Raw genomic sequence first — 72,089 nt, forward strand, 5'->3', positions numbered from 1 at the left:
GAGATCAACAAATGTCGCGTAGCTGTGATCATTTTGGCTGGATACACTAGGTGGAAGCAGCGATTTCTAATCCAAGGTACCTCAACCAAAGAAGAAGCACAGAGGCGAGCGATCCTTTCTAACTAACGGTGAGCGAAGTCCTTACACATGGAACGTGTCCTGCAGGCAGTCGGTGTCTTGGAGGCGGTCATCCTTCGCAGTTTTGGCCCTGAAGGAGGACAGGTGCTGTTCACACGGGACAGGCGATGTTGAGCCGCAGTGGGACACGCATTCTTCTCACGGCACTACATCTGGAGCATCCGTTGGCCGGGTTAACAGCAGGCGCGAAACTTCTGACAGAGTGAACAGGATGTATGCAGGTAAACTCCAGATTGACACGAGCTGATCGGTGGAGTCATGGGGAAAATATTGGCTTGTGATCTACGTTACAGAAAGACAGAGAGAGGTACAACACCAGATGGAAGGTATTTTATTTACACACTAAACTAATCTGATATCCCATTTTCAGCAAATGAAATGAAACACAAAATGTATTTTTATTTCATTTTATTTATTTTATTTTTTTATTTATTTTGGTGTGGCACTGTTTCTTAACTTAAAATGTCCTGCTGTAATTGGACATTTTAAGTTAAGAAACGGTGCCAAACCAACCCACCCCCCCACCCCCCTCCACTTCCCTCAAGGTGTATTATTGCAAGGTCAAGACCATGCAATAATACACAGAAACTCCAACCCCCAAGAGCAAGCACTTTGGCGACAGTGGGAAGGAAAAACCCCCTTTTACAAGGGGGAAACCTCCAGCAGAACCAGGCTCAGGAATGGGGTGGCCATCTGCCTTGGCCAGTTGGGGATGAGGGAAGGAAGGCATTTTTCTCATTTGCACTCATTTAGTGTGCACATGAGAAAATCCTAGAGATGACACTTCGTCTCTTCAGCTTGGCATGTTTTTTGAAAGTGTTGACAATTATTTCGTCAACCGTTGGGTTGCTTAACTTCAGGAACTGTCCTGGAGAATCCCACTTTTCACGGAGCTCATTGTATGCTGTCAAGCTGAGTTCTTCAATGTTCTCTAGGGAGATTTTATATTTTTTGGACAAAATTTTGTTCCAGATCTTTTGGCTAAGCCTCTGTACAATGAAGTCAGTTGTTCCTGAATGCCATGTCGTCGTCTCATTTAGTTCGGCCATGCTGTGTATTACCAGATCTCTAGTGAATTTTTCCACAAGTTCCCAGTACTCGTCCCAGTTTTTAGATACACTGAGTACTCTTTTTGGTAATCCCAGCAGGTGTTTGGTGAAGATTGGAACAGTAATGTTATCAAGCTGCTCCCTCAGACTAAAAATCAAATATTTTTCCTTGCATTTGTGTGTTTTGCAAAGATCCTTTAAAATGGCCTTGTGGATATTTTTTAGGCTTTTTGGAGATAGATCCAAATGTTTGTTATTAATTTCTGGCCACATTTTCTCAAGCAGGCGATCACCAATGCAGTCAGGAGTGAGGCGCTCTGTGAAGAGCTTGTGTTTAGAGGCCACGTTGTCTATGGCCTCTGAAACCACCATCTGAATGACTTTGTTGACACACAACTTTTCCTCGCTCAGAGAATCAGATAGTGGACTGATCTGACAAGAAGTTAAAGACTCACTGTCACTGAGGACTCCCTGAAATCTGGGGGTTGCCTCATCTTTCAGTCCTCGACTTTCTGTTTCATCTCTGTAGCTTGAGTTGTCTACAGATATGCAGCCTACAACTGGTTGAGCCTCCAATCCCTGGTCTTGTACAGAGCTTTCACTTAGAGAATCAGACAGCGGACTGATACTAGAAAAAGTTAAAGACTCAGTGTCAGACTCAGGTACTTCTAGCTTCACATTGTTTTCCAGGAGACAAGATTCTGTTTTGTCAAAGTCTTTTGTATCAGCTGTGAAGTTTGCTGTGTCTATTGTTTCCAGTTGTGTGTTTGAATTGCCCACAGATATGCAGTCTAGGGCTGCTTCAGCCTCCAGTCCTGGAGTTTCTAAGTTTTCATGATCACTGTGGTCATCCACAGAGCTTTCATTCAGGATGCTGTCCTTTGCTCCTGTATCCTCTGTTTTCTCGGGGCAGTCTGTGCCCATGGACTGAAGACAGACCTCAGAGGTCTGCATGGAGGTTGGATCTCCATTCTCTGTGGGTTCCCTGGTTGATCTCACTAACATTTTACAAAACTTCAGCATGTCTGTTAACAAAGTGGAAAGCAGACGAAAGTCACAGTACTCTGGTTTGAACGGTACCAGAGATTGCCACTGTGGTACAATTGTACCAAAAAAGTGGTTGATGAGTAACTCCCAAGTTTCCACTGAGGTGTAAGTGAGTGGAGTATTCATGTTAAAGTCTGTACTATTTAAACTCTGAACTGGAGAAGTGGGATTCATTTGATGTGTAGTTGGAGTTGGGCTAGACATGTGTGCTCTTTGTAAACTAAATGCGCTTAAATTACACTCGCTGCTCTGATGCGTAAATGCGTTGAACTGAGCTTTACTGGAATTGTGCAGGGGTATTTAATGCCTCGCATGTCCGAAGCCACGCCCACTCCGAAGAACGTTTTGATAGATCAAAGCAGGCAGCCAGCGTGACGTCGCACGCAGTTCTTGGCCCGAAGAAAACCGTTTAAAGTTAAAAAATAATAATAATAATAAATCCTGTTTCAAGTACGTATTAGCTCTCATGTGGCTCATTTATCAATAACAAAGAACCTTAAACGTTTTTTTAGGTTAACAGCGATAATATATCCATAAGCACCCCAAGGTGAAGAAATACAGACAGGCTTTGAATGCTACCTTGTTTTCATTGTCGCTAATAAAGTCTCGTACAAACGTCAGCTAACGACAGGAGCGAGAACAGCCTGGAAAGCCTTAAGATAGATAAAAGAAATCTAACTTTGATATGAACTAAAGTCTTTTTGTTGTTATTTCGTTATTGTATTTTGTGGCGGGGAAAGAACTCAACTAAGTATATCTGGTATACACTGAAAAAAATGCAATAGGGTGGTTATTGAATTTGCATAGAATTACTTCATATATCCAGCATGACTAATTTAAATTTAACATCTAAACATATTTTTGTCTTTTAATTTTCACGTATTCTTTAAGAACATTCATTCTTTTAGAACAAATCATGTTGAAAAGAAACAAGTTAGTCGTGTTTTATCCTCAAGCTCCGCCCCCTGGAAAGGAAAAATCGGCTGCACTTTCCGCCATTTTTGTCTCTCGCTTTGGAAAATCTACTACCATCTGGAGTTTTACACTTGAAGGTAAATAAGATTTTAAAGCTAACACACCAGTGAGAAAGAGTGTAGACCCTTTATATATGTGGACTTTTACTGGGGTGTTGTTATTTTACAGGTATGTGGGCTGTTTATCGAAAACCATGAAAGGCTAATGTTAGGCTCCAGTTAGCTAATGGTAACCGAAATTATGCGATAAGCAAATTAGTAATTAACATATATAATGTGAGTTAATATTGTTTGTATATTCTTTCAGTCTAAATTAACAGACTATTACAAACTTGCATCGGTGTCTGTAGTAAGTGGTGGTACCTGCAGTGTCTTAACCATTAAACAAGCTAATGTAGGGCCGGGATATGACTAGTTTGTTGAAACATGTCTGCTGCCAATGTGACTGCTCACACACGGTAACATTACCAGCACATAGCCACAGCCGCTATAAACATGCTGAAAGGTCAATCTAGCTTCTGTAGTCAGCAGCTGGAAGACTCAACACAGACCCAAGATTCAGTGTAACGGTTATCTAAATGTTGTGTGTCCTGTTTGTAAGCCCAGAAAAAGAAATTAAATAAAATGACGACCTTGAGCTTCAAGCTAATGTAAGCCTAATGCTATAGCATAAAGCGACTAATGCAATGATGAGGTTGTTAAATTAGTAAAAATACAGTAAATATATCCAACATGAATCATTTATATTTTTGGTCTAAACATAATTAAGTCTCACGCCTTTCACTTGTTTTAGAAGGATGTTCAGTCTTTTAAAACCAGTCATGTCAAAATAACAGAAAATAGTTATGTTTTCTGTTGAAACTCCACCCCCCCAGGGTGTGTTCTGCGAGGGAAAATTCACTGTGGCGGTCCGCCATTTTTTGTCTTCGCTTAGTTTACGTTTGGTGCTGAGCTTTACTTTGTCGAGGTAAACTGAAAACTACATGTTTGAGAGGAAACGAAGAGAACATCCATTAGATGGGGAAGTTTTTCTCATGAATTGCTGTTGAGCAACATAATGGAAAAAACAAGTCATTCCTTAAGTTAACTAACGATAATGCTAGCTTAAGCTGCGGGACAATATTATGTGCATTAGCTTTTTTTCAGTGTGTGCCCAGTCACATTCGCTTGTTTTTTCTCAGTGAATACAGACTAACAAACTTGTGTCTATTTAGTTAACTGGTTGTACCTAAAATGTTTTAGTTAAACAGTTAAATAAGCTAGTTTGCCATGGGGTGGGCTCTGTGTGTGTGTGTTGGGGGGGGGGGGGTGTCTTCACTAAAGTCGGTTTATTTAGGGCATGACACCTATGCAGTACTCATTAGGAGAGGAAGTGCATGACGTGGGGCTTTATTTCATGTTCTGGGGCAGTGAATGTAATGTACTGATAACATGTTAAAGACACACAAAAACCCAACAAATTATTTTAACTGATTTATAGAGAGACTGAGAGGAGGGCTTAAAGAGATAAAAATAATGACGATATAAATATGTTAAATTTATTTTTTCTGTATCGATATATGGTGCTTATCCCTGCTGAAGGGCAGATTGGTGTTGCTTCAGAACAATTCTCTAGCGCTGTTACGTAGAGGTGTTACAGTTAAGGTTTTAATAACATTATTTTATTTACTAGTGAAGATTTGCATATGTTATCTCACATTCTGTAAGGTAAATTTTCTGGAAAGGTCAAATTAACTAATTTAACTAAGTATTAATGAAAGACCTTGATGTGTATATGACAATAATAGATGTAGTTTCTGGGTCATTTGGCAGAACTGCAAAATGGCCAGAAGGAGGCAACTGCTGTGGTTGCAAACAGGCTTTGGGTGGTATGGAAGTAAGGGCAACTATGGAACTGCTCAGCAGCATGGGACCCATAGCTAATAAATAGTAATATGACAAAAAAATAACAACTTTGTGTGGATGTAACCTTGTGAGATTTGAGATTTTGACAGCATTTTTATGTGACAACTTCTCTTTTTAGATAAATGCAGAGTTTAAGCGCATTACCACCATGCCACTGCAGTCCAGATTACTCTTGCAGATAGATGTGCTATCTGACAAACTAATGAAGGTCTTCAAAAGGCGAGGAGGACAAATAGGAAGAAGACTTCAGAACATTCTGGAGCCCACAGCCCAGGTAAGAAAAAAATTTATTTGTGTATACACTTTAGGGAAAATAATAATTTTAACAAAATGCTGCTTGTCACTCTATGCCAGGAGTATGTTGAACATCACCTGGGATTTTCACAATTTACCATGGCTGCGTTTTTGTTTGTTTTTTCTTTTACCTGCATTTTTCTATGTGTGGAGTTCATAGTTGAACACCTCTCTATACTCTGACAGTATTCTGCTTCTTTGCATGGAGATTTCACTTCATGCATTACCTTTTTAAGCATTCTGAGGACTCAAATCACATGCTGTAATGAATCCATTTTTGTTCACCTAATGTGTTAATGTTAACATTTTTTGGAATAGTGACACAGATTAAAATAAGATTTGGTATAATGTTCTTTGACCAGTGTTCTGTTTAATTAAATTTTGGAATTCTGCATTTTCTAGGCCACAGATGAAGCCATTATCCAACGATCTAATAAGGAAACAACCATGGGAATTTACATCATAAAGTCAAGAGATGCCAATGGCAGCCCTGAGGACATCGGGATAGTCCTCGAAGGCCAGAGAGTCTGGCAGGATTTGGATAACTATACCCTAGCAGCTGCAATGCTGTTTGGACTAATGTACACTTTGAACCTCACCTACCCACTGGAAAAGTATACCTTCGAGGTATTATAGAAACTGGTTATGGAGCTCAAAAGGAACAGCCTTTCAAAGAAGGCCCAGGTTTTCAGGACCAGACTGTACGATTGAACAGTTTTCCAGTTATGATGTGGGAACAACATGTTTACCTCTTCGAATATGTACCATCCTTTCTTTTAAGCCAACACTGGTAAAGTTGCAGTACATAGTGAAACTTACTTTTCTGGCACTTTTCAACTTGGGGCCTTTATTACTGCAGTTTTCACTTTTCAAGCCATGGCTCTTATAAAAAAAATTCAAACTTTGATTGTCCATTTTTCTCAATGGAAACGGTGCCTTGCACCAATTTCACCAGTTTGCAATTTTTTTCCCAAGGTGCACCACTACAAACAGATTGCATCGTCTAGTATTAGTGATTGTGATGTTTAGTGATAGAAGCAAGCCAATACTAATCAGTTTAGGTCTCTTGGTTTTGTGCCTGTGGGTTATAATGTTATTTTAAGTCTCTTCTTTGTGTCATTTTAATAATTACACCCCTGTTGCCATATTACCTTATGGCTCTTACATTTAAAAAACTATTTTTTACATAAGCGCGATGTCATAAGGCCCCACAATGTTGAATTCAGCTTACAGAAGATAACTTTGAGGAATGTTGTGGAATGTTTTTCAAGAGATGCATTGTACAAATATGACTCATATATATTTTTGGAAGCCTGAATTGAAAGTCCATTGTTACAACTGTGTAGTATTTTCAAAAATACAGGTCATTGTTCAAAAATGTTTTGCTTATTTCTTTGATTGAAGAGAAAGTGTACAGTACATACAGTAAGATCAGCCTTAATTTAGTTTTATTTATTGAACACTCAATTATATATTAGATTATATATATTAGAAATTTGTTATAAAATAAAATAAGCTTACCATAAAATAATCTTGTCAATATAACACATAGTAGTCCAATACAATTAACACAAAAAGTTCATGTCTGATAAACAAGTGGTTTCTATAAATATTTGACCGAATGAAAAACATAACAACAACATAAAGTCATGTTCATGTTACCAGAAAAATGTGTGCAGGTATAACATAAAAAACTAAGGTTAACCAAACAACTTAATTTCGTGCAACCGATTACAATAATTTTTTTACGTTTATACCACTGATTATTTTTTTCAGTGTACTAAGCTGGTAGTATTTCCTAAATGTATATGTCATCCAGGGAAGGACGGATGTTGTTTTGCTTTGCTGTATTTTAATGTGAAGTGTGCTTATTTATTTTTTTATATTGCATGTTTTGGTTATACTGTCAATCTGTTCTGGAGAGACTCCGCCCTTTCCCCCGTTTTACTAATTTGACACACCTGAAAGGAAGGAGTGGTAATTTACAGAGAGTGCTCAGTGACACGTAAGACTGTGTGGAGCTTGGCGTTGGGGGGAGGAAGATACAGCAACCAGCGACGCGGAGCGAGCGGTCCGACTGCTGCAGCAACAGGAGGCCAGATTAGAGGCGGCGGACGGGCCGGTGCCGATATATTGGTGGTTACAAAGAAGCGGCGGGCAGAGTTAAGAGCTCTGCCCACCCGGGGTAAGTCTTTTGACTTGTCCCCTTTTAATGAATGAAAGCTGCCTAAAAGAGTAGTGACTGCCGCTGCCTCCCTTTCTTTAGCGCACCGGGGCGCAGAACGCGGAGAGGAAGGCGAGGACGCCGCCGGGTTTCCCTTCTGCACCGCTTCTGCACCGCTTCACTGGATTTTTAATTCTTAGTGACTCTTATACCGCGGCGGACGCCACTGGACTTTAAATGTTGTGTTTTATTGATTTTTACTGTGTTGTCCCCTGGCCAGGGTTGTTTTAATTCATTTTATATTTTGAACTTTTTCAATATAATAAATTATATTTTAACTATACAGTTTTTATTCGTGTGCTTTCCCTTGGCGGCTCCACTGCTCTGTCCGTTTGGAGGAAGGTTTCCCTCCTTTAAAAAAACACTGTGGAAATAAAATCACCTTCGCTCCGTTACATATATTAAATTGCAAACCATTGGAAAGAGATCAACAAATGTCGCGTAGCTGTGATCATTTTGGCTGGATACACTAGGTGGAAGCAGCGATTTCTAATCCAAGGTACCTCAACCAAAGAAGAAGCACAGAGGCGAGCGATCCTTTCTAACTAACGGTGAGCGAAGTCCTTACACATGGAACGTGTCCTGCAGGCAGTCGGTGTCTTGGAGGCGGTCATCCTTCGCAGTTTTGGCCCTGAAGGAGGACAGGTGCTGTTCACACGGGACAGGCGATGTTGAGCCGCAGTGGGACACGCATTCTTCTCACGGCACTACATCTGGAGCATCCGTTGGCCGGGTTAACAGCAGGCGCGAAACTTCTGACAGAGTGAACAGGATGTATGCAGGTAAACTCCAGATTGACACGAGCTGATCGGTGGAGTCATGGGGAAAATATTGGCTTGTGATCTACGTTACAGAAAGACAGAGAGAGGTACAACACCAGATGGAAGGTATTTTATTTACACACTAAACTAATCTGATATCCCATTTTCAGCAAATGAAATGAAACACAAAATGTATTTTTATTTCATTTTATTTATTTTATTTTTTTATTTATTTTGGTGTGGCACTGTTTCTTAACTTAAAATGTCCTGCTGTAATTGGACATTTTAAGTTAAGAAACGGTGCCAAACCAACCCCCCCACCCCCACCCACCCCCCTCCACTTCCCTCAAGGTGTATTATTGCAAGGTCAAGACCATGCAATAATACACAGAAACTCCAACCCCCAAGAGCAAGCACTTTGGCGACAGTGGGAAGGAAAAACCCCCTTTTACAAGGGGGAAACCTCCAGCAGAACCAGGCTCAGGAATGGGGTGGCCATCTGCCTTGGCCAGTTGGGGATGAGGGAAGGAAGGCATTTTTCTCATTTGCACTCATTTAGTGTGCACATGAGAAAATCCTAGAGATGACACTTCGTCTCTTCAGCTTGGCATGTTTTTTGAAAGCGTTGACAATTATTTCGTCAACCGTTGGGTTGCTTAACTTCAGGAACTGTCCTGGAGAATCCCACTTTTCACGGAGCTCATTGTATGCTGTCAAGCTGAGTTCTTCAATGTTCTCTAGGGAGATTTTATATTTTTTGGACAAAATTTTGTTCCAGATCTTTTGGCTAAGCCTCTGTACAATGAAGTCAGTTGTTCCTGAATGCCATGTCGTCGTCTCATTTAGTTCGGCCATGCTGTGTATTACCAGATCTCTAGTGAATTTTTCCACAAGTTCCCAGTACTCGTCCCAGTTTTTAGATACACTGAGTACTCTTTTTGGTAATCCCAGCAGGTGTTTGGTGAAGATTGGAACAGTAATGTTATCAAGCTGCTCCCTCAGACTAAAAATCAAATATTTTTCCTTGCATTTGTGTGTTTTGCAAAGATCCTTTAAAATGGCCTTGTGGATATTTTTTAGGCTTTTTGGAGATAGATCCAAATGTTTGTTATTAATTTCTGGCCACATTTTCTCAAGCAGGCGATCACCAATGCAGTCAGGAGTGAGGCGCTCTGTGAAGAGCTTGTGTTTAGAGGCCACGTTGTCTATGGCCTCTGAAACCACCATCTGAATGACTTTGTTGACACACAACTTTTCCTCGCTCAGAGAATCAGATAGTGGACTGATCTGACAAGAAGTTAAAGACTCACTGTCACTGAGGACTCCCTGAAATCTGGGGGTTGCCTCATCTTTCAGTCCTCGACTTTCTGTTTCATCTCTGTAGCTTGAGTTGTCTACAGATATGCAGCCTACAACTGGTTGAGCCTCCAATCCCTGGTCTTGTACAGAGCTTTCACTTAGAGAATCAGACAGCGGACTGATACTAGAAAAAGTTAAAGACTCAGTGTCAGACTCAGGTACTTCTAGCTTCACATTGTTTTCCAGGAGACAAGATTCTGCTTTGTCAAAGTCTTTTGTATCAGCTGTGAAGTTTGCTGTGTCTATTGTTTCGAGTTGTGTGTTTGAATTGCCCACAGATATGCAGTCTAGGGCTGCTTCAGCCTCCAGTCCTGGAGTTTCTAAGTTTTCATGATCACTGTGGTCATCCACAGAGCTTTCATTCAGGATGCTGTCCTTTGCTCCTGTATCCTCTGTTTTCTCGGGGCAGTCTGTGCCCATGGACTGAAGACAGACCTCAGAGGTCTGCATGGAGGTTGGATCTCCATTCTCTGTGGGTTCCCTGGTTGATCTCACTAACATTTTACAAAACTTCAGCATGTCTGTTAACAAAGTGGAAAGCAGACGAAAGTCACAGTACTCTGGTTTGAACGGTACCAGAGATTGCCACTGTGGTACAATTGTACCAAAAAAGTGGTTGATGAGTAACTCCCAAGTTTCCACTGAGGTGTAAGTGAGTGGAGTATTCATGTTAAAGTCTGTACTATTTAAACTCTGAACTGGAGAAGTGGGATTCATTTGATGTGTAGTTGGAGTTGGGCTAGACATGTGTGCTCTTTGTAAACTAAATGCGCTTAAATTACACTCGCTGCTCTGATGCGTAAATGCGTTGAACTGAGCTTTACTGGAATTGTGCAGGGGTATTTAATGCCTCGCATGTCCGAAGCCACGCCCACTCCGAAGAACGTTTTGATAGATCAAAGCAGGCAGCCAGCGTGACGTCGCACGCAGTTCTTGGCCCGAAGAAAACCGTTTAAAGTTAAAAAATAATAATAATAATAAATCCTGTTTCAAGTACGTATTAGCTCTCATGTGGCTCATTTATCAATAACAAAGAACCTTAAACGTTTTTTTAGGTTAACAGCGATAATATATCCATAAGCACCCCAAGGTGAAGAAATACAGACAGGCTTTGAATGCTACCTTGTTTTCATTGTCGCTAATAAAGTCTCGTACAAACGTCAGCTAACGACAGGAGCGAGAACAGCCTGGAAAGCCTTAAGATAGATAAAAGAAATCTAACTTTGATATGAACTAAAGTCTTTTTGTTGTTATTTCGTTATTGTATTTTGTGGCGGGGAAAGAACTCAACTAAGTATATCTGGTACTAAGCTGGTAGTATTTCCTAAATGTATATGTCATCCAGGGAAGGACGGATGTTGTTTTGCTTTGCTGTATTTTAATGTGAAGTGTGCTTATTTATTTTTTTATATTGCATGTTTTGGTTATACCGTCAATCTGTTCTGGAGAGACTCCGCCCTTTCCCCCCGTTTTACTAAGTTAAGAGCTCTGCCCACCCGGGGTAAGTCTTTTGACTTGTCCCCTTTTAATGAATGAAAGCTGCCTAAAAGAGTAGTGACTGCCGCTGCCTCCCTTTCTTTAGCGCACCGGGGCGCAGAACGCGGAGAGGAAGGCGAGGACGCCGCCGGGTTTCCCTTCTGCACCGCTTCTGCACCGCTTCACTGGATTTTTAATTCTTAGTGACTCTTATACCGCGGCGGACGCCACTGGACTTTAAATGTTGTGTTTTATTGATTTTTACTGTGTTGTCCCCTGGCCAGGGTTGTTTTAATTCATTTTATATTTTTAACTATTTCAATATAATAAATTATATTTTAACTATACAGTTTTTATTCGTGTGCTTTCCCTTGGCGGCTCCACTGCTCTGTCCGTTTGGAGGAAGGTTTCCCTCCTTTAAAAAAACACTGTGGAAATAAAATCACCTTCGCTCCGTTACATATATTAAATTGCAAACCATTGGAAAGAGATCAACAAATGTCGCGTAGCTGTGATCATTTTGGCTGGATACACTAGGTGGAAGCAGCGATTTCTAATCCAAGGTACCTCAACCAAAGAAGAAGCACAGAGGCGAGCGATCCTTTCTAACTAACGGTGAGCGAAGTCCTTACACATGGAACGTGTCCTGCAGGCAGTCGGTGTCTTGGAGGCGGTCATCCTTCGCAGTTTTGGCCCTGAAGGAGGACAGGTGCTGTTCACACGGGACAGGCGATGTTGAGCCGCAGTGGGACACGCATTCTTCTCACGGCACTACATCTGGAGCATCCGTTGGCCGGGTTAACAGCAGGCGCGAAACTTCTGACAGAGTGAACAGGATGTATGCAGGTAAACTCCAGATTGACACGAGCTGATCGGTGGAGTCATGGGGAAAATATTGGCTTGTGATCTACGTTACAGAAAGACAGAGAGAGGTACAACACCAGATGGAAGGTATTTTATTTACACACTAAACTAATCTGATATCCCATTTTCAGCAAATGAAATGAAACACAAAATGTATTTTTATTTCATTTTATTTATTTTATTTTTTTTTATTTATTTTGGTGTGGCACTGTTTCTTAACTTAAAATGTCCTGCTGTAATTGGACATTTTAAGTTAAGAAACGGTGCCAAACCAACCCCCCCCCCCACCCCCCTCCACTTCCCTCAAGGTGTATTATTGCAAGGTCAAGACCATGCAATAATACACAGAAACTCCAACCCCCAAGAGCAAGCACTTTGGCGACAGTGGGAAGGAAAAACCCCCTTTTACAAGGGGGAAACCTCCAGCAGAACCAGGCTCAGGAATGGGGTGGCCATCTGCCTTGGCCAGTTGGGGATGAGGGAAGGAAGGCATTTTTCTCATTTGCACTCATTTAGTGTGCACATGAGAAAATCCTAGAGATGACACTTCGTCTCTTCAGCTTGGCATGTTTTTTGAAAGCGTTGACAATTATTTCGTCAACCGTTGGGTTGCTTAACTTCAGGAACTGTCCTGGAGAATCCCACTTTTCACGGAGCTCATTGTATACTGTCAAGCTGAGTTCTTCAATGTTCTCTAGGGAGATTTTATATTTTTTGGACAAAATTTTGTTCCAGATCTTTTGGCTAAGCCTCTGTACAATGAAGTCAGTTGTTCCTGAATGCCATGTCGTCGTCTCATTTAGTTCGGCCATGCTGTGTATTACCAGATCTCTAGTGAATTTTTCCACAAGTTCCCAGTACTCGTCCCAGTTTTTAGATACACTGAGTACTCTTTTTGGTAATCCCAGCAGGTGTTTGGTGAAGATTGGAACAGTAATGTTATCAAGCTGCTCCCTCAGACTAAAAATCAAATATTTTTCCTTGCATTTGTGTGTTTTGCAAAGATCCTTTAAAATGGCCTTGTGGATATTTTTTAGGCTTTTTGGAGATAGATCCAAATGCTTGTTATTAATTTCTGGCCACATTTTCTCAAGCAGGCGATCACCAATGCAGTCAGGAGTGAGGCGCTCTGTGAAGAGCTTGTGTTTAGAGGCCACGTTGTCTATGGCCTCTGAAACCACCATCTGAATGACTTTGTTGACACACAACTTTTCCTCGCTCAGAGAATCAGATAGTGGACTGATCTGACAAGAAGTTAAAGACTCACTGTCACTGAGGACTCCCTGAAATCTGGGGGTTGCCTCATCTTTCAGTCCTCGACTTTCTGTTTCATCTCTGTAGCTTGAGTTGTCTACAGATATGCAGCCTACAACTGGTTGAGCCTCCAATCCCTGGTCTTGTACAGAGCTTTCACTTAGAGAATCAGACAGCGGACTGATACTAGAAAAAGTTAAAGACTCAGTGTCAGACTCAGGTACTTCTAGCTTCACATTGTTTTCCAGGAGACAAGATTCTGCTTTGTCAAAGTCTTTTGTATCAGCTGTGAAGTTTGCTGTGTCTATTGTTTCGAGTTGTGTGTTTGAATTGCCCACAGATATGCAGTCTAGGGCTGCTTCAGCCTCCAGTCCTGGAGTTTCTAAGTTTTCATGATCACTGTGGTCATCCACAGAGCTTTCATTCAGGATGCTGTCCTTTGCTCCTGTATCCTCTGTTTTCTCGGGGCAGTCTGTGCCCATGGACTGAAGACAGACCTCAGAGGTCTGCATGGAGGTTGGATCTCCATTCTCTGTGGGTTCCCTGGTTGATCTCACTAACATTTTACAAAACTTCAGCATGTCTGTTAACAAAGTGGAAAGCAGACGAAAGTCACAGTACTCTGGTTTGAACGGTACCAGAGATTGCCACTGTGGTACAATTGTACCAAAAAAGTGGTTGATGAGTAACTCCCAAGTTTCCACTGAGGTGTAAGTGAGTGGAGTATTCATGTTAAAGTCTGTACTATTTAAACTCTGAACTGGAGAAGTGGGATTCATTTGATGTGTAGTTGGAGTTGGGCTAGACATGTGTGCTCTTTGTAAACTAAATGCGCTTAAATTACACTCGCTGCTCTGATGCGTAAATGCGTTGAACTGAGCTTTACTGGAATTGTGCAGGGGTATTTAATGCCTCGCATGTCCGAAGCCACGCCCACTCCGAAGAACGTTTTGATAGATCAAAGCAGGCAGCCAGCGTGACGTCGCACGCAGTTCTTGGCCCGAAGAAAACCGTTTAAAGTTAAAAAATAATAATAATAAAAAATCCTGTTTCAAGTACGTATTAGCTCTCATGTGGCTCATTTATCAATAACAAAGAACCTTAAACGTTTTTTTAGGTTAACAGCGATAATATATCCATAAGCACCCCAAGGTGAAGAAATACAGACAGGCTTTGAATGCTACCTTGTTTTCATTGTCGCTAATAAAGTCTCGTACAAACGTCAGCTAACGACAGGAGCGAGAACAGCCTGGAAAGCCTTAAGATAGATAAAAGAAATCTAACTTTGATATGAACTAAAGTCTTTTTGTTGTTATTTCGTTATTGTATTTTGTGGCGGGGAAAGAACTCAACTAAGTATATCTGGTACTAAGCTGGTAGTATTTCCTAAATGTATATGTCATCCAGGGAAGGACGGATGTTGTTTTGCTTTGCTGTATTTTAATGTGAAGTGTGCTTATTTATTTTTTTATATTGCATGTTTTGGTTATACCGTCAATCTGTTCTGGAGAGACTCCGCCCTTTCCCCCCGTTTTACTAAGTTAAGAGCTCTGCCCACCCGGGGTAAGTCTTTTGACTTGTCCCCTTTTAATGAATGAAAGCTGCCTAAAAGAGTAGTGACTGCCGCTGCCTCCCTTTCTTTAGCGCACCGGGGCGCAGAACGCGGAGAGGAAGGCGAGGACGCCGCCGGGTTTCCCTTCTGCACCGCTTCTGCACCGCTTCACTGGATTTTTAATTCTTAGTGACTCTTATACCGCGGCGGACGCCACTGGACTTTAAATGTTGTGTTTTATTGATTTTTACTGTGTTGTCCCCTGGCCAGGGTTGTTTTAATTCATTTTATATTTTGAACTATTTCAATATAATAAATTATATTTTAACTATACAGTTTTTATTCGTGTGCTTTCCCTTGGCGGCTCCACTGCTCTGTCCGTTTGGAGGAAGGTTTCCCTCCTTTAAAAAAACACTGTGGAAATAAAATCACCTTCGCTCCGTTACATATATTAAATTGCAAACCATTGGAAAGAGATCAACAAATGTCGCGTAGCTGTGATCATTTTGGCTGGATACACTAGGTGGAAGCAGCGATTTCTAATCCAAGGTACCTCAACCAAAGAAGAAGCACAGAGGCGAGCGATCCTTTCTAACTAACGGTGAGCGAAGTCCTTACACATGGAACGTGTCCTGCAGGCAGTCGGTGTCTTGGAGGCGGTCATCCTTCGCAGTTTTGGCCCTGAAGGAGGACAGGTGCTGTTCACACGGGACAGGCGATGTTGAGCCGCAGTGGGACACGCATTCTTCTCACGGCACTACATCTGGAGCATCCGTTGGCCGGGTTAACAGCAGGCGCGAAACTTCTGACAGAGTGAACAGGATGTATGCAGGTAAACTCCAGATTGACACGAGCTGATCGGTGGAGTCATGGGGAAAATATTGGCTCGTGATCTACGTTACAGAAAGACAGAGAGAGGTACAACACCAGATGGAAGGTATTTTATTTACACACTAAACTAATCTGATATCCCATTTTCAGCAAATGAAATGAAACACAAAATGTATTTTTATTTCATTTTATTTATTTTATTTTTTTATTTATTTTGGTGTGGCACTGTTTCTTAACTTAAAATGTCCTGCTGTAATTGGACATTTTAAGTTAAGAAACGGTGCCAAACCAACCCACCCCCCCCCCCCACCCCCCCACCCCCCTCCACTTCCCTCAAGGTGTATTATTGCAAGGTCAAGACCATGCAATAATACACAGAAACTCCAACCCCCAAGAGCAAGCACTTTGGCGACAGTGGGAAGGAAAAACCCCCTTTTACAAGGGGGAAACCTCCAGCAGAACCAGGCTCAGGAATGGGGTGGCCATCTGCCTTGGCCAGTTGGGGATGAGGGAAGGAAGGCATTTTTCTCATTTGCACTCATTTAGTGTGCACATGAGAAAATCCTAGAGATGACACTTCGTCTCTTCAGCTTGGCATGTTTTTTGAAAGCGTTGACAATTATTTCGTCAACCGTTGGGTTGCTTAACTTCAGGAACTGTCCTGGAGAATCCCACTTTTCACGGAGCTCATTGTATGCTGTCAAGCTGAGTTCTTCAATGTTCTCTAGGGAGATTTTATATTTTTTGGACAAAATTTTGTTCCAGATCTTTTGGCTAAGCCTCTGTACAATGAAGTCAGTTGTTCCTGAATGCCATGTCGTCGTCTCATTTAGTTCGGCCATGCTGTGTATTACCAGATCTCTAGTGAATTTTTCCACAAGTTCCCAGTACTCGTCCCAGTTTTTAGATACACTGAGTACTCTTTTTGGTAATCCCAGCAGGTGTTTGGTGAAGATTGGAACAGTAATGTTATCAAGCTGCTCCCTCAGACTAAAAATCAAATATTTTTCCTTGCATTTGTGTGTTTTGCAAAGATCCTTTAAAATGGCCTTGTGGATATTTTTTAGGCTTTTTGGAGATAGATCCAAATGTTTGTTATTAATTTCTGGCCACATTTTCTCAAGCAGGCGATCACCAATGCAGTCAGGAGTGAGGCGCTCTGTGAAGAGCTTGTGTTTAGAGGCCACGTTGTCTATGGCCTCTGAAACCACCATCTGAATGACTTTGTTGACACACAACTTTTCCTCGCTCAGAGAATCAGATAGTGGACTGATCTGACAAGAAGTTAAAGACTCACTGTCACTGAGGACTCCCTGAAATCTGGGGGTTGCCTCATCTTTCAGTCCTCGACTTTCTGTTTCATCTCTGTAGCTTGAGTTGTCTACAGATATGCAGCCTACAACTGGTTGAGCCTCCAATCCCTGGTCTTGTACAGAGCTTTCACTTAGAGAATCAGACAGCGGACTGATACTAGAAAAAGTTAAAGACTCAGTGTCAGACTCAGGTACTTCTAGCTTCACATTGTTTTCCAGGAGACAAGATTCTGCTTTGTCAAAGTCTTTTGTATCAGCTGTGAAGTTTGCTGTGTCTATTGTTTCGAGTTGTGTGTTTGAATTGCCCACAGATATGCAGTCTAGGGCTGCTTCAGCCTCCAGTCCTGGAGTTTCTAAGTTTTCATGATCACTGTGGTCATCCACAGAGCTTTCATTCAGGATGCTGTCCTTTGCTCCTGTATCCTCTGTTTTCTCGGGGCAGTCTGTGCCCATGGACTGAAGACAGACCTCAGAGGTCTGCATGGAGGTTGGATCTCCATTCTCTGTGGGTTCCCTGGTTGATCTCACTAACATTTTACAAAACTTCAGCATGTCTGTTAACAAAGTGGAAAGCAGACGAAAGTCACAGTACTCTGGTTTGAACGGTACCAGAGATTGCCACTGTGGTACAATTGTACCAAAAAAGTGGTTGATGAGTAACTCCCAAGTTTCCACTGAGGTGTAAGTGAGTGGAGTATTCATGTTAAAGTCTGTACTATTTAAACTCTGAACTGGAGAAGTGGGATTCATTTGATGTGTAGTTGGAGTTGGGCTAGACATGTGTGCTCTTTGTAAACTAAATGCGCTTAAATTACACTCGCTGCTCTGATGCGTAAATGCGTTGAACTGAGCTTTACTGGAATTGTGCAGGGGTATTTAATGCCTCGCATGTCCGAAGCCACGCCCACTCCGAAGAACGTTTTGATAGATCAAAGCAGGCAGCCAGCGTGACGTCGCACGCAGTTCTTGGCCCGAAGAAAACCGTTTAAAGTTAAAAAATAATAATAATAATAAATCCTGTTTCAAGTACGTATTAGCTCTCATGTGGCTCATTTATCAATAACAAAGAACCTTAAACGTTTTTTTAGGTTAACAGCGATAATATATCCATAAGCACCCCAAGGTGAAGAAATACAGACAGGCTTTGAATGCTACCTTGTTTTCATTGTCGCTAATAAAGTCTCGTACAAACGTCAGCTAACGACAGGAGCGAGAACAGCCTGGAAAGCCTTAAGATAGATAAAAGAAATCTAACTTTGATATGAACTAAAGTCTTTTTGTTGTTATTTCGTTATTGTATTTTGTGGCGGGGAAAGAACTCAACTAAGTATATCTGGTACTAAGCTGGTAGTATTTCCTAAATGTATATGTCATCCAGGGAAGGACGGATGTTGTTTTGCTTTGCTGTATTTTAATGTGAAGTGTGCTTATTTATTTTTTTATATTGCATGTTTTGGTTATACCGTCAATCTGTTCTGGAGAGACTCCGCCCTTTCCCCCCGTTTTACTAAGTTAAGAGCTCTGCCCACCCGGGGTAAGTCTTTTGACTTGTCCCCTTTTAATGAATGAAAGCTGCCTAAAAGAGTAGTGACTGCCGCTGCCTCCCTTTCTTTAGCGCACCGGGGCGCAGAACGCGGAGAGGAAGGCGAGGACGCCGCCGGGTTTCCCTTCTGCACCGCTTCTGCACCGCTTCACTGGATTTTTAATTCTTAGTGACTCTTATACCGCGGCGGACGCCACTGGACTTTAAATGTTGTGTTTTATTGATTTTTACTGTGTTGTCCCCTGGCCAGGGTTGTTTTAATTCATTTTATATTTTGAACTATTTCAATATAATAAATTATATTTTAACTATACAGTTTTTATTCGTGTGCTTTCCCTTGGCGGCTCCACTGCTCTGTCCGTTTGGAGGAAGGTTTCCCTCCTTTAAAAAAACACTGTGGAAATAAAATCACCTTCGCTCCGTTACATATATTAAATTGCAAACCATTGGAAAGAGATCAACAAATGTCGCGTAGCTGTGATCATTTTGGCTGGATACACTAGGTGGAAGCAGCGATTTCTAATCCAAGGTACCTCAACCAAAGAAGAAGCACAGAGGCGAGCGATCCTTTCTAACTAACGGTGAGCGAAGTCCTTACACATGGAACGTGTCCTGCAGGCAGTCGGTGTCTTGGAGGCGGTCATCCTTCGCGGTTTTGGCCCTGAAGGAGGACAGGTGCTGTTCACACGGGACAGGCGATGTTGAGCCGCAGTGGGACACGCATTCTTCTCACGGCACTACATCTGGAGCATCCGTTGGCCGGGTTAACAGCAGGCGCGAAACTTCTGACAGAGTGAACAGGATGTATGCAGGTAAACTCCAGATTGACACGAGCTGATCGGTGGAGTCATGGGGAAAATATTGGCTTGTGATCTACGTTACAGAAAGACAGAGAGAGGTACAACACCAGATGGAAGGTATTTTATTTACACACTAAACTAATCTGATATCCCATTTTCAGCAAATGAAATGAAACACAAAATGTATTTTTATTTCATTTTATTTATTTTATTTTTTTATTTATTTTGGTGTGGCACTGTTTCTTAACTTAAAATGTCCTGCTGTAATTGGACATTTTAAGTTAAGAAACGGTGTCAGACCAACCCCCCCCCCACCCCCCCCCCCCCACCCCCCTCCACTTCCCTCAAGGTGTATTATTGCAAGGTCAAGACCATGCAATAATACACAGAAACTCCAACCCCCAAGAGCAAGCACTTTGGCGACAGTGGGAAGGAAAAACCCCCTTTTACAAGGGGGAAACCTCCAGCAGAACCAGGCTCAGGAATGGGGTGGCCATCTGCCTTGGCCAGTTGGGGATGAGGGAAGGAAGGCATTTTTCTCATTTGCACTCATTTAGTGTGCACATGAGAAAATCCTAGAGATGACACTTCGTCTCTTCAGCTTGGCATGTTTTTTGAAAGCGTTGACAATTATTTCGTCAACCGTTGGGTTGCTTAACTTCAGGAACTGTCCTGGAGAATCCCACTTTTCACGGAGCTCATTGTATGCTGTCAAGCTGAGTTCTTCAATGTTCTCTAGGGAGATTTTATATTTTTTGGACAAAATTTTGTTCCAGATCTTTTGGCTAAGCCTCTGTACAATGAAGTCAGTTGTTCCTGAATGCCATGTCGTCGTCTCATTTAGTTCGGCCATGCTGTGTATTACCAGATCTCTAGTGAATTTTTCCACAAGTTCCCAGTACTCGTCCCAGTTTTTAGATACACTGAGTACTCTTTTTGGTAATCCCAGCAGGTGTTTGGTGAAGATTGGAACAGTAATGTTATCAAGCTGCTCCCTCAGACTAAAAATCAAATATTTTTCCTTGCATTTGTGTGTTTTGCAAAGATCCTTTAAAATGGCCTTGTGGATATTTTTTAGGCTTTTTGGAGATAGATCCAAATGCTTGTTATTAATTTCTGGCCACATTTTCTCAAGCAGGCGATCACCAATGCAGTCAGGAGTGAGGCGCTCTGTGAAGAGCTTGTGTTTAGAGGCCACGTTGTCTATGGCCTCTGAAACCACCATCTGAATGACTTTGTTGACACACAACTTTTCCTCGCTCAGAGAATCAGATAGTGGACTGATCTGACAAGAAGTTAAAGACTCACTGTCACTGAGGACTCCCTGAAATCTGGGGGTTGCCTCATCTTTCAGTCCTCGACTTTCTGTTTCATCTCTGTAGCTTGAGTTGTCTACAGATATGCAGCCTACAACTGGTTGAGCCTCCAATCCCTGGTCTTGTACAGAGCTTTCACTTAGAGAATCAGACAGCGGACTGATACTAGAAAAAGTTAAAGACTCAGTGTCAGACTCAGGTACTTCTAGCTTCACATTGTTTTCCAGGAGACAAGATTCTGCTTTGTCAAAGTCTTTTGTATCAGCTGTGAAGTTTGCTGTGTCTATTGTTTCGAGTTGTGTGTTTGAATTGCCCACAGATATGCAGTCTAGGGCTGCTTCAGCCTCCAGTCCTGGAGTTTCTAAGTTTTCATGATCACTGTGGTCATCCACAGAGCTTTCATTCAGGATGCTGTCCTTTGCTCCTGTATCCTCTGTTTTCTCGGGGCAGTCTGTGCCCATGGACTGAAGACAGACCTCAGAGGTCTGCATGGAGGTTGGATCTCCATTCTCTGTGGGTTCCCTGGTTGATCTCACTAACATTTTACAAAACTTCAGCATGTCTGTTAACAAAGTGGAAAGCAGACGAAAGTCACAGTACTCTGGTTTGAACGGTACCAGAGATTGCCACTGTGGTACAATTGTACCAAAAAAGTGGTTGATGAGTAACTCCCAAGTTTCCACTGAGGTGTAAGTGAGTGGAGTATTCATGTTAAAGTCTGTACTATTTAAACTCTGAACTGGAGAAGTGGGATTCATTTGATGTGTAGTTGGAGTTGGGCTAGACATGTGTGCTCTTTGTAAACTAAATGCGCTTAAATTACACTCGCTGCTCTGATGCGTAAATGCGTTGAACTGAGCTTTACTGGAATTGTGCAGGGGTATTTAATGCCTCGCATGTCCGAAGCCACGCCCACTCCGAAGAACGTTTTGATAGATCAAAGCAGGCAGCCAGCGTGACGTCGCACGCAGTTCTTGGCCCGAAGAAAACCGTTTAAAGTTAAAAAATAATAATAATAATAAATCCTGTTTCAAGTACGTATTAGCTCTCATGTGGCTCATTTATCAATAACAAAGAACCTTAAACGTTTTTTTAGGTTAACAGCGATAATATATCCATAAGCACCCCAAGGTGAAGAAATACAGACAGGCTTTGAATGCTACCTTGTTTTCATTGTCGCTAATAAAGTCTCGTACAAACGTCAGCTAACGACAGGAGCGAGAACAGCCTGGAAAGCCTTAAGATAGATAAAAGAAATCTAACTTTGATATGAACTAAAGTCTTTTTGTTGTTATTTCGTTATTGTATTTTGTGGCGGGGAAAGAACTCAACTAAGTATATCTGGTACTAAGCTGGTAGTATTTCCTAAATGTATATGTCATCCAGGGAAGGACGGATGTTGTTTTGCTTTGCTGTATTTTAATGTGAAGTGTGCTTATTTATTTTTTTATATTGCATGTTTTGGTTATACCGTCAATCTGTTCTGGAGAGACTCCGCCCTTTCCCCCCGTTTTACTAAGTTAAGAGCTCTGCCCACCCGGGGTAAGTCTTTTGACTTGTCCCCTTTTAATGAATGAAAGCTGCCTAAAAGAGTAGTGACTGCCGCTGCCTCCCTTTCTTTAGCGCACCGGGGCGCAGAACGCGGAGAGGAAGGCGAGGACGCCGCCGGGTTTCCCTTCTGCACCGCTTCACTGGATTTTTAATTCTTAGTGACTCTTATACCGCGGCGGACGCCACTGGACTTTAAATGTTGTGTTTTATTGATTTTTACTGTGTTGTCCCCTGGCCAGGGTTGTTTTAATTCATTTTATATTTTGAACTATTTCAATATAATAAATTATATTTTAACTATACAGTTTTTATCCGTGTGCTTTCCCTTGGCGGCTCCACTGCTCTGTCCGTTTGGAGGAAGGTTTCCCTCCTTTAAAAAAACACTGTGGAAATAAAATCACCTTCGCTCCGTTACATATATTAAATTGCAAACCATTGGAAAGAGATCAACAAATGTCGCGTAGCTGTGATCATTTTGGCTGGATACACTAGGTGGAAGCAGCGATTTCTAATCCAAGGTACCTCAACCAAAGAAGAAGCACAGAGGCGAGCGATCCTTTCTAACTAACGGTGAGCGAAGTCCTTACACATGGAACGTGTCCTGCAGGCAGTCGGTGTCTTGGAGGCGGTCATCCTTCGCAGTTTTGGCCCTGAAGGAGGACAGGTGCTGTTCACACGGGACAGGCGATGTTGAGCCGCAGTGGGACACGCATTACTTTGGCAAAACGTCCTACCGTAAGTAGTTTATGCACATTTCTGCTGTCACAGAGTAATTTCAGCACCAATTTAAGTAGGTATGACGGTTTGCCACGTAACTGTGCCCATCAGAGTATGCTTGTAGCTCATATTCATAAAGCCAGGACGGTTGGCCACTTCATTTTACCTGTGAAAGTATGTTTGTAGGTCACATTCACAAAGGTAGCATGGTTTGGCACTGAATTTCGTGTTGTGCGTATGCGCAGAAATAACGGGTAGGATGGTTTGTCAGGTAGGATGGATTCCCTGATGTGTCAGCAGACTCACGGCTGACATCAGGAGACTAACACATCGCAGGTATAGAACGATCAAGTGCTGATTCTGGTTAAAACATTGCTTTACTGAGTGTGCACTGAGGCGTCCATCCGTCATAACACAACAACAGAGAAAACAACTTTACGATCCTGCTGCTGTAAAAGTACTGCAGTGATGTAAAGCTGTGTCACCTCGGCGTATTGTACGCATGAACATAAACCCGTACACGACTTCTCCTCCCTTTTTCCTGTTATTGTGAATTAAAAAAAAAAACCCATATAAACCGCAAAAAGTAACCACAACATGTTAATCGTGCACTGTAAAATGTAATATTGTGTTTAATTAAAAATATTAAATAGGCTGAACTCAATTTTTAACAATTTGTTATTAGAACTCGATTTAAATAAGTTACCAATACTTTTTATGCAAAAATGCTGAAACTCAATTTATTTGAGTTGTCTTAACTTAGAAAAACTAAGTAAGCTGGAAGTTTTGCTTCTCAGGGCGGAAGGATGAAAGATGTGGTTTGAAAATGCCACGTGACTACCGTCCTCCTCCCTCTCGGATCAGTCCGCATGTTCATGGTGCATTTGTTATGGAATATGTTGTAGTGATGGGATTTCCGGCTCTTTTTAGAGACCCGGCTCTTTCGGTTCGGCTCACTAAAAAGAGCCGGCTCTTTCGGCTCCGAACCGGCTCTTCAGGTTGTTTTGTTGCTTTAATTAATTTATTATTAACAATAATATAAAATTATGCATAAAAGGAATTACTAACGTAAAAAAAAAGTGGTTTTATTTATATATGTTTATATATAAATATATGCAGTGGCCCCTAGAGACAAAACACGTATAAACTCCAAAACACATTTCTAGCATGAACTGAACTTCCAAAGCAGAGCTACTAGATCACTTAAATTACACAATTGAAAGCATGTGTGTATTGTTTGTGTATTTATACACAGGCACTCATATATATTCAAATAATTTAAAAAAAAGTTCATTTACCTGTTACTACCACACACCAAATCCGGTCGTTGGTACTTGCTGGCTTGTGTAGCCACAAGATAACAAAAGCTCAACACTGCGCCCAGCATCCTGGAGCACTTCTGTTGTCTTTTGTACGTGCTTCTGAGTTTTTACGTGCTTTGTCTCTAGGGGGCCAATATACTTTTATTTATTCACTCCACATGAAATGTAATAAATAAATCATATAATACAAAAATCAACTATTCACATTTCAACTTTTAACTATTTAAATTTTCAGCTTTTTCCTTTTACAAATTTAAAGTGAAAACAACACAAAACACTGCAAACCACAACACAATTAAATATAAATTATAATATGAAAACAAAAAGAAGACGCATATTCTCTGTCATATGGACCTGCATGAATAAACTTTCTGAATCCTTTATCATCTGCAACCGAAAATAGTTGTGGATGATTACTATACCTTTCTAATATGACGTTGTTGTCCCTGGCTCTCTTTCTCTCTCTCTCTCCCTCTGGCTCTGTTCGTGTGCTACTGAGTGTAACTACCGCCCTTCCCCCCTCTGCCCAGCGTAAAGCACAAGGCTGGCGTGCGGAGTGAAGCGGAAAAAAAGTGCGAGAGAGAGGCTGAGAGAAAGAAAGAAAAGAAAAAAAAAAAAAAAATACAACCCACATGACGGCTCGCGATAAGGAGCCGGCTCCCGTCGTTCACGTCAAAGAGCCGGCTCTAAGAGCCATTTCGTTCGCGAACGACCCATCACTAATATGTTGAGCAAACCTGGAGAAGCGTCAGCTCAAGAGATTACTGTCATTGCTGTGGATCTTTACCTGATACACTGACTTGGTGAGTAAATGTTTACTCTTATTCAAACTGATTTTGTGGCTTGTCTTAATTTAGCACCAGGTTTATAATCTTGCTAGCTAGTTAGTGTTAGCCTAGCGTTGCTGCTGCCGTTGGGCTCATGTTATTTAAAAATTAACACCACAGCCTTAAAAACCTTATATAAAAATATGTCGGTGAAATTTTCTGTTGATTGTTTGAAATAAAAAAGTGAGATAAGAGCCCAGACAAAATTCTTCGGGAGGTGTAGCCGTTAGGGGTAGGGTGGGGTGTGGGGGGTATTTTCAATCCATAGCCCTAACTAATTATTTAAATCATGTTTAACCTGAGTAGCAAAAGAGTGCAGGGGGGGTTGAAAACAATAAGCCAGGAGTTAGCTGTGCTCCCGGACTTTATCGAGCCTTGACCTCCCACTCAGCTATGGCGCTGGTGGATAACAGAGCTCTCTGAAAACGTGGAAGCACTTTTGCAAATATGTGATATTTTGATAAATTAAGTAGATATTTGAGCATTACACAGCTACATTCTCGCCTGAAAATATCTTAAAAGGTTATTTTGTCACTTGAGGCTAAATGTTGAGGCTAATATGCAAATTTATTGTACGGATCAACGGAAATACCAAAATAAAAGCTTCCCGAAAACCTCCGGTGCAAAATTGTCTGTTCTCCTCCTCACTTCTCCCCGCCATGTGCTGCTTCACTTCTTGCCTACGAGCATATCCAGCGATTTTGCTGGACATGTGCTGCAGCGATTGTGAAGTGGAGACTGCAGCTGCTAAGAGTGCACTACTGCTGAACCTTTGGATGGCCGACAAAACGGATCTTCCGATGTTTTCAGCTAAATCGCCGGACGTGCTTTCTCATGGTCCGTGCCGGGTTATGGCTGAATTCCAGTGGAATGACGGTCCCGCCATAATAGACGTCCCAGCCATGTGTTCCAGCCCTAAACCTAACCTTATCCCTAACTATAACCTTATTCCTAACCTTTACTAGCAGTTAAATGACGTAAAATAGTGTTTTCCAAAGCGATTTTTAGAAAATGAACGAACATGTGTAGATTGAGTCCAAACGGTTCTCATGTGCTCTCCTTTTTCCGATGCCGTAATTTAGGAACGTGTTGGGTACCCGAAAGCATAAAATGTTGACAATTTGTCACCTAGCGAAAATTATTATCCTTTGGGAGTGAGAACGTGTCTGACCACTACCGGCACACTTTTGCACCGGAGGTTTTCGGAAAGCTTTTATTTTGGTATTTCCGCTGATCCGTGCAATAAATTTGCATGTTAGCCTAAACATTTAGATTTAACATTTAACATTTAGATTTAAAATTCTGTTTTAAATATGAAAAGTTAGAAATATTTTACTAAATGTTGTAAAAAATGACTTGTTTTGAGCTAAATGTGGAAAAATGTTGCCGTTAATTTCAGCATGTTTCACTTTACAAACGGTGCCCCATAGTTGAGGTGCTGCTGGAGTGGGTGCAGTATGACTCCCTTAAAACCCTCTGAGGTCCCGGGTATAATCGGCTGTTTTTGACTACTTCTGATTCTGCATTTCACCTTTAAAAGCGGTTTCCTCGCCTTGTTTGGTGTCATTCTTTGAGCACAACCTCACAGGTCTGAATTTACTGTTATTTTTTCATTTTAACTGTATTAAGAAAATTGAAAACAAAACATTTTAACAGCACAAATTTTGCAAACAGCAAAGTTACAACTCCTTACCTAAAAATGGAGGCAATACATATTTTTTCTTTATCATAATTCTGGTTTAGGGGCGTAAGGGTTAGTTAGTCTACACATGCTGACATGGAGACTCAGTGTGGCAGCATTTTGTTGCTGTGGCATCTTTAATCGGTCATGTGAGTTTGAGTGGTAAAGCTGGACTCAACATATATGAGACCAGAAGCAAGAATTGCTAAACTCATAACATCTGTTTCAAAACCAAACGATATAAAGCTGCTAAAACAGATAAAAACGATGACTTCATGTCCAGAAACAAATCTGGCACTTGTGTGTAATACCAGTTTATTCCACAAGATGGTGCAGCGAGTCAACGAGCCTCTCATTCTTACTGTCAGCGACATGTCTGGAGGAGAATTTTAAAAAGAAGCTGGTGGAAGTTAAACTTAGTATTGTTGCACCTTCAGATGCTCAGCTGATATCTGAGTCTTTTCATGTCCTGCAGCCTGAACGAGCACACAGCGAGGCTTCTGCTGAATGCTTCTGCCCTGTTCCCCCTGCAATGGCCTGAGGAGCCACGAGATGGCTGCATTCTTAAATGTTTGATGGAGAAGACGCAGGAGGCGGGTCCACAGGGGGAGGAGAGTGAGGCTGAGGAGGAGGCGCAGATGCAGAAGTGGGCAGAGAACATGGACAGGGAGCTGGCCACGCTCTTCCATCTGATGAGGAAAGTTTCCACACAGTGTGCAGAGAGTTGGGCTCCCTCACCTCCTTCCTCCTCTCAGCCCCGGCTCTGATCCATCCCGGCCTCCTCTCCCTCCCTCCCTGCTCGCAGGCAGAGGGATGAGTGTTTCCTGCCAGCCTGCAGACAGATGTGGACGCTGCTGCTGCTCTCACCGCCGCAGGAAGCAGGACGATCAGCCCAGAGCTCCGTGCCACCTGAACCCGCTGTGAGCCACACATGTGAGTGCGCACACACACGCACACACACACGCACACACACTGATGTCTGTGAATGAGTGTGTGTGTGATTAGAGCTGCGATGGTGGGTCCAGGGATCGGTCAGGTCAGTAATGAGAAGCAGACGCTGCTGAGATCACAGAGAAACCAGCAGAAAGCTGAGTCATCATCCGTCTGTCCTTATGGCCGCTCACAGCTAAACCCACAGACTCACCGCATGTTCTGACCTCGTCGGGGCATCGCGTCCAGGAGCTTCAGCATCAAAGTAAACCCTGAGCTCACTGGCTTCATTTGAACTCTGAATTCATTTCTTCCATCTTTTAACAATCAGGAGCTCCTGCAGCAGCCAGAGGGCTGATCCTCTGACGGTAACGTGTTCTGAAGCCAGCGCAGTTTCACGCTCCGCGCTTGAGTCGGTGGACAGCCCACATTTTACTGACTTTTTACGTGTGCGCTGTTAGAGCCTGGCCAGGAGAGCGGCTCAGAGAGATTGACTGCTGTGAATGTCCCAGCCTCTATATGTGCTCATTTTAAAGCTTCAGCACACTTTGAAGAGGATCTGAGACCTTCAGGTTCCACAGACACAGAGAAACACTTCTTCACACAGATGCAGCGGATATCTTCATATTCCAAGGAAATCTCTCACAAGTGGATACAAGTACAAGAACTCTTAATGATAAAAATCTATTAGTCATTTAAAGTAACTTGAAGATGGCAAGATTGTAGCGGTTTCTTTGAGGTAAAGTCCATATATGCACTCGTCTTAAATAATCTTACTGTCAGATCGTATGTTTGACCCTGTCAGAGGTCGTCTTTAAGTCTGGATGGATAGATGGATGATGCCCAGGTATAAGAGTCTGGACTTTAGTTTTACTTCCTGCCGTCTACTTAAAAATAAAGAGACCGCAGTCTCAATGTGGGGAAAAGTATGGGGCAGGGGGCGTCTGCAGCAGCACAGATTTAAACCTCCAGTGAACGGCTGATGGAGGTCAGTGACGCGTAAACATGCTCCACACACAGGAAGCGCTTCATCAGCACTGAAACAACAGTTGTAACCACGAAGAAGGGAGACGCCATCACTGAGAGCCTCACAGCTTCTTCAGTCATTTCTCTTTACTCAGCTGGTCTTAGAGATGGAACTGCAGATTAACCCGATACGCCTCAGGCTGCTCGACAATTTCCCCCAAATCAGTGTTTTACTCAAACATCTGTTTATATTGGTATGAGAGAAAAATCATTCTGCTGCTGGATGTAAGCTCTCTGTGTCTACGTCTGGATCTCTGAGCCTTTCTAAACACATGCAGCCCCAACGCTTCCAAACTAGAGATGCACCGCCCGTGCATTCAGACTTTTCTCTAGCAATGACCTGCTGACGCCATATTCTTTCCAAGAACTTTATTTTCATAATGAAAGAAATGCTTAAACTTTATGATTTCCCCCAAACTCCAGTCAGTTCCAGGATCTGCTCTCAACAGCTGACTGCTTTCATCCTTTCATTGCTCATACCGAGGCTCTGAGCTCTGGATAGCTGTAGCCTTGTTTCCTTTGTTATCTAATCTAAAATATCCCTGTTCGGTTGGGTGACGGAGTGTCAGTGTCTCATTAGGTTTGTTGTTACAAACATTGTGGTTTAATTTGGTCCCACTGACAGGAGAGTGACGAGGCTAAAGACATGTTAGCATGTGCCTGCGCCGCTCTGCATGTTACACTTGCATGAAACGGACGACTCGCACTCGGACATATGGGAGGCTGACCAACCGAGAACACTGGAAACCAGCAGATTATTATTCATGGATGATTACCCGGGCTTTTCTTTGGCCTCTCCTCGTTCGCCTCCCCGCACATTGAGATTACAGATTCTGATTTTTGGACTTTTTTGATTTGAATATTTTAGCCCGTACTTGTTTTTAGTGTTTTTTCGTCTTATTGTCTGATGTCTTCTTTAGTGTGGGTTTTTCACACCTGAGCTGGTTACTCAGGTCGGACGAGATCTCGGCTCAGGTCCAAACAATCGCCAAAGCGCTTCATTTGTGGTGTGTGGCGTACACAGAGGGTACCTGTGTTTACCTTTGTCGCTCCTGCCTCAAACACACCTGGCCAATAAGCAGACTGGACGTTCCCACCTGGTTCATAGTGACGCGTTGTGTTTCACTCTGTGTGAGCAGACACCAAAGCTCCGACTGATTCAGACCACAGCAGACAAAAAGCCCGATCATTAGCTTCCTGCGTTCCTTTGAAGGCTGATCATCTTTTATTGTTTTCCTGATTCTCTTCATCCTCGCCTACATCGATCGACCTTGTAAACTTTACTTGGACCTTGATAATAATAATGAATGACTTTCTCTTCTTATGCTTTGGGATTTGTTACCATAACATATGTAATCATCACAGCACAGCCTCCATAACTGTGATGGTAGGAAGATAGAATAAAAGTGCTGGGCTCATATAATCGATGTTTACAGCAGGTAAACTGTGTTTTAAGGTGTTCAATCATCATCAAAGCCAAAACGTGGCTCTCGCTGTCAGACATGTCTGGGCTTGTCTTGTTGTGCTGTTGGGAACAGTTTTTTAACCAAATTTAAATGTCTGATGGATGATGGTGTGACTGTGAGCTGTTTTAAAGACGGTTACCATGAAGACGCCACAATAAAGGCCTGAGCTTGGTGGTTAAAAGAGCACATGATGCAGCGGACTGGGTCACAAGAACACGGTGAACCGCTCAGGAATAAACCAATAAATCATGTTAGATAATCGGTTTTACGTTCAGTGTTCAGAGCTGTGAGTCTTTCAGCTCTGCCTGTGAAGCTGCAGCTGCTCAGAGGGAGATGGAGGAAGAAACGAGCTGTAGCTGGAAGAAGGAGAAAGGAAGGGCGGATTAGGGTGGGTGCCTGTGGCGGAGCATGATGTCAGAGGAATGTGCTGAGCCTCTCCTTTAACGAGCGGCGGCCACCTCGCACTCATACGCTTTAACCCTGTCCAGCTCGTTTCGCTGTCGCTTTTCTGTCCTCGGGTCAGCCGCCGCTCACATATTGTGGTCCGAGCAGCCCGTTTGTATTTGTCGCACACATGTGACAGATATTTACTGAACAAAGATGCTTTAAAAGAGCACAAATATGACACGCAATCACATGAGAGGAAGAAGAGTGTCGTGTCAGAGTGTGGAATGTGTTTTCAGTGGTCGATTTCCAGCATCCGGCCCTGCAGCTGCAGCTCGTTGCAGGATTACAGATGGAGATGGAGGAAAGGGAGTGGAGAGAGCGAGGGAACACACACAGAAAGTGACTGGTATCATGAGCGGGAGGGCCAGATGCTGGGAACAGCTGGAAAGACTATGACTAATATTAGCAGTGAGGTAAGACGGTGGAGGATGGAGGGGACGGAGTGCAGCTGCTACTGTAAACCAGCCACGCTGAAGTCACGTTTATTTATAGCCACACAGTCATCTCACCAGAATCTTTCATGGTCGACGGCTCGATTTAACCGCTTTACTCTACAGACTGTATATAAAAGATGGAGGTGGCCACTGTGACCTCCTAGAATCCAAAGTTTGACAAATCAACACCTGCCACCTTGTTACCTGCTAATCAACATCCAAATTAAACACTTGAGTTTAATTAGTGCATTCAACTGGAAAAAGGAGCAGACGCCAGCCAACGCTGCAGTTCCTCTAACGTCCAGCAGAGGCTCCAGCAGGGAGGCAGTCCCCCAGACTCCCATGTTAGAAGATCCAACTTTACAGCAGAAACAAACATGAGCCTGAGGCCTTAATCAGGGGCGTGGCCTCTGCCAGGTGGATGGTGACACAGCTGGCTGTAGCTGCTAGCTGTCTGCTAGCTTTACATGAACTTGACCTCTGCACAGTGTTCGTGCTGTTGGATCATTTTTAATGGCATCATGTGACCAATAATATGGCTGCTGTGAGGTCACTGTACCAACTGCCCAGGAAGCCTGAGTGATTATGAAGCGTTGTGAACAGGTATCCGTGTGTGTGTGTGTGTGTGTGCTATGTTCCTATAACTCCTAACTAAGCTAGCTAGCTGATATCTTAGCACTGCGCCCTCTGTTCAGCTCCAAATAAAAGATGGTGCTGACCGTGAAGTGTCTAAACTAGTGTGTGATGTCATGGCGAGACTATCCAGCCTTTATAAACGAGTAAAAGGTTGACTTTACTTCACACACACACACACACACTTGTTTACACTGCACTGAAATCCATAAAAGGCTGGCAGGTTACCGGTTTGTGTTCTGAAAAAAGATCTTCCCAGAAACAAAGTCCGGGAACATTTCTATAAATAGCGTCCCCTGTGGCTGCTAAAGCGGTGTGTAGAGTGTTTGCCGAATCCGTGAGTGCAGAAGCACCTCGAGCAGAGCTGGGTCGGCCTCGTAAAGCCGCTGATCGCTTTATATCCCAACAGTCTGCAGTCGGCTTCAGACGAGGGAGCAAAACACGATAAAACCGAGCACGATCCCAGAGAGAGACGGATCCCACTGAGCATTTAAATACAGCCCGAGTGAAGCATTTAAACTGCATCAGCACTTGGAGCACAAGCTCAGCACAGGCGTGTCCTCAACTACAAACTGACCTGGGATCAGTGCAGCTTCAGACACACAACACAGAAAACACCACAACACAAATATGTGAAAACCTCTGAAAGGTCTGCCTCACTGATGCTTTCAGAGCCAACATCATGTTTGTTGTTGACATTTATGACATCTCCTTAATCTCTGGTTTTCCAAAGCTCCCAAAGAAACAGTGCTGAGTAAAACGACAATCTGAAACACAACAAAACCGACGAAAACAGAGCGAAGAACAGGAGAGATTTATTAGAAACATGAGCAGGTTAGCAGAGCAGCACAATATCACCTTAAAATTGTGCCTCAATAGTTCAAAGAGAGCTGCGATAATGATATTTATGGTGGTAGGGACATACTGAGTGATGGCAGGCCGCATGACTCAAAGTCTGATGTAAGCACAGGCATCGCCTCAGTGATGATTTCAGTGGAACAGCTATTTAACCGTTTACTTGAACAATAACTAGACTAACTAACCACACTCTGTCACAGGATGAAACTGAAACTTCCTGTGATGTTGTCTCAGGCCACTTTAAGCTTTCCTTTACCACCGTGTGACCACATCAGCACTTTCCATCTGCCACAAGCTCTTCCTGTCTCGTGGAGCGCAGTTAGCGAGCGTTTCATCGATGTGTTTGCATCGGGGTCATTGCCAGTGGCTCGTACCTCCTCCTCGTGTGCCCTCACAGTCCGATCACGTTTCCAGAGCACTGTCATTTGTTGGTGGTTGTGGCTCATTGGAAGCTGGCGGGAACATGAAAACTGTTCTTTCAAAGAAAAGTCAGTTCCAGGTAAACGGTTTTATTGCTTCACTTAAACATTCAGTAATCCTGATGTTTGAATCTGTTTGTACGTCTGTGTGGACACAAACCAAACCAAAAGCAAACACAAACTTGTGAGTCTGGATGTGCTCACTGTTTCATTTGGGGCATAAAGCGAGTAAATGAAATTATTTTAATGAATGTAAACAGGAAGCTGAACATCTCGCCACAGCTCAGCTCTCACAGACTTCAATTTAAAACCCCAGAACATGTGAAGCAAACACAGCAAGGTGTTCTTGGTCCTGTCACTGACGGACGGACGGATGGATGATTGATGGATGATTGATGGATGGATGGATGGTTTGATGGATGTATGGATGGATGATGGATGGATGGAGCTCTCAGAGACTTTACTTTAAAGCCCCAGAACATGTGAAGCAAACACAGCCAGATGTTCTTGGTCCTCTCGCTGACGAATCCCTGCATCTGCACAGGATAATGCTGGGTCAGTGTGGCCAATCGGAGGGCTGATCGATGTCAGAGGCTGTGAGGTGATGCTGGTGACTTCGGCGCGGCAGCAGAGCGAGAGTTCACATGTGAAGAATTCCTCCTTCCTGCTCGGGTTGTCCTCACAGCACTCAGTGTGGGAACAATGATCCCAGTGTCTCAGGTTCTGTTGGAACGGCAGGAAAATTACTCCGAGTGCCGACGGGAGAAGTGAGCACATCATTGCGTTCGTCTGATTGTCATTAAAGTGTTTACAACAGCAGCAGGGTCTAAAGTGACCCCTGACCTTTCCACGACAACGTAATGATTTCAGGTTTCAGACGTGTCACAGGTCGAGTGATGTCTGCAGAAACTTTGCATTTAAAGTTATTAGTGAAGAATAAGAAATGGCTGTGACCTTCCTGAAGGCATCACTTGTTTGTGTTTTTTGGAAAACTGATTCGACTTTGTCCGACATAAACTCTGGAAAGAAGAGGGGAAAGTTTCGCTCTGGAGGTCTAGACTGCTTATTCAGTCCACTTTTCCACGGCTGCTGAGCTGGAGAATAAAGACAGCAGTGTGCTCATTCCTGAGCGTTTAACACGGTGGGACGCAGCCGCGCTGACCGCAGCGCAGCGTGGCACAGGAAACTTCCATCAACCCAGCGCCAGCCCGAGGCCTGGAAGGAAATCAGCCCATAAAGCTGTGTGTGTGTGTGTGTGTGTGTGTGTGTGTGTGTAGACAAAACGCCGTCCCCACGAGTTTGAAGACGTTTCTGAGGCTCAAAATGTGTTTTTAGTGTCAGGGTTACAGTTATGGTGGGAAATGATGTCATGATGATGGCAACGTCATTTAGATCCTTACTTACGTAGGTCCTTACTAAGATATGAAAATATGTGTGTGTGTGTTTGTGCGAGCGTGTGTGTGTGTGTGTTTGTGCGAGCGGGTGTGTGTGTGTGTGGGTGTGCGTGTGTGTGCGCGTGTGTGTGTGGGTGTGCGTGGGTGTGTGTGCGGGTGTGGGTGTGTGTGTGCGTGCGGGTGTGGGTGTGTGTGAGTGCGTGTTTGTGAGTGTGTGTGTGCACGTGTGCGTTTGTGGGTGTGTGCGTTTGTGGGTGTGCGTGTGAGCGTGTGTGTGTGTGAGTCGAGCTCTCTGGTGCTGTCCATGCTAACACCCTGCCCCCCCCGTGTGTTCTCAGGTTGGTCCTCTCCCTCCACCTGGTGAAGATGTAGTCTGTTTGGTCTCCATGGAGATGTCTCCAGTCTCAGTCTTTGCCCTGTTGCCATGGTCACTGTGCTTGCTGTTCTTCCTGACTGCCGCCCGCCCCCAGACGACGAGCTCCGCCCCCACACATGCAGCTTCCCCGAGGGCCAATACGACGCTACTCTACGAGAGCGGCGCTGCGACTAGCCGCAGCCTGCGTAACTGCAGTTGCTCTGCCCCCGTCACGGACTGCGACGAAGTGCTGGCGAACTCTCTGTGCCGCTGCCACAGCGTGCCACGCTCCGCCCTGCCCCGCGCTGGGCTGCGGGAGGCGGGGCAGCTGGCGGTGTGGGTGAAGGAGCTCTGGGTCCTGGAGGAGCTGCTGAACGGCAGCTCGGTGGGCCACCTGCGCCTGTCGTTCTGCGGGATCAAACCTGTGGACAGCCGGTACCTGGCTCTGCGGGGTCTGCAGACCCTCGGGATCCACAGCGCCGTGCCGCAGGCTCCATACCCTGACCAGGAAATGACCCTCTCCCCCCCAGCGGGGGTCACAGCGGAGCTGGACGCCCTTTCCTTTGGCTCCTCCTCCTTCCTGCATATGACCTTCGTGGACGTGGCCGTGCTGAACGGGCTGTCCGCCCTGAAGGCGTACAGCGTGGCAGGACCGCCTGCCCCCACCCTCTCCCAGCACTTCCCCCTGCTGCCCGTTTCCCCGCCCCCCTCTGATGACCCGGCTGAGATGGCTGCAGACCGCCTGCAGGACCTGCTGGTGACCTTCGTGTACTGAACCTCGACACCGATGGCACTTTTTTGTGGGACGCGTTCCCTTCCTGCTGCTGCTCCTGTCCCGGAGATGAAGTGCCCTTTGATGCTCTGATCCTGTAACGAGGTTTGGGAATGTTTGCACTCTGATTGGATAAGAGGACAGCTGCGCGAAGCCACAGAGGTTTCACACGCATGTACACACTCTGACCGTCCACTGTGGTACCGTGTAACGCACCGCAGTAGAAACTCGTAGCTTTATTAAACATCATAGGTTAGGTTTGGGCTTCATGTCAGGTTAACAGGAATTCCCACTACCAGGACCTGCTGGAGTCTCATGAGTCTAAACATGTGCTGATGCTTTACGGCTAACCTCTCAGTGTCCGTCAAGATACTCTGACCTGTCACAGATAATGAAAATGAGCCTTTTTAGCATTTTACCAACAAAACCAAACAGTAAGCTGAGCCCAGCGATGTTCTCATAACTCACTGATGTGCTGTTGGTGTTAGTGGTTCATAAAGCCTTTCACTCACAGTTTATAACGAGTGTCTCATCAGGAAACTGAAGCTGGGGGACTTTAATGGTTTGGTGTGTGAGTGGCATGTAAGTGATCTGTAAATCCTTAGTAATAGTGGGCGAGGATGACTCCATGGAAAAATGTGCTGGAAGGGGACGAGGTGCTAACATGACTCAGGCTGCAGGCGCTGTGAGCGGTGATCTCTCCTGTCTCTGCGCTCACTTTTCTCCTCCAGTTCACATTCAATCTGTCTGCGTTTCATGAACTGAAGGTTCACGTCAGCGACCATCGACCGCAAGCCGCCTCACAGCCTTCAGACCTCGCTCAGACTTTATGGACTGCAGCGTAACTGTTACCAAAAGCTGTGGTTCATTCAGGTGCCATACGGCGATTAAACGACTGTAATTGTGAAGTCATTACTGGGCAGACAGTCTGCAGGCTTCCTGAATCTATGAGACAAACAACACGATTGTTCCCAGAGACAGAAGAGATCCAGGCTCTGCCTCCAGCTGCCGGCTGGGTGTTAGCGCTCCGTCCTGCCCAGGTGCTCCGTCTCTTTCTCAGTTCTTAGACTTACATGGGCGACAACTTACAGCAAAAACACAAATCAGAAAAACAGCAGGGCTCTCTGCACACTTTTACTGATGAGCCACGCCATCCTCATCATCACAGCAGGAATATCTTTAGAAAATAGATTTCATAGCAGATCTCGAGTAGGGTTGGGCGATATGTAAAAATTTTCCAACCGACAATCATCAGTCCAATAATCGACGATGGGCGATATATTCACGCATGCACAGACTTTTTGATGGGCGGAGCAATGTAATCATGCACGGATTGATTTGGGCAGAAGTACAAACATGGACGAACTAATAGGGCTGTCGGCATTAACGCGGTCGTCACGATTAATGCGATTAAACTTTTTTAATGTACTCAACCCATCTGGAGCGCAGAAAGAAGGGATTTTGACTCAATCTGTGTTCCAGATGGGTTCATTGTTAATCGTGTTAGTCATGATGATGGCGCGTTAAAGCTGACAGCACTAAAAACATATAAAGTCGCCAATTTGGGATGAAAGAGGCAAACCTAAGGACGTAACCAAAGCGGTGTACCACTTGTGCAGACACATAGTACGAGCAAAGTACTCAAACACGACTAACTTGCATGAGCATGCACGTGTCCACCGTCCGGCTGAGTATGCTAGGCTATCACCAGCTTCTGCAGCTCCATCAAGCATTTGTGTGCACTCTGAGGAGGGTGCATGTGCTCGCAGATGAAAGAGGCTGCTGTTAAAACAGCGCTATTATTTTTTTTCTGTTGACTGCTTCTATTAACTCCATCATTATTAGCAAACGTACTCATGGACAAATAAATAAATGCATCGATGATGGGCTCAGCCGATCGGCGATACTCGATATATTTGCCCAACCCTAATCTCTAGAGACTTGCAGAACCTCTCAGAGGCTCACAGCTCCGGAGTTCATACTTCAAAAGAGCCAACAATAAACCCCATATGAAACCTCTTCAGGTGCATCCTGGGCAGCAGCTCAGCACTCAGTTTTATTTGGCGAGATAATAAATCAACATTAAGACGGTCTGAGAATGAATTTCCACGACAAAGCGCTGAAGCCGCTCTCAGATTCACGTCTTTACTTTAACTCCTCCAGTCTCATTCCCAGAGCATCAAATGATGAGCGGTTTCAAACTCAAACCAACGTTCAGCAGCGCTGCGGATAGAACGAGGGCGCGTTGGCTTCCTGCAGGTCTGCGTTACATAACGGCCTCGTGGAAGAACATTTGTGTGCCACATGATGAAATCCTGTCGGTGCAGATTATGAAGATGAAAACAAGACGTACTGGGGCAGCTGGCCGCAGTAAACGCTGTCCAGAGCGGGACGAGCGCGTCTGCCGCTCTGTCTTTGAAACATGACTCATACACACCGCTGTGTCGGATTAAGGACGACGCCTCTGAATGTAAACATGTCCGACAGCAGCGGGGTCTGCTGAGGCCAGAGAGCTCGGCAGGCGCTGTGCCGCGTTTTCCCAGCTGCTCTGATTGAGAGCAGATGGCCTCATAAAACAAGTTGTTTTGAAACAGGTTAAAATGGACGCCGAAGAACACGAGTGCCAGCGTTAGGATCCTCCGTCAGCAGCCAACACCGCGCACTCGCTTGGACGGCGACCATGACTTGGGCTCTGCTGAGCTGGACGAGTGGGCGGGGCTGCGCAGCTGTCGCTCAGCAGAGCGCAAACAGAATGTGTTTGTTTCACACTCGCTTTAAGGCCGAGGAGCTTACATGCTCTCGCTGTCCTCCTGCTCGGGTCCTGAGAGGCTCTGTGAGACCTGCTCGCACAAACACCTCTGTGTGCACATAAACGTGTGTGTGTGTGTGTGTGTGTGTGTGTGTTAAACCCATGCAGTGAGGATTCAGAGCAGAGAGTCAGAGTTCAGGTCCACACCCAGCACACGCTGGCCTCTATGCTTAATTACACGGTGGGACTTTGCACGCTGCTCAGCGCCTCTGTGTGAGGAAATGTTCCCGCAAACAGAAACTTTTGAAACGTGCGCAGAGCACGGCTCACTTTTACAAACACCAACCTTAGAGTCCAAAATGATGTGCGTCAGAAATGCTTTGATTCGCTTCCAGGTTCTAATTCTCATTCACAGCAGGACAGCTACAAAGTGCACACACATGGCCAGAGTCCAAGCTAGCACGTTCGACTTAATCAAGGCCGGGTGGAGGGATTAGCCCTTTTTCTTAAACTGGGTTTGATCTCATGCACAAACGTTTGATGTGAACACAGGGTTCAGTTTCCTGGAGTTTCTCTGTTCTGAAAGGGTTCAGTTTTGGCTCTGCAGGTGTCGCTGTGCTGCAGCCACACGACAGAGGCTGTCAGGCAAATCAGTGCATGTTTGCTTATGTCCTGGTAGTTCCTCACACTCTGGTGGTCAAAGACAGAACTGAAAGCTGCTCCTGAGTTAAACCCTAAGCTATAAAGATACATTTATCATTTCTTATACTGTAACAGTCCATATAAACCTTTGATGGGCTGTTGCTGTTTGAAGCAGCCCCTAAATGACCAAAACAAACGTTCTTCTTTATTTTCTGGCTGTTTGCAGCCCTCTAGTGGTTGTACGTGGAACTTCAGCTGAAAGTGTAGACATTTAAACCACTAATCCTTTTCCCGAAAAACGAACGTGCAGATAAACACTGACGTTCAGGCTTGATGTAAGCGCACATTATTCATGACCTCTCCGCCATATTGGTTAGTTAAATGCCTTAGCAGTGACCAATGACTCCTGGTTAGCCGTCCTGACAGCAGACTCTGATAAGCACCCAGAGTCTTGCAGGCCTTGGGATCTGGTCTCATATGAGCAGCTTTTATGACATAATTATAGATCATGTGGTGTGAAGTCAGGGAGGGGTCAGGGCTGCACGCCCCATCAGCAAACAAACCCAGCAGCAGTGACACACGGTCCGCTTGAGTTTCTCCACGTAACATGAAAGATGCTCAGCCTGTGAGTGTCTGACTTCATCAGAGGGTCTCTGCACTTGATTTTCATGCTAACATCATGCTTACATCATTTACACTTAGCATTTATCAGCCAGTCAGCGACTGCACGGAAACCTCCGATTGCTAAGGAAAAATGTGAATTCTCCACCTGGTTGCTGGAAGCGGTCACAGGGAGGTTTAGTGCTTCTCCAGCCAGCTGGAGAATCCTTATTTTTCCGGGCCGACCTGTCCGGTCTCTAGGCCTGTCCAACAGCTGACGTCACCTGGTTAGTGGTGAAAACCTAAATTTAAGAAGCACTGCTCATGAGAAGAAAATGTTTAAGATCACTTTGATTTGGAGGGGGCGGGGTTTATAACTTTTACCCCAACCTGCCACCAGAGGGCGATTGCCATGCTGTCCATCTTTATATACAGTCTGTGTTTTCAAGTTTACCCAGTCAGGAATAAGGAGAACCGCTGGGTGAGTTTGCCCTCCTCGGTGACTGTCAGGCTCCTCCTGCTCTTCCTGAGCACAAACACTTGTAGTTATGCAACAGGCAGAAGTCTGTCTGTGAACGCCATCTGCTGTGGTAAACACAAACAGAGCAGCTCACATTTGCAGCGTGCAGCGCTCTGACACGCTGGGATTTTTCCACAGCTCTTCCCATCTGCTAAACTGGGCTGTAACACACCTCCATAATGGTTTTCAGGCAGTTCACGGAGGACTGGCACTGAAAGTCAAAGAGTCTGGAACTTTCCACCACAAAATGGGTGAAAATGAGCTCAGCGGGTTTTTTGGGTTTGACGTCAGTCCCTCGTCCTGTCTCCGTTTCCTCTCCTGGTCTCTGTTCCAGCACCTTAACTCTGCATCAGGGAACGTGTTTTGCTTTCGGATGATTTGCACGCTTGTTGCAGGCTTCGTGATGACTTGTGTGTTTAAGGAGCAGGTTGTGTATTTGGAAACGGCTCGGCACCTTTGATTTGTATATAATTTGGAGTGAATGTCATAAACACGTCATCATGTGGAAGCTTTGTGTAGTCTGACAATAAAGTTTGAAAAAGTGTTGTGATGTTGACTTTGTTACAGCTTCGTGCCTGCACTTCACACCAACAGTAATAAACAACAGTCACAGTCAGACCAACAGGCTTTGATTCTAAAAACTTTATTAAAGCGAGTCGCTGAGACATTTCCTCACAGCTCTGCAGCTTCTCAGAGTTCACAGAAATAAAAGCGTTTAAAAAACTCCTAACTAATAAACTCCCACAGCGCCCTCCAGCGGCGGCCCCCCGAACAGCAGCCTGGAAACCACCAAGTGACGTTTGGGAAGCGCAATCGCAGCGAGACAGGAAGCGGAAGAACTTCAACGTAAGAGCACTGGGTCCTCCTGCGCTTTCTGCCGCCTGTCCTCAACTAAGGAACCAGCAGAGGGAGCCCAGGGCTTTGTTTTCACACAGGCGGGTGAAAGGAAGAAAAGTGACAACACGATAAATCACAAAGTCTGAATATATTCAAGTATTTATACAATTATAAATACAAAACCTTCTGTTTTCTTTTTCGTTTTATTATCTATTTATTTAATGAAAAAATAAAATCCAATAAAACTTTGTTTTCTAAAAGCACATCGAGTCCTTTCACAGGAAAACAGATTCTTAATGATTTTTACTAAAAATCATTATTATCACCAACAAACCGAGAGAAAACAAACAGGGAGACACTGTTCTTATTAATATCTGATGAACACATTCATTTCCTCCATTCACTGGGATCCATGTTTAACATGTTTCAGAGCACAGAGGAGGACAGCAGTCACCATCTGGCTTAAATGAGTAGAGGACACATTCGTGGACACAGATCCTTGTTCACTGCGCTGCTGTTTACAGTTTAAAGTCTTCATCAGAACAAACACTGCTAACTGTACTTTGCTGCTCGCTGTCCTTGAAAAGCAAGAGCTGACACGATCTGCTCAGTAAATGTCCTTTTACCTGTAAGCCTGGTTTAGTAACCTGTCCTAATATATTTGTGTTGTATTTATTATAAGGGGCAAAGTGGTGTCAGCCCTGTGCTGAGAGGGCTGTGCTCATCCATCCGTCCTGTTCTAATAAAGACACGTTTCAGGAACACCTGTGGTTCACTTTTATTCATATCAGTGAACAAACACACGTGTTACTGTAAGGTGAAGACCCCACAGAGTTAATGCAGGACAAACGTTCACTCGGATTCATTGATGAAGTGAATGCAGGACTACATGTGTGTCCTTCTCATGAGTGGACACACATGGATGTGAACCACACCTGTTTGGCTGAGCCAAAACAACCGCAGCAGTGATTCGAACCTAAAGTACTCTGGATACTGTTACTGTACAAATACTATTACATGTTTGTTGGTCAGGTGTCCTGTAGGAAGAAAACACTTGAATGTGCATGAACGCGTTTACATGAGGACAAAGTGACTTCAAGGGAAATACAAATCTTCACATTTTGATGTCTGTCAGTTATTTTGTTCATGAAGTTTTAATTTATGAATTTTTGAGCAGATGGTGTAATAGGTTGTAACTGTATCGAAGTGTAAAGATATAAAGAAATACATTTAATGAGTTACAGTGAAAACACGACTTTCAGTTTTTCTATTCATAGAAATTTTATTGTGAACAAACGGAATTTTCCGTTTTAGAGTTGAAGGAATGTCCGTAAATAGTAGAGAAATTCTACGGAATCTTCTGTTTTACCGGAAAAGTTCTTGAACTTCAGTAAAAGATCTACGATTTTTTTTTTTTTTACCCGAGCGAGGCCGCATCTGTCCACGCCAGTATAAACCACAGCACAGGATCCACCCACTGCAAATTACCGACAGTGCACACTGACAACCCCAACTGCGACTACACCTCCCAGCCACCTCCTCCCAGCTTCCCCGACATTAAAACACCCCCCAACCTTTCCCCTGAACAAGCATCCTTTATATGCATGCGCGACGGGATCTCAGAGACAGCAGCTGATCCGGCGAGGTCTGGAGTCCCGACCTAAACACGGCACCCATCCTCCCCTCCTCACCCCCGAACATAACACCCTTTCCATCCAGCTGGATCGCCGGTGTGGTGCCAGGGTTGGTATCCCCAGACAATTTGTTTCCCCTGCGTCGGGAGCGCGCACAGGGCTGTCCAAATCACGGATGAACACTATCTGTCATTTGTAGATTTAGTTCACAAACACTTCTTATAAAGACGTATTACTGCTGAAATATTAGCGGCGTTGGCTCTTTAAACAGTAAAGTTACAGGATACAAATAAATATGAGCCACAGTGTGGAAATGATGCGCCGCGTGAGAACTTTTAATGCATCATTTTCTCCTGTAACCCACAAACACTCATCAGTGCGCGCTCCCGACGTACGGGAAAAATTCTACCCTGGCACTCCGACACGCCCACGCATGATGTTAACCACTCAGTTCCTACTGTGACAGGTCCACAGTTCATCCCGATCACATTACAGTAATTTAATAACATATTATTAAGATACAGACAACTAGATCCAGCTTAAGAAAAAAAAAGTCCACCGAGACCAGTGTAGAACTGTGTCGGTGCGGGAGGCTTTTACTTTGAAGGGCGTGGCAGGAAGCGGTGGTAGGTTTGACGTGGAGAGCTGAGAGGAGCCCGTCTGCGTCACAGTGTAAGGAGAGTTTCTGGGAGCTGCTCGTCTTTCTCCGAGGCTGTGGAAGCTCCGCTCCGGGCAGACAGGAGGTGAGTGACCGGGCAGAGGGCCACCGAGGCCGGCCGAACATGTCCACGACACCGCTGTCCGTGTGTGGCTGTGTCGGTTCCGCAGGGAGCAGTGACCTGCGGGCACTCCGGGGCCGGTTTATGGTGTTTAACTACCGACTAGTACACACCAGCAGGGGCCAGACTGTGGAGCTGACACCGACCAGCCGCGTGAAGTAATAACAACAATGATAATAATGATAATAATGATAATAGGGATAACTGACTGATCAGAAAGTCAGTCAGAGTGGACGTGGGTGTCCGTGGTCACTGAGACTGTGTGTTGTGTTCCTCTGAACAAAGCGCTCATTAAACTAATCTGATTTTGCCTTTTATTGTTTTAAACGTGGGAGAGTGGACAGGTTTCACCGTGGGCTCAGATTATCATATCACGATCTGTCACTCTGACAAACACCACGCTGACTAAAACTTCTGTAATGTGACTTAAGTGCACGAGACTGTCCAGTTATTATTGTTGTTGTTGTTGTTGTTGCTGTTGTTGTTTAGCAGCACGGTGGCGCGGTGATTAGCGCTGTTGTCGGGTCTTTCTGCGTGGAGTTTGCGTGTTCTCCCCGTGTCTGTCGCCAGTCTGGTCTGTGTCAGACTGGCGACCAGTGCAGCGTGCAGGGTAACTGGGAGGCTCCAGCCCCCTGTGACCCTGACAAGGATCACCAGAAGTGATGGATTATCGCTATTGTCACTGTTATTGTTGTTGACTGTGTTGTGTGTTTTTCACGTGTGGTTTTTCAAACACCATACAGTAAACCTTTGATGTCCTGGTGTTTCACGCTCATGAACCGTCCTCATCGTGATGTCTTCACTGAAAACAGGAACTGGGAGACTTTCACAGCGGTGCTGAGGCTCCCAGCCTCTGGACCAGACTCGGGGTCCTGAGCGTGTTTCCAGTCAGTCTGCACGGCTCCTGTTTTTGTAAAAGAACGTCAGTTTTTTCTGCAGCTCCCGTCTGGTGAACACTGAGTCAAAAGTTCACCTTCAAGCTTTAACTCTGGTTTCTAATAATGTGGTAGAAGTGATGCACGTGGGAGGATGTGAGAGTGCTGAGGCAGCAGGGCTGGGCTCAGCGGCAGAGGAGGAAGAGGAGGAAGAGGAGAGAAGGTGCCAGGCTTGCTGTGATGTCATCATTCATGCTTGATGCAACATGTTGACGATGTTGCCCACAAGTCTGAGAGACAACTTTTGTTTCCTGCAGGCCTGAGAGAAGCTGCTCTCACAGCATTGATTATAGATTATTGATTATTGGAGCTGCTGTTTCTGTGACCTTCGGCGGGTGGAGCGTCCTTCCTCGCGCCGCTCTGGGCTCTCCCGGCTCGGGGACTTCCCGTGATGCTCTGAGCGCGTCCTCTCCCCTCTCTCGCCGTTTGCAGTGCGTCGCTAAATGTTGTCTTTTTAGTGTTTCATCCTGTTTCCCTGCTCTCTTCCTGTGAAAAGGGGTTTTCGTCACCGCTGTCTGATGGTGGGGGTTTTCTGTCTTCAGGATGAAGCGGCTGCAGTTGGGCAACTAACTGAGTTTATGTTTAATTGACTGAAAATCTTTTCTCGAACCGAAACATTACAATCGTCTCGTCGATGAGATGTAAATGTAGATGATGTTTCGCTGCAGCTGGACCGCGTGGTGCTTCCTGGCTCTCAGCGCGTTTGCCGGCGTGACGATGAATCCTGCCCACCTGTGACGATGGCCTGTCTGCCTCTGCTGCTCTGCCTCAGCTTGCTGCTGCACTCAGGTGAGTCATGTAAAAGCAGTCAGGTGTTCAAATACCGTCCTGCCCCACCCACACACAGGCTGATACCTGTCAGGTATACTTTGGATCCTCGTGACTCATCAGATTGCCTCACATATTTTCCCTTTTCTTCCTCGCGCAGAGCTCGCTCATCCGCCTCCCGCACCTGTTAACCTTTCTGTCGACTCGCTGAACTTCCGCCACGTCCTCTGGTGGAAGCCCGGCGACAACACGCCCCCTGGGACAGAGTACGGGGTCTTTGTGAGGTAATTTGTCCGCCGTCTGTCCTCACGTCCTGTCACTCTCAGCCTGGTAACATGAAGACGATGGTGCTCACATCAAACCCCAAAAAGCCTCTGAGCTCTGTGGGTGATGTAGAAACACAAAGTTCAGACGCTTGAAGGATCAAGTTAAAGCTCAGCTGTGACTCCAGGCTTTTATTAACACACACACACACACACACACACACACACACACACACACCTGAGATAAAGGACAGGATTAAACACCTGTAAATAAAAGTGTTGCATCAGCTGCGTGTTTTTGTCAGATGCTTCCTGTCGAAGTTCAGAACACGATATTTTTTCTAAAGGAGGGTAAAAGTCCCCCCGTAGCCTGCTGGGAAATTCCACTGTTGCTTCTACTGTTTTACCAAAAGAACGATTCAAAAATAGATTTCCTGTTTTATTTTGTAACTCACACAAGTTTGTCTGCACTTTTCTTCAGATCAAAGAAAGAAATGAAACAATAGAATTATTTCATTTTTAATTATATTGTAATTATGCAGCTATACAAAGTTAGTTAGTTACAAGTTTTTTTGTTCATATTTTATAAAATAAAAGGAAACAGCTTCATTTTTGAACAGATTTCATGGAGACAGACGTTCTGGTCTTTAGACCCGGTGTCGTGTCCACGTGTGACGACATCAGAAACATTCGAGCCAAACTCGGAAACATAAGCAGCTCGTTCGTACGCGTAAATAAAAAGACAAAGTGTGCTGTGATCGTGAGACGATGGAGGATCAGGTGTGTGAGTGGGGGCGTGACCTCCATGCAGGTTTATGATGTGTGGTAAACATGAAGCAGCCCTTCCTGCTGCCTGTGATGGCGTGCACGGCGTGCTCTGTGGGACGATGAGCCGCCGTCTCTGAGTAACTGCTGCACAGAGATCAGCTGGTCCAGGCTTCAGGGAGCGCTCCTCTCAGGCGTGGAGGAAACCCCTGATAACAGACGCACACAGCCTCGAGAGCTTGAACGCAGCTTACAGCTGTTTTCCATTTACCCGCACACACACACAAAGATGTTCTAGCACACAGATCGTGGTTATTTTGGAGTGCGTGGAGATGAAACGGGAAGTGAAAGCAGAGCAGCGTGCTGAGGTTTGTGGGGACCTCTTCAGACCAGGGTCACCAACCTTTTTGCCCTGAGAGCTACTTTAAGGGTACTGAGTAATCCGAGGGGCGACGTGTCTGACACAGAGCTCACCTTTAACATTCTAATATTATCAATAACAGATATTAGTGTGTGTGCAGGGACGACTCACACACTGACAGTGGGAGTTCTCACAGCTGATATCTCTGAACATGTTTGTAGGAAACCATCAGCTGATATGTAACCATGGAGACTGCCCCACGTTTGTACACGTCCTTCATATTTAAATGAATCTTCTAACATTTGTACCGATCACCAAATCTGTTGCATTTCCGTCATTTTTCACGTTTTTGTACAATGTTTGACTTTGATTGTTTGGGCCGCGTTGCTGTGGTGATGATCTCCTGCTGGTGAACCGCGACCTTTAATCTGCTCACGTTTTCAGTCAGCTTCACTGGCTCCTTCTTCTTCGTTGGTGGAATATCTGCCTGGGCGGGGTGCTTTGTCTCTCCTGGGTGGTTTGGTCACAGAGAGCAGCTGGGATGGCTCTGACGCCGTTTCAGTTTCAGCACTCATCGTGAGGGTTCGCTTTACGTTTGCAAGGTTTAACACGAATACACTGAAACTGCTCGTGGCTTCGTGTTTTTCAGCTAGTTCAGAAACTGATCTTCCTCATACAGCGTCCTCGTCACCAAACCACAGCCTGTGGGTCCAACGAGTCTTTATTGTCTTTAGGGCTGCCACGATTAGTCGACTAGTCACGATTACGTCGACTATCAAAATCGTCGACGAATGATTTAATAGTCGACGCGTCGTTTGAAGCTTTGTAACAACATAAAAGACGCAGGAATAAGTAGCGGGATTTAAGAGTGTAATAACGGACTGAAACAGAAGATGGCAGCACTGCATGTACAAGGATGCCAGCTGCCGTTAAACCCCGAAGAAGAAGAAGCTGTGTCCCAGAATTCATAGCGCAGCCCAGCTCAGTTTCCAACAATGGCGGCAGCTAGTTAGTTTTAATATTACTCTTATTATTCTTTCTGGGTCACAAAATAAACGTTTAACATATTTTCAGGCGAGAATGTAGCTGTGTAAACCTCAAATATCTGCTCAGTTTATCAGGACACCACATATTTTCAAAAGCGCTCCGACGTTTTCGGAGACGTCTGTTACCCACTAGCTCGATAGCGAGCTGGGGGCAAGGGTCACTAGAGCCGTGAGAACACCGGACTCCCGGCAAATCGTTTTCAAACCCACCGCCGTCTTTCACTACTCAGGTTAAACATGATATATAAGTCACTTAGATAACTTAAAAATTATATTGTTTGGCTTTTTTTTTTTCAGTATTTTATTTGTTCCTGAGTAAATCGGTTTGGCTGAGATTAAAGTTATAGTTTTTACACAGCTGAATAAACATCAAGCAGACAGCTGATTATCAGAAGTGTGAGATGCTCGAGAATTTACTCCGGTGTCCTGTTATATTTTAGATAGCAAGGAGTTTATTAAACTTCACCGAAACAATCTGCAAATTTCATTAAAATTTAATAAACTATCATCTTGTCTTTATTTTTAGTTAGCACATACCTGAAACACTTAAAGCTGTAAGCTAATGATAGTTATATAAGAGCAGATGCTGCTGGTGCAATAAGCTGTTCGTTTTCTGTCCAATGGATGATGATCTGATTAGTCGACTAATTGCAAAAATAATCGGTGACTAGTCGACTATCAGAATAATTGTTTGTGGCAGCCCTAGTTGTCTTACAGCTAAAACGCAGCAGCATCCGGCCGCCTTCCTGCATGTCTTAGAAATGATTTTCAGGTTTCACTGAGTCTTCAGAGCCGGCGTGCTGGCCTCAGGTGAGCCAGCTTCAGGCCTCAGATGGGTTTCCATCAGGATCTGAACGAGCTGTCAGAGGGAATAAAACCTGTGACACGTGGTGCGTTCACTTGTCCTGTTTTAGCTCTGAAATATTAGCGTTGTGTCATATTCCCGTCTTAAGCACCCTGAATGCATCATCTTTTATCTGGAAACACGTCTACAGGCCTCAGCAGGTTAAAGGTCACAGCCTCGACAGCACGGCTTAGGTTTGAAAAGCTGCGTCTGAGCAAAGCAGCAGACTTCTGAGCTTTTTAATTAACATCTAAACTCCTCTCTTATTCATGAATGGTAACCTGACAGTAAACGTCCAATCAGAAATCAGCTTTCGTTTGAATCCAGGACCAGCTGGATTCGAGACATGAACAGCTCATCGTCGCTGTTTGAGCAAACAGTCGTCACACAAAGCAAATGTTTCTTTTACTGTTTTTGTCCTTCTGATCTAAAATGTTCTGTTTGTCGTTGTTCAGTGATAATAGAAAGAAGTGGGAACAGCAATGCAACATACCAACGCAGCCCCAATGCAACCTAACATCTGGAACATCAATGCCGCTGATGCTACCACAGTGGAACTTTCATTATTACCTGCACGTCAAAGCTTTCTTCAACCAAACCTGGTCTCCGAGGTCCAGAATAATTGAGTTTGTCCCTTACAAAGAAAGTACGTCAGCATGAGCGTCTTCTGGGTTTCACACTGGTGCATTTGGATTTAAGTGTGTCCCACAGTGTTAGTGAGATTAGTTTGTATTCAAAGATGTCAGCTGGGTTTGGTTCAGTGTGTCTGTGACTCACCTGGTACTTTGCAGGTACACACAGTAACTTTACAGACTCAGTTACTCTCTAATAATCCAGATGCATCAGGCTTTGATTGAACTAAAATCTCTGGACTGGTTGAATCTTTACCAAAAGGTGACCGCGTGTTTTCTTCTGTTTACAAGCTAAATTAGGTCCTCTAGAGGTCTCACTGGTCGGATATGAAAACTACATCCAGATCAACATTTCACTGCCTTGGACTGATGACCTGCCAAACTTTCCCAGTATCCAGCAATATTACGGAGCCAGAGTCTCATTTCGGATCGGAACCGATGGAGAAATCAGGGTAAGACATCCATTTCATCCCAACATCAATGTGCAGATTTAGACCTCAGCTGGTGTCTTCGTTCTAGAGTTCCTTTAAACCTGTTTGAGGCTTCAGTCACACAGGCCTACAGACCATCCTGTCCCTGAGCCAGCGGTCGCTGACTGGTGTCCAGGCGCGGCTGTAAAACACATACAGTACATATACGATATAAAAATGGAAATGCAGCCAATCACACAAAGGCGCAGATTTGGCTTAAAATAACCTGGTTGCACAAATATGCACACCCTTAAACTAATACCTTGTTGCAGCACCTTTGCCCTTTATCACTCTAATCAGTCTTTTTGGGTAGGAACCTATCAGCATGGCACGTCTTGATGTGGAAATATTTGCTCACTCTTCTTTGCAAAAAACCGTCCAAATCGGACAGATTGCGAGGACATCTCCTGTGCACAGCCCTCTTCAGATCAGCCGACAGATGTTGGAATTCAGGTCTGGACTCTGTCCGGTCTCTTCCAAAGCCTCAGCCTCATTCCGGTGAATCCATTCTGTTGTTGTTCTGGATGTGTGCTTTGGGTCATTGCTGTGCTGAAAGATGAAGTTCCTCTTTATCTTCCGCTTTCTAACAGAAGGCCGAAGGTTTTGTGCCAACACCAACTGGTAACAGTAGTTCATGTTTAGAATAAAAGATCCCAGCTCACTGATCTGATCGGGGCAGTAGTGCCTAAAATGTTGCAGAATTTTTCTGAGAGATCTTTTACTCTGTGGTAATCTTTCATGAGTAGTTTTATGGACAAAACCCACCAGGTCATTCAGTGTTCCCTTAGTGCTGATGTAAAGAGATAGCATATGTAGGCAAGTATTTTTTTTTTGTATGTAATTTGTATAGTATTTTTTTCTCTCTTATTTTCTTTTCTAAATGTACTTGTATATTGTTCACATGTTGAAATAAATTACCAATCAATCAAAGTATATTTCTCCCTTTATCAAGAAGCAAAGACAAAAAGGGGGGCAAAAAGAAACAGGGCAGGGTTCTGTGGTTGAATCATCCGTCCCCACCAATGCCAAAACCAAATCTACGCCCTTGCAATCACAGCAGGCTTCTGCCTAAAAGCAGGTGTCAGGTTGATTGACATGAGGAGACTTTGACTTTGAGAGTCACCTGTCAGAGCAGGTGTTGTACACCTGGTCAGGCCTCCAAAGGTGTCTTCATGGCCGCGTAGAGGTCAGAGGAGAAAACGATGCTGAGGATCACAGCAGTGGGTCGTGGACAAATCCCAGATGTGATTTTAATGACACGTTTCCTCCTTCTTTGACTTGCAGACGCTGGAAACAGAAAAAAAAAGTTTGACCCTTGAAAACTTAAAGAAAGGGGCGGAGTACTGCATACAGGTGAAGCTCAACACCAGAAACCCAAACAAGCATGAGCCGTCTGCCTGGAAGTGCACCTTCACCACGGCGGTGGACCAGCAGAGAGGTGAGCTGATGTGCAGCCGGTAAGGCGGGCGTTGTTGCTGAATCAGAGCATAATGAGCTGCCACAATTCATCTGCCTCCTTATCTGTGTAAATATGCAGAGGGAGTAATTACTAACACATGCCAGGGCTGCCCCTCTCGCCAGTGGGACTCCTCCCCCAGCCACCTGCTCCACCCATCCCTCCCACAGCAGAGCCACAAACCACACCCCTCCGCTGTACTTCGGCTGGTTCAGACGGTCGTCTGCATGGAATAATGTGTGTCTGTGTGTCTGCAGGCCTCACTTTAGGTTTGGTCATCGGCGTCCCGATGGTTGCCATCTTCATCGTCACGAGCTGCCTGCTCCTCCTCTTCTACACGGGAGTCATTTGTAAACTGAAGGAAACTGTGCCCAGAGTTCTAATTGTAAGAAATCCAGTTTCATATACACTCTAACACCTGTGGTTTGAGAGATTTTATAATGATGTGTTTACTTCTGCTGTGAAGTTGAACATCGCCTTCATTTTCATCCATGAGCGTCTCTCAGAGGACAAAGTTCAAATACTTTGAAGCTCCACAGTCGTAAAGCTCCTCCAGCATATTGTGATTTGCATTTCCACAAAAGGACCAAAGTCCTTCAAAGGTTAAGCAAATGAGTCAGCTGAGCTGAAAACTACTTCTGTTTTGCCCTGCTGCTCCATGTATATCTTGCTTCAGTCTTAAATATGATCAACCTATCTCTAATAACCAGCTGTGTACCACAGGCCTTCAAGCTGGCTGTAGTTAAACCTTTACTCAAAAAGCATCTCTAGACCATCTCTAGATCCTTGAAAGAGTAGTTGTCAAACAGCTAACAGATCACAGTGACTGTCCCCAGAAAACAGCTTTGGCTGATGTGTTTGTCCTGCATACTTAGACACAGCTGTGACTCAATGATACTGTGACCAAGTGGTCAGCGGGGTTATAAAAGAAATAATAAAATGACAACGCCACCTGGGGGGGAATTCTAGCCCCCAGGAAATATGAACTTTAGAAATGAAATGTAATTAAAACAACAACGTTTGCACAGGTTCAGGGATGGCCACTGAGGCCGGCTCAAATATTAACACCATTTTATTTATTAAAAAAATAAAAAACAAAAGAACAAAGACAGCGCACTAAATGTCTAAAATAGTGTCCCAAATTACAAAAAATAAACATACAACTGGGACTTACCAGCAGCGGTGGACCAAAAGAAAACCACACAAAAAACCCCACTCTAGTCTATTCACCTGGTGCTGTACAACAAAAGTGTGGAAAACGACCCGCCACCTAAGGTCCCACGGCCGCTGGTAGATCCTCAGTTCGCTGAAATAAAAGCACAAGATATACACATTAAAAAGGATAAAAAAGTGGGACATAAAAAGGCTCTCTATATACTAAAAAAAGAAATTAAAAGAAAAACTGAGATCTGCAATAAAACACACCCACATACACACCACAGAGCACAGATTGGAAATACTCGTGCTCTGCGAGCCAGCCCACAGCTGGTGCTGGTTCCGATTGTCCGTAGCCCTACTCGGTCTCGCGCAGCTCTCCACACCTGGGAGAGGGAAAGGGAGAGGCAGTACCAGTTTTGTAACACCAGCCCAATATGCAGCTGAAGATCGCCCCGACCAGCCTCGAAAGCTGGAGTGAAACGATAGTCCAAAAAGGGGCTTAGCGTGAGACCCAAAGCCCCCAGGGGCGAGGCGAGGCCAGCAGGAGGAACAAAACTGGACGGCCAACAGATCGGAACACAAGATAAAACAGGGCAAGACAAGACAGCAGATAGGCAGGCGTCTCGACTCTTCGCTTAAAATCAGGCAGTTGGTCCCTGAGAGGGTGCGGCAGCAATCAAACCCCCAAGACTGGAGGCGCTGTACTGTACGGTGGACGCAACTCACGCGTCTCTCCACCACGGCTGGAGTAAAGGAAAGAGAAACAGCCGCGCTGTAGCAGTCACACAATCCGATCGTATCGGTAAATTAACCAATAGGCCAGCATTTACTGCTGTATCGCACCAGAAGCTCGGGAGGAATGATCCAACAAAAAAACCGGCTTCCCTTTATACAGGTAAACACCACCCTGTAATCAATATGCAGTTGGGTTCCTAATTAACCCAATCACACGATACAAGGAGCGAGTGCAGCGGAAAGAGAGCGAGGGTGGTAGAGCGAGCGAGAAAGAGAGAAAAAGAAGGGCGAGTAGCCCATCCGGCTACATCACTCAGACATCTTCAGCAGAGTTTGCCTCTGTTCCACCTTCTCAGAGCTTCTTTCTCTTCTCTTTGTAGACGGCTCTAACCAAAGGCTACGTCCTGACCCCGCAGCCCACCGTCCCAGATCCCATCTCAGTTACCTCGGAGACCGGGGAGCATAACAATCACACAACATCACCTTCTGCCAACATTGACGATGTCTCAGAGGACGACGATGATGGCAACATGCACTATGTGAACAGAGCAGTGGATCTCTCCTCGGGGGAGAGCTGCTGCTGTGAGGAGCTGTCTGGCAACATGTCAACGAACAGCGAGCCAACGGCAGCACTGGACGCTGGAAGTTCAAGGTTATTTGCTAAGGTGAAGGTAACGGCGCTGCCTGCAGAGTCTGACGAAGGCCAGGTGGAGACGGAGGTGGAGGGAGCGCAGCTCTGTTTGGTGAAAGAGAGGAGTCGAAGTGGAGTCTGGGGACAAAGTCAGGACGAGGAGGTGGTGAAGTCCAAAGAGGACAAGGAGGTGCGGGACATCTCCGGCAATGTCAACCTGTTCTCAGTCACCCTCGCCTCAATGGCTGCACGCGATGAAGATGAGGAGGACGTCACAGACTTTTTGAAAGAGTCCAGCCTGGAGGGTTTACCTGCCACAGACTCACAAACTGAATCAGATCACCTGACACCTCAAGTATTCCCGACACACACAGACCGCACTGCGAGCAGATGTGAAGGCAACAGCACGGACACGCTAACTGAAGAGGAAGAGGAGGAGTTCTCGCCCTATTTGAGAAACAGATGATACTGATGTGTGCCGCTCTGAGCGTCCATGACTCGCAGGTTCTCCTCGTGTTTGTAGACCAGCTTATTATTTGGTGCTGCAGGTCAGAAGCTCTGCAAATGAACCAGCCGGATTTTCTGTGTCCGACTTTTTGACTTGTTTGACTGTGAACGTAAAACTGATGCTGCCAAATGGGGTCCAGACACTTTTTAATGTTGTTTGAAAATTAAACATAAGCATTTTAAGAAAATCAAAGGAAACTGTGACATTTCTCTTTCTAATGTTCTTCATTAAATATAGATTTTAATGTTTGCTTTTCTCCTGGTTTCCATTCTCTGTACTTCATAATTAAGTTTTGGTCATCTCACGCTGGGTCTCAGGAAAAAATAACCACAAACTATATCACATGACTTCTCAAAGCTACTGGGAGCCTGTCAGGTAAGCGTCCGTGCTTCCACAACATCACGTGATTTCCTATCACCGACTTCTCGCGGTGCTGCATTCATGACCGCCGGTCTAATGAGATCTCGTGAAGAGACGGCGTTATAAACAGTAAAGAAAATTAAAAAGAATATATATATATATATATATATATATATGTGTGTGTGTGTGTGTGTGTGTATATAATTATTTGCTACACCCACCATCTAAGGGAAGATGTCCCGTTAAATTAACTGTAACGGTATGTTTTTATTGCGTCTGTATTTAATGCTGTGTGTCAAACGAAGTTTACACTTTATAATTTGTCAGACTGGGCATATTTTGTGTTTTCACAGCAAACTCAAAGCGACCGAGTGGAAAATGTTTCTAAGTGTTGTTGCAGCTCCTCCAACCAACGGCCGCAGCAGGCTAAACATGAGGACGCTGATGACGCGCAACAATAAACACATTAGATGCACTTCTGTACTATTTGTTCCTTTTATTCCACATGTTACTGTCCACTATACAGATCAGCACATGGGATCAAACTATTAAACAAATGCACAGACTGCACAAACAAAACGACTGCAACTCACAAAGAATTACACCAATTGCTAGTGATGTGTCCTGTGTGTCGAAGCTTCGGAGCGTGTGTCGGGTAATCTCAGGGGAGTTTTTGGTAAGCGCGTATCGAGGCTTGTTTTGATTACGTATGCAGTGACGTTCGAGGCCTCGCGGGCAGTCCGTACCACGTGACTGATTCAGGAACTGGCTCGCCGGTTCGCGCCAGATTCGAAATAAAATGGGCAGCAAAACACAGCTGATTTCCACCATCACACTGTGTTGTGGAATTGGATTACGTACGTGCTACATAGCTACTTGAGCATTTCTTCTTCGATGGAACCAGCAAGGAAGAGATTTTTTTTAATAATCTCATCTCTCCTAATAAAGTATGCACGCAGTAATAAATATCATGAATGATAAGCACCATAATATAAACAAACAACACTACAGATCCTATAATCTGATTTCTGTCTTTTAGTTTTAGTTTAATGATTAGAAGTCGGCCATCTTGGATACAACTTTTGTTTTTTCAATAGGAAGAGGGCCATGTGACACATCAAACTTATTGGTAATGTCACAAGAAAAACAATGGTGTGCTTGGTTTCAACGTAACTTTATTCTTTCATGAGTTATTTACAAGTTTCTCTTTGTTCACAGCCATTGACATGTCGAAGAGGTTAACATGTGAGGCGCGGATCGAAATTGTGTTGATATCTGGTGAACGCAGTAACCGGGTCATTGCAGCAGATTTCAATGCAAGACCCCCTACGAGACCACCCATCTCCCATGCTACAGTTAGCAAACTGCTTGCTAAATTTCGTGAAACTGGTTCAGTGTTGGATTTGCCAAAATGTGGACGCAAGAAAACTGTCACTAATGAAGAAACATCAGTGGCTGTCCTAGCTTCATTCAGCAAGAGCCCACAGTATAGCACTCGCCGCATGTCACTGGAGAGTGGCATTAGTTGAACATCGCTTCGGCGGATATTAGCTACTCACAAATGGCACCCTTACAAACTCCAGCTGCTGCAGCATCTCAATGAGGATGACCCAGATTGGCGCACAAAATTTGCAGAATGGGCAAAACGAAAATTGGAACAGGACCCTCAGTTCACGCAGAAGATTTTGTTCAGTGATGAGCAGTGTTGGGTAAGTTACTTTAAATTAGTAACTTAGTTACATTACTAGTTACTTCCATCAAAAGTAACTCAGTTACTTCAAGTTACTCGTTACTTTCAAAGTAACTAGTTACTAGGGAAAGTAACTTTGGTTTTACTCAGACTTCTCTTGTTAATGTGTTGCTAACTGGATACCCAGCAAGAGTGCCAGTCTTCTAGCTTGCTTACTTGCCACAAGTGCACTGTGCCACCTACCAAAGGAAAAAATAATGTGCATATTTCCACGAGAGAAATCCCACGCCTGGACCGTCGTTGACCGCCGCCATGATTCTAGCCTACGTCACAGCGTCATGTGCGCTTTTTACATCCAACACAAAAACTGCAGTCGTGGTGCTTTTGATTGTACTCAGAACTCAGAAATTCTGCCTTCTGAATAGGAAGATGTAGGTAACACCAGACTGCAGATGAGCTGCATACAGGGCTGGTTTGGGACAAAAAATCAGCCCGGGCATTTTGACTAGAGACCGGCCGCCATTATAGCAAATATCATAAAGCCTTTGAATGAAAACAAACGCTGTTGTGACAGTGATGTACACTGTAGTGATGGTATATGTATCAATCTATCAATTGTTTGTTGTAAGACTCAGATAATTATTTATTAAAAGCTAGATATTTGAAATGAGAATAAGAAAGTATTTCTTTGTGCCCCCCTTTCCCTGTTAATGCCCTACCTGGCCCCCTGGCAACACTTTGCTAGACCCGCCCCTGCACAGTTACCAGCTGTCAGCTACATAGAAAAGGATCCTGGTGTTATTTATCTCTCAGAAACAGTTCATAACTTCCCTTCAACTCATTCATGTCACCTAAAAGGTAAACCTGTTTCTCCATCACCTGTTCAGCTCTGATGATTCAGTAAGGACGTCTCCTGGTTTCATCTGGTTTCCCACTCACCAGATATACAAACCGATATCATGACCAGCAGCTTTACAGCTGTGGCTCCAGCCAACATCAGCTGATACTAGAAATTAATATTAAATAAATTCTAACAACAGCTGATCAAACGTGCTGCTGTTGTTTAACGCGACATCCGCTGGTTTCCTCTTTCTGGCGCAAAGTGGACGATAAATAAACAAGAGGGAAAAGCCGATCAGCTGATCATTGATCAGTTTCATGATTAAAGTAGCAACAGGAGAGGGAGAGAATGAGAGAAGAAGAGGCAGCTGTGCAGCAAAGACACAGAATAACTCCAGCTTTGTGTCTTTTTCATTGTAGCTGAAGTCCGGGACAAACTGTTCCTTTTCACCTCAAGACGAAACGCGTAATATTTTCTCTGAATACGAGACGATTCAGTCTTTTAGGGAACGGTTGGCAACTCTAATAATTAACCGTATGAACAAAATAAAGTTCAACATCAGTAACATAGCACCACCGAGCTGTATAGAAACTCCGTCATGCTAGCTAGCACGCAGTACGAAAAAGTCAGCACAACGGAAATAAACTCCAACTAAACTTGGTTTATATCTGACCAGATAGACTGCAGGTCATAATGTCTTACCTGGAATTCAGTTCACCTGACACTCGGACGGGCGGCCGCTTCGGGTCTCTGCTCCTCCTGCCTCCCCTTTCTCTCATCCACCTGCTGACCTCCACCACTTGCTAATGTTACTGAATCTGTGGAAGCTCCGCGATAGCCACCACACGAAGTAACGAATAACGAGCCTATCTAAATCCCAGTAACGAGTAACGCGTTCCTGATTTTGGCATAATAACTAGTTACCGTGCTCGTTACCACAATAATAACGTAGTTACTGTAACGCGTTACTTAATAACGCGTTAATCCCAACACTGGTGATGAGGCAAACTTTTATGTGAATGGTGAAGTTAACAAACAAAACCACCGCTATTGCTCTGACGCTAACCCACATTGGATTGATCCCTCCAAGACTGATGGACCAACAAAAGTGATGGTTTGGTGTGGTATATGGGGAACAACGATAGTGGGTCCATTCTTCATCAATGGAAACCTCAAGGCCACTGGATATTTGAAATTGCTACATGATGATGTGTTTCCCTCTTTATGCACTGAAGCTGGCACGTTCCCTGAGTTTTTCCAGCAAGATGGTGCACCACCACCTTATGGGTGCCAGGTCCGAGCATTCCTAGATGAACAGTTTCCTGGAAAGTGGATTGGTCGTCGTGGGCCAGTTGAATGGCCCCCAAGGTCTCCCGATCTGACCCCCTTAGACTTTTATCTTTGGGGTCATCTGAAGGCAATTGTCTATGGTGTGAGGATACGAGATGTGCAGCACCTGAAACTACGGATACTGGATGCCTGTGCTGGCATTTCTCCTGCGGTGTTGCTATCAGTGTGTGAAGAGTGGGAGAAGAGGGTTGCTGTATAAGCCGTGAGACCAGTTTTCCCGTGCTTCACTCGCGTACGTCAGTTTGAAGAGGAAAAAGAACTCCACGGGACTCCGATGTGAAAAGATGTAACAAAAAATTTATTCCACAGTTTGCATCTTACAGGAGTGGTCAGATTTAACTTATCCTCAACAAAATAACCTACTACGGTAGGAAAACCGTGTGGCTCTGTTCTACCCTGCTGCCGCGTATAGCTTATGCCGTGTTAACTCTTTTTCTCTCTCTCCCCCCTCCCGCACCGCATGCTGTCCAAGATAAAGACAATGTTGGATAACACCTCCCACCCACTCCATGACATGCTGGTCAGTCACAGGAGCTCGTTCAGTGAGAGACTGAGATTACCGAAAAGCACCACTGAACGACACAGGAAATCTTTCCTGCCTGTGGCCATCTCCCTGTACAACGCATCCACTTAACACACTGGTTACAGCTACAACTACACGTTTCTTTTCCAGCTGTTTATTTATGAGTGACTTATGTATGTATATATATGTATATATTGTACTATTCTTGTTAGCGTATTGTCTGTCTTGTCTTAATGTTGGTTTATAATGGAGCACTGTAACAAAAAATAATTTCCCCCAGGGATTAATAAAGTATTCTGATTCTGATAATTTGCATACATCCGTGATGCCCGGATTTTACTATAAACACGAGTCTTTAAGGCACATGTATTCATGGTACTACGTAACCAAACCAACACAGCAATAAAATAATTTTAGTTCCACCATAAACATGCATTTACTTCTTAAATTATTAATTACACAAACAAGCTTAACAACAGCGAAATATAAATACTAAAACATATGAACTATCTTAACTTGGCTCCCACAGTTGCATTGACAATCCAACACAATGGACAGCACATTGAACACATTTTATAAGTGGTCAGAAACTTGTAAATAATAAAGTTACGTTGAAACCAAGCACACCGTTGTTTTTCTTGTGACATTACCAATAAGTTTGATGTGTCACATGGCCCTCTTCCTATTGAAAAAACAAAAGTTGTATCCAAGATGGCCGACTTCTAAATGGCCACCATGGTCACCACCCATCTTGAGGATTTTGCCCCCTCACATATACTAATGTGCCACAAACAGGACTTTAATATCACCAACCATTCCCATTTCATTACGGTGTATCCATATAAATGGCCCACCCTGTACAACATTGGCCTATGGCATAAATCAGTGCATAAACCATACATCAAATTACAGTGAAAAATGCATCTAAATGACTCAACCTGCGTCAACAGGTTTCCCCTCATGCTTACCCTACCTTTCTACTCATCAACATCAGGTGCGGTGAAGAGGTGAGTGCAACCACATTTATCACCTAACACACCCATGAGTCACTCCCCACACGCGTGCACCAATACAGTGAGTGCATTTGAGGTATGGAATGCCAGGGCTGTCATAATGAATTAATTAAATACACCATTAAATAAGAGACCGGAGACTTCCGGTAATGGCGTTTACTGGGTAGACGTGTTTTAGGTCCGCTCCGCTACACGGCTCAGCATTTACCTAACGAACCTACTTCTTTGAGATTTTGATTCCCAGTTTTGGATGTCTTTTGCCTTTGTCGACTACCGAAGATTTAAAGAATGTCTAAGTCAAGGGGCAAACAAGACCGAGAAACCTCGACACTTGCGGCGCCTGTAACTGCAGCCAAGATTAGCTTAATGCTCGAGGAGCATAGAGCTGCATTGCTAGCGGACTTCAAGTTATCCTTTCAGGACTTGTCCTCTAAGTTAGACACTGTGCAGTCTGCAGTGCAGGACCACGGTCAACGCATTGATTCTCTGGAATCGACATACACTGAAGTTGACCAACGTCTGGACCAATTAGAGTCCGAATGCTCTATGCTTCGCAAAGACAACAACTGGCTAAAATCCAAGGTGGCAGACTTGGAAGGTCGCAGCAGGAGGCAGAATATATGACTTGTAGGACTACCTGAGGACATCGAAGGCCCACGCCCGACAGCTTTCTTTTCTCAGCTCCTCGTCGATGTTTTCGGAGCGCAGATGCTTCCCTCACCGCCCGAGCTGGACAGGGCGCACCGGAGTCCAGTTCCGAAATCGACGAAACCACGGCCGGTTATTCTGCGATTTCACCGGTACCAAATAAAAGACCTTGTAATCCGTGAAGCTCGTAAGAAAGGTGAGCTCAACTACAACGGCCATAGGATCCGGCTATATGAAGATTACAGCCCGGAGGTGGTGAAGAACCGAGCTGAGTATAAAGACGCGATGTCTGAACTTTATAAGCGGGGATTTAAACCTGCGCTCCTCTTCCCGGCTAAACTGCGCATCGTTCTGCCCGCAGGGGAGAAAAAGTGGTTTACGTCTGCTTCAGAAGCCGATAAGTTCGTGCAGGGCTTGAGGAACGAGGCTGAAGCTTAAAGGCCACAGTGACTGACAGCTGCGAGTAAAGTGACTTGAATCCTTGTTGACTTACAGGCAATCGGACGATTGCAGAGAAGGCAGGCAAGCACTACATGTTTCTGTTACTTTATGGTATACTAGTTGTCACCGTTTTGACACTTGGTTCTTATGTTTCTTTTGCAATATTTTGAATTAATGTTCACTGATTCCTAGAAGGTTCGACTTATACTGGGATATACACTTAGTACTTCAAAGTTAAGGTTATATGGAGTTTCTATGTAGCAGGAGTTTGGGCTAGGAGGTTGAAGTTGTTGGGAATATACTGCGGTCACCTTAGTTCAGAAATGGGACCTAGTGGGTGGGGTGGGGTGGGGGGAACTATGGCCCCGAGTTATTGTTCCTGTGTTTGTTTGCTTTGGTTGTATGTGGGGGTTTTATTTGTTTGTTTTCCCTTTTTTTGTTTTTTTTGTTTTGTTTTGTTTTGTTTTCTCTTGTCCCCTCCCATGTACGGTCATCTTGTCATTGTCACCAGATTTCAGTAAAACATATATATGGCTAGTTATAGCACTAACAATAGTACTATTAGATTCTTGTCTTGGAATGTGAAAGGCTTGAACGGTCCGGTAAAGAGATCTCGGGTTCTCAGCCACCTAAAACATCTCAGTGCAGATGTAGCTTTTCTCCAGGAGACTCATTTGCGAGTCAAAGATCATAAAAGACTTAAACCTCCATGGGTAGGTCATATGTTTCACTCAAACTTTGATATTCGAGCCAGAGGAGTGGCAATTTTAATTAGGAATAAAATACATTTTTCTCTCACTAAATTGATTGCTGACAAAAATGGGCGATATCTAATTGTTGTAGGGACCCTCATGAATAACCCAGTTGTTTTAGTGAACGTCTATGCCCCAAACTTTGACAACACTCTGTTTGCTAATAATCTTTTGAGGATGATTCCTGACTTAAATACACACCTCCTGATATTCGGAGGTGATTTAAACTGCGTTATTGACCCAGCTTTAGACAAATCTGCCACTGGTTCTAAAGCATCATCTGCTATGTCCAGGGCTTTCTCACACTTTATGACCCAAAATGGATACATTGATCCTTGGAGGTTTTTTAATCCCCAAGCCAGAGAATATTCCTTTTTTTCAAATGTGCATCACACATATTCTCGGATCGATTACTTTTTTATAAATGGCTCCATGGCTTCTAAAGTTTGCAACTCTGAATATCTTCCGATTGTTATATCTGATCATGCTCCATTAGTCCTGGATATGGCTTTGTCTCCTGGCTATAGACCGCAGCACCCATGGAGGTTGAACTCTCTTCTCTTGTCTGATTCAGCTTTCTGTGACTATATCTTATCTGCAATTGATAACTTCTTAACTACGAATGAGTCTGAGGACATCTCAAATTCTCTACTATGGGAAACTCTTAAAGCATACCTCAGGGGCCAAATAATTTCCTATTTATCTCACCTATATAAATCAAAGAAAGCTAAGCAAAATGAACTTTCTGCCAAAATTCAAGCTCTAGACCGGCAACACGCTCAAACTCCCTCACCTGAAATATATAAGCAGCGTCTTAACCTGCAATCGGAGTTCAGTCTCCTGTCGACCCATGATGCAGAGCAATTGTTATTACGGTCCCGTGGCAACTATTATGAACATGGTGATAAAGCCTCTCGTCTGCTAGCCCACCAGCTACGTCGCCAATCGGCATCTTGCCAAATTTTGCAAATTAGAAATGAATCGGGAACTTTGACTTCTGATCTAACGGAAATCAACTTAATTTTTAAGTCATTTTACAGTTCTCTGTATACATCAGAGTTCCCCTCTAATTCTATAGATATGAACCAGTTTCTTAACAAATTGGATACCCCTACAATTACAACCTCAACAGCAGCAGAAATTGATGCACTGCTCACTTTGGATGAGGTTATATCATCAATCACATCCTTACAGTCTGGAAAGTCCCCTGGTCCCAATGGGTTCCCTGCCGAATTTTATAAAAAATTCCACTTAAAACTGGCCCCTTTGCTGCTGTCGGTTTTTGAGGAGTCACTGAAATGCGGCTCTCTCCCTCAGACACTAAGACAGGCTTCTGTCTCATTACTGCATAAAGAAGGAAAGGATCCTACCTGTTGTGGCTCCTATCGACCAATAAGCCTTCTTAATGTAGACTTTAAAATCTTATCCAAACTGCTAGGAACCCGTTTAGAAAGAGTTCTCCCTTCTATTATATCAGACGAACAGACAGGCTTTATTAAAGGAAGACATTCCTTTTTTAATATACGGTCCCTTCTTAATATAATATACTCCAAAAATCATAGCACCGTCCCTGAGGTGGTGATCTCATTGGATGCTGAAAAAGCATTTGATCGAGTGGAATGGGAGTATCTTTTTGCAGTCTTGAGGAAATTTGGTTTTGGTGACAGTTTTATATCTTGGATTCATCTTTTATATACTACGCCACTGGCCTCTGTTTGTACTAATAATGTGAATTCTGAGTATTTTACTCTATCACGTGGTACACGTCAAGGTTGCCCACTCTCACCTTTACTTTTCACTTTAGCAATAGAGCCTCTTTCTGTGACTCTCAGAACCTCGCCTCTGTTTCAAGGGGTTATTCGTGGTGGTACGGAATATAGGGTTGCTCTGTATGCAGATGACTTATTACTATATGTTACAAATCCAACAATTCATTTATCCTCTATAATGGAAATACTTCTGAGTTTTGGCTCTTTCTCTGGGTACAAGATTAATATACAAAAAAGTGAATGTTTCCCTATAAACCCAGCTGCAAAAGAGCTTAGACAGACAGATTTTAATTTCCATTTAGCTTCTTCAGGTTTTAGATATCTAGGAGTACATATTACCAGTTCATTTAAAGCTTTGCGAACAGCAAATCTTAACCCTTTGCTGACCTATGTAAGGTTGGCTTTTCAAAGGTGGGCAAATCTTCCTGTATCACTTCTTGGCAGGATTAATATTATAAAAATGAATATTCTACCTAAATTCCTATACCTTTTTCAGTGTATCCCATTGTTTCTACCTAAGTCCTTTTTCAAATCTGTGAATCGAATGATTTCATCATTTATATGGGCAAATAAGACCCCCAGGATTAGTATGACCTCACTACAACAGGGTAAGCTCAGTGGGGGTCTTGCTCTGCCCAACTTGATGTTTTATTATTGGGCAGCCAACATTCAGAAGTATACCTATTGGCTGACTGATCCTCAGGCTTCTTGGTGTTGCCTTGAGGCTCAATCATGTTTCTCTTCCTCACTCCCAGCACTATTATTTTCATCCCTTCCTGTTTCCCTGTTACGATTCACAGACAACCCTGTTCTAATTGGCTCTCTAAAAATATGGTATCAATTCCGGCGTCACTTCAATTCTGTCTCTGCTTCTGCTCTGACCCCAATCTGTAACAACCACCTCTTCCCCCCATCCCTGGTGGACTCCTCTTTCAGTATATGGGCAAGAAAAGGTATCAAATGTTTTTATGACTTCTTCAAAGATAACATTTTTCTCAGCTTTAGTGAACTTTGTTCTTTGTATGATTTGCCCTCGTATCATTTGTTCCGCTACTTTCAAATAAGACACTGTGCATCTTCTATCTTGCCAGAGTTTCCAAGTCAGCCTCTCAAGCCTTGGTGGGAAGACTTATTCCAGTTGAAGCCTCACAGTAAGGCTCTAATATCACAAATCTATACTTTAATTATGGCATCGGGCAATTATTCAACCAAGAAAATTACCTCGAGTTGGGAACAGGAACTGGGTCTTCAGTTTGTTGAAGGTTACTGGGACAAAGTAATTGACAGAATTCATTCTTCAGCCTCATGTGCAAGACTCTCCCTTATTCAGTTTAAGACGGTATACAGATTACACTTCTCAACATCTAGACTATCTAAAATATACCCCAGCATTCCTGACCTGTGCAACAGATGCAACACCTCCCCCTGTGATTTAACTCATATGTTTTTTGCCTGCCCGTCACTTCAATTATACTGGACTTTTTACTCTGAAGTGCTCTCTCATGTTTTGAGCGTTACTCTCAAACCATGTCCACTAGTTGCCATTTTTGGTGTTTCTGAGGACGCCACCCTGAACCTTAGTCGTAAGCAACTGGATATTATCGCTTTCACATCACTGCTGGCACGGCGTCGAATTTTGCTGTCTTGGAAAGCTCCTCACCCTCCAGCCCGATCACGTTGGCTGGAAGATGTTATGTTCTTTTTAAAAATGGAGAAAATAAAATTTAGACTCAGAGGAAATGTTAATAAGTTCTCACAGATGTGGCAGCCTTTTATCATTTACTTTAACTCATTGAAAACGCTTACAATAGACTAAACTTTTGTACCACAGGGTTCCCTTTTGTTATGGTTTTGGGAGGGAGTTGATTTGTTAAATTATTTATTTATTTTTTGTTTGTTTGTTTGTTTGTTTTTTGTTGTTTTCTGTGCGTGGGTTGTTGTTTTCTTGTTTTTCTTCCTTTTTTTTCTTTTTTTTTTCTGTTTTATTGTTATCATCCGAATTTTAATTGCCTAATTTGTTTTGATATATATCTTTATATCGGTTAGTACTTGCTGTGTTGGGCCTGATATGTTAAATTACATGTGCAAAACTTTATAAATAAAGAGGGAAAAAAAAAATAATAATAATAATTTATTAAATGTGGCAATAATTAATACAAATTGTAAATAATTAATTAAAAAAATATTTTTGACACTTTTATTTAAAGGTGTATTTAATTAATTCATTTTGGCACACTTGACTCCTATGGAACGCCAGGACTGCCATAATGAATTAATTAAATACACCATTAAATAATTAATTAAATGTGGCAATAATTAATTAAAATTGGAAAAAAATAATTTAAAATGTCAAGAATTATTTAAATGTGTTATTAATTAATTAAATATGTCAATAATTAATTAACATAATGTGTTGTAAATATTTATTTAATTAATTATTTCCTATTTTAATTAATTATTGCCACATTTAATTAATTCATTATGTCAGTCCTGGTGTTCCATATTAAACCAACCCTCTTAATCCAAAACAAAAAGGAACAACTCCTCCTACATACCGGCCCCTAATTATTACAGAGCAATAATTACATCATACTTACCATGTAGCAGACATATTGATAAACATGACCAATCCTTTATCAAACATTGAAGGATACAATTTTAATTCAAAAATAAACAAATCCACATTAATACAAATAGACATTTGAAAAAGTCACATAATCTTCATGACTCTGCTTCCTGTAGAAGACACACTTTAGTGATTGGCCTGTCCAAACAACCAGTCTTTGTTTTTAATACGAAGCTGACGCACCATAAGAAACTGCTTTCACAACCCTTCAAGTCACGCAAGAGTTATGAGGCGCAGAATCATCGACAACGATAACCACATCCCCAGGAATGAAGTTCCGTCCGATTCTCTGCCACTTCTGACGCTCTTGAAGCTGGGGCAGGTACTCCTTAACCCAGCGCTTCCAGAACAGCTCAGACATGTACTGTACTCGACTCCATCGACGTCGTCCATATACGTCCTCCTTCTGAAACACTCCTGGTGGTATCAATGGCTTGGTCTTAAGCAGCAACAGATGGTTAGGAGTCAAGGCCTCCAAATCATTAGGATCAGTAGAAGCTTTGATTATTGGCCTACTGTTCACAATAGCCTCTGCCTCACAAAGAACTGTACAAAGGCCTTCTTTGTCCAGATTCTGCACTTTCAAAATACAATTTAACGCCTTCCTGACAGACCTTATGAGACGTTCCCAAACCCCACCATGATGGGAACCAGCAGGAGGATTAAAAATCCGATCTGATTCCATCTTTCCACTGCGTCTTTCAACTCACGTTCACCACCCCCCAAGTTTGTACCATTATCCGATCGTATCTCCAATACCTGACCCCGCCTTGATATAAATCATCGGAGCGCATTAACAAAGGAGTCTGTGCTCAAAGATGACAACACCTCTAAATGCACAGCTCTCACTGCCAGCCATGTAAAGATAGTTCCATACCTCTTTACTACACACCTTCCACGCTTAACCTGAAAAGGTCCGAAACAATCTCCAACCCGAGAGAATGGAGGTTCATCTGGTGAGATGCGATCTTGTGGAAGGTCTGCCATCATCTGATATCCTGGTGCTGCAGGAGGTCTGCAACAGACAATGCATTTAGCCAAAATCCTTCTAATGGCAATGCTTGCACCTGGAATCCAATACCTTTGCCGCAATTTGGACAGCATGTGGTTGCGTCCACCATGCCCTGTTTTCTGATGTACACGTAGAAGCACAAGGTCAGAAATATGAAGATCCCCAGCTATAATAGCGGGATGCCTTGTCTCTTCAGGCACAGCTGCTCTACTAAGCCTACCTCCCATTCTCAACACACCATCAAGTTTAGGATTAAGCTTATATAGCTCGCTACTCTTCTTCACCTTTTCAAGCAAAGAACTTGTAACAGTCACAATGGTGTGGTGTCTCTTTAATGTAACATAAGTCAAAGGTTTATGATGTCATTAGTGTGCGCCACTGCCCTCCCTGTGATTTATGGGAGCAACGTGCTTGAACGTGAATACATGGAGAGAGACGGACTTTGTATGTTTTACCCCTCCAGAAACGTTTGCAACATTACAGGTTGTATGAACACTGTCATGTTTGATAAGCAGCAGCCGTTCAACGGGGCCTTGTATGGTTGATGAAGAGAAGGTGCATTAAAGGATACGCTGTGGAATTCCCAGTACCAGTGTGATCGTGTTTTCTTCCTGCTACCACCTCCTCTCGACCACTGAACACAACCCAACGTTACAAACTGCATTCTCTGCCTTGTCAAATTCTTCTACCAAGAGAAATCCTTTAGCAGCGTGGTCCTTGAGAGTCTGCAACTCTCTTTTAGGCTTTTCCTCAAGAATTTCTTTAGTCACATGCAGAGGTGGGTCGAGTATCCAAAAATTGTACTCAAGTAAGAGTAGCATTACTTTAAAATATTATTACTCAAGTAAAAGTGAAAAGTAGTCTTCAAAAAAGTTACTCGAGTAAGAGTAAAAAAGTACTTGGTGAAAAGACTACTCAAGTAGCGAGTAACTGTTTGAAATGTCTGATTTATTTTATAAATAAATGCTATCAGACAAACAAAAATAAATAAATATACAAATTTTAGTATTTTCAAAAGGAATATATGTAAAAAGATCAACAAAATAAGGCAAAACTATTCTAATTTCCAGATTTCAGTTTTTCACAACATAAGCTTTTTTCACCAAAACCTACAGTAAATAATATAAATATATAAACAGTGCAAACAATTTCCAGTGACAAGATATGCTGTAAACTTTATATTCATCTTTGCTCCAAATGGCACAGCAGCCTCAGAGAAAACAGAACGAGGCATCTTCAACATATGTTCATACAAGGCAGCTCAGTTTACCATAAGGTGTATGGGTGTGCATCTATTTCTGCATATTTAGCAAAAATGTGCCATTTCTTCACTCAGTGAGGTGATGGTTAAGCTTCAGCAGCAGTTTGCTCTCAAGGTTCTTTCTGTGAAGCTGCAACTGTTTAGCAGTGAACAGGAGTCCTGCATGACTGAGACGTCCTTCACAAGCTCCAGATGCAGGAAGAGCTGTGTTGACTTTGATCGACAGCTTCTTGATGTGAGGAACGCCATGCACTAGATCCACACCTCCAGTGAATGGACATGAAAGGTACCTCTCCAGCCCTGCTTCTGGCTTTCCTGACCCTGTATATCCATCATCTTAGTCGGTTAGGCTGCTGTTTCTGCTGGCCTCATCCAGCTCTGTGTCTAGGTGATGTCTGATGAAGTGGAGACCTGTGGAAAGATGTAAGGTTTTCAAAAGAATTAGGTCTGGTCATTATAGTGCTGTATACACTGCAAAGCTGCGGATGTTTGTTTGGAGCTAGCCTGCAAAAGCTGCCCATACACTGTGCCATTTTTGGCCCATTTTGAGACGATTTTTCAGTCGCGCAATCGTTTTGGGGATCGGCCCGAGTTTTGCCTTCATCGTGTGTCGTGCATTGTGTAGTATACATGGGGTAACGAAAAGCAGTTAACACCTCACCACCAGCTCCCAATCATCAATCGTTTGGTCGCAAAATAATAAAACCTGTTTGAAATCCTGTCGCCCCTCAACGCAGCCTCTCACACTGCGCACACACAAACACAGAAATGAAAGAGAAAAGGTGGAGCAGCACGGCAGTGTGGAGGCACAACTTGTAGAACTTTGGCTCATCCGAGTACGTAAGCGTAGAGCTGCCATCCAGGCAAAAGGAAAATAGAGCTATATCATGTTAGAACGTGAAAAGTTTATTGTTCTAACAATATACTTTTCACGTTCGTGCAATATACCTTTCACGTTTGAACAATGTAATATTTATATTGTACGAACGTGATAATTATGTATATTGTAATAACGTGATATTATATTGTTAGAACAATGATGTTGTTCATGTTGATGTTCATCTCTAAACTCGTTGTGTTCCTGCGTGCAGACCCGCTGATCTCGGGCATGTTGTGCTCGTTGGTGATCATCGTCATGTTCTGCATCTTCATGCTGATCTTGACCGGGTTCATCTGTCTGAGACGGAGGCTGCTGCCGTCGGTTCTGGTAAGTTCTGAGTCAGAGCATCACACACTGAACACGTCACCAAAGGAAGACAATTTATTCTAGCATCTGATTCCTTCAGGTTTCTGTCGTCAGCGCTCGTAGGTCTGTCTGATGTTCGACCTTTGTTGTTGTTTCACAGTTTCAAAGAACGCCATCTCGATGCGTGTGACGAGTGGCTCTTATTTTGAAAGTTCAGTTGTTTTCAGCTATAAGATAAAGTTTCCATCCTGTACCCGCACCGCTAACTGGACCTGACCCTTCACCATCCAGCAGCAAACGGGTCAGAGGTCCTGAGTTTGAGCCTTTGAAGCGAACTCGAGGACGCTGGTTCATGAGAACGTGATACGATCGTGCTGTGATAGTCACGTAGTTTCAGTCTCACTCCTGTCACTTCTCATTGCTTCATCACAGCAAAGTGTTTTCCACTCGAACAGATCCGCGTGTCTAAAGCACCAGAACGATCTCATCAGAAATATTCCCGTTGATCTGCAGAGAACACGAGTGGGAACGTGTGAAGAGTTCTTTCTTTCTGTGGTTTCACATCTCTGTCATCTCACATCCTTTGATACGTGTGAAGCATAAATCTGAGTGCAGATTACACCATCAGATGCTTTAACTGGACTCTAATGTGGTGGAATCGCCCAGGGTCGGGCTCTCTGCTACAGCTGGAGTCGCAGGCCAAACAGTTAACGTGCTGTTTGCTGTTTGTGGTCGAGCGGCGAGCGCTCAGCGTTTTCTGAGTAAAGACACAGGAAGAAACAGCAGCAGGCGGAAACTCTGCCAGAGCTGCGGTTAACGGTGGTGTACAAACAAAGAGAGACAGCTGCACAGACTCAGGACGCTGCTAAAGAGCTCGCACACACAGTCAGAGCGTGCAGGCAGGATGTGCTTCGAGAGGTGAAACACAGCCATGTTTTTACAGCTCGTACCGCAGTGAAATCCCATTTGCTCCCAGTCACAGCAGCGCTGAGACCCGCTCGGCTGCTCGGTCACCGAGCCGCTAATCGCTCCATTCATAACGTGCCGTGTTATTCCTTGTGTGGAGATGCCAGCAAACAACTTTTAATATTCCTGCATCGGCACAAGCCGTCCATGTTTAAAGCGCTCACGAGACTAAAGTGTAATGTTTGTCCACAGAGATCTCACAGTGATTCAGTTTCACAGTGTCTCACGTCCCTCTGGTCACATTTCAGACGCTTCATGATAAAAGTGATGTTTTCATATCAGGGCTGAGAGCTCAGAGCTGGAACGCAGGAAGAACCCGACCCCGGCCCGCTCTCCGTGCAGTGTTCAAAAGCTGCTTTTAAGTTTGGCTTTTATTTTCTGCTTTGACCTCGAGCCTGCACTCAAACGTTGGCCAACCCTCTGAGGTGAAAGCAGAGCAGCGTTTCTGTGGTTTTGTGAGTGAGTGTTGTTTATCTGAAAGTTGAACGTCTTCGCCGTCTATCCGGGACTCCGGTGTACCCCAGGGTAGTGTTCTCGGCTCACTGTTCTTCTGAGTTTATCACAACCCGAAGCAGCAGAACGCCGGCCAGCGGCTGCTTCCTCTGTGCAAAGGAAATGTTATCACATAAAAAACTGGTGAATATTTAAAAATGTGGCCTGAGGAGCCGCTGGTTCAGTTTGGCTTTGAACCCAGTGTAGAAATGTTCATCTGGGTTTATTCTTGGTGTTGTCGTTCTGCGGTGTTTGCTGATATATGTCTGTGTTGGCGTCTTGGCTGAACTTGCTATGGAGACTTGGTGATGTGAGTCTCAGAGGAGAGGCTGTCCTGCACAGGGAAACATCATCAGGAAGTCTTCTCTGTTACCTGCTGTGAGTCGTTATCTCGTCTTCTCACGTGATTATTTATCTGTAAAAACGTTCGTAACCACCTGTTTGCTGGGATCTAAAGGTCGTGTGGTTTATGAGCATGAATGAACCCCGGGCTTATTTATTTATTTTTACATTGTCTCTTTTATTGAGAGAAAGCAATTGAACACTTTTACACTGTCTTTGCTTTCACATTTTTAAACTTACAATTGAAAAGAAAAAAGAGGAAAAAAAAGACTTGGGTAAGGGAGTAGCAGCAGGCAAGTTAGCATCATATGATTGTCATGGGAATTTAACTCAGGGCTTCAACGTAAAAAAAATAAGAAAGCATGGTTCATAAAAAATCACACCTCACAGGCTTAACATATTCTGTGCATTTATACCATATTCTGTAGAAAGTATCCCTCTGAAGTTTAAGAGAAAATGACAATTTTTCCATTGTATACATCTCTTGTACAGAATGTATCCCATCTTCCATCGTTGGTGGTTCAGGCTTAAGCCATTTCCTCGAGGCTTTTTACTCGCGGCCAGTAGGATATACAAGAGTCTTCTATCATTAGAGTTCAATTTATCCACTGGTGTGTTACACAAAAATATGGTTTCAAAGGTTAAAGGAAAAACAAATGAAAACACATTTTGTAGATGTTCATGGATTAGAGCCCAGTGCTGGCGACTAACTTTGCAATCCCAAAAGATATGGAAACGGTTAGCTCCATCTCCCCCACATCTCCAACAAGTGTCGCAGTTCCCCGATATCTTTGTTGAGCAGGGCTGATGAAAAATCTCGTAATGATTTTACAGCAGAACTCACGCCGAACACTGGACCCGGTGGTAGCCCACTGTGTCATGCATGCGTGGCCCCAACACTCCTCTGTAATCGACAGATTACCTTCTTTTCCCCACATTGCTTTCATATACA

The 72,089-nt window shown here is 43.9% G+C and overlaps 2 protein-coding genes and 1 long non-coding RNA gene across 4 annotated transcripts; 2 read left to right on the forward strand and 1 right to left on the reverse strand.

Annotated features, from left to right (window-relative positions):
• The first annotated feature begins 22,943 nt into the window (after positions 1–22,943).
• Positions 22,944–40,588, forward strand: LOC146370137 (exosomal polycystin-1-interacting protein-like). Of its 2 annotated transcripts, XM_084955009.1 has the most exons (3): positions 22,944–25,093; positions 27,274–27,731; positions 34,744–40,588. In XM_084955009.1, exon 3 carries the CDS (start codon positions 34,792–34,794, stop codon positions 35,533–35,535), a length of 744 nt encoding a protein of 247 aa, XP_084811135.1. In that variant the 5' UTR covers positions 22,944–25,093; positions 27,274–27,731; positions 34,744–34,791; the 3' UTR covers positions 35,536–40,588. The 2 variants fall into 2 exon arrangements, with proteins under 2 accessions (XP_084811135.1, XP_084811136.1); XM_084955010.1 differs by lacking the exon at positions 22,944–25,093 and having other exon boundaries at positions 25,724–27,731.
• Positions 40,589–43,046: 2,458 nt separating this feature from the next.
• Positions 43,047–54,114, forward strand: LOC146370138 (uncharacterized). Its single transcript, XM_084955007.1, has 8 exons — positions 43,047–43,257; positions 44,897–45,017; positions 45,157–45,280; positions 48,731–48,921; positions 49,199–49,359; positions 50,662–50,815; positions 51,091–51,218; positions 53,107–54,114. The coding sequence occupies exons 2-8, from the start codon at positions 44,969–44,971 to the stop codon at positions 53,821–53,823; spliced, it is 1,524 nt and encodes a 507-aa protein (XP_084811133.1). The 5' UTR covers positions 43,047–43,257; positions 44,897–44,968; the 3' UTR covers positions 53,824–54,114.
• Positions 50,303–54,910, reverse strand: LOC146370139 (uncharacterized). The gene is made up of 2 exons (XR_014802921.1): positions 54,819–54,910; positions 50,303–52,139 (listed from the first exon to the last, which is right to left on the reverse strand). It is a non-coding gene; the product is annotated as an uncharacterized LOC146370139 (long non-coding RNA).
• Between the last annotated feature and the right edge of the window lie 17,179 nt (positions 54,911–72,089).

Source organism: Perissodus microlepis, chromosome 16 (genome assembly GCF_051167445.1).
Source record: "Perissodus microlepis isolate ML-2025 ecotype Zambia chromosome 16, ASM5116744v1, whole genome shotgun sequence".
Lineage (NCBI taxonomy): Eukaryota > Metazoa > Chordata > Actinopteri > Cichliformes > Cichlidae > Perissodus > Perissodus microlepis.

Coding starts and splice junctions, on each gene's coding strand:
- LOC146370137 (XM_084955009.1), top strand. CDS start 34,792: ATGGAGATGTCTCCAGTCTCAGTCTTTGCCCTGTTGCCATGGTCACTG.
- LOC146370138 (XM_084955007.1), top strand. CDS start 44,969: ATGGCCTGTCTGCCTCTGCTGCTCTGCCTCAGCTTGCTGCTGCACTCA. Junction 50,816..51,090: donor GGCGGTGGACCAGCAGAGAG/GTGAGCTGATGT, acceptor GTGTGTCTGCAG/GCCTCACTTTAGGTTTGGTC. Junction 51,219..53,106: donor CTGTGCCCAGAGTTCTAATT/GTAAGAAATCCA, acceptor TTCTCTTTGTAG/ACGGCTCTAACCAAAGGCTA.